General features: G+C 35.2%; 2 protein-coding genes across 2 annotated transcripts; one reads left to right on the top strand and one right to left on the bottom strand.

Moving 5' to 3' along the window:
• The first annotated feature begins 6,111 nt into the window (after positions 1-6,111).
• Positions 6,112-8,586, top strand: LOC131028875 (UDP-glycosyltransferase 73C3). Its single transcript, XM_057959248.2, has 2 exons — positions 6,112-7,361; positions 7,840-8,586. Exons 1-2 carry the CDS (start codon positions 6,339-6,341, stop codon positions 8,221-8,223), a joined length of 1,407 nt encoding a protein of 468 aa, XP_057815231.1. The 5' UTR covers positions 6,112-6,338; the 3' UTR covers positions 8,224-8,586.
• Positions 8,587-28,715: 20,129 nt separating this feature from the next.
• Positions 28,716-31,719, bottom strand: LOC131028874 (UDP-glycosyltransferase 73C3). Its single transcript, XM_057959247.2, has 2 exons — positions 30,361-31,719; positions 28,716-29,742 (listed from the first exon to the last, which is right to left on the bottom strand). Exons 1-2 carry the CDS (start codon positions 31,384-31,386, stop codon positions 29,368-29,370), a joined length of 1,401 nt encoding a protein of 466 aa, XP_057815230.2. The 5' UTR covers positions 31,387-31,719; the 3' UTR covers positions 28,716-29,367.
• Between the last annotated feature and the right edge of the window lie 40,370 nt (positions 31,720-72,089).

Genomic DNA, 72,089 nt, shown 5'->3' with positions numbered 1-72,089 from the left:
CTCATTTATTCATCCATTACCTTATCTTTATAGACTGAATTAATAGAATACCTTCCAATGGTCAATGAGAATTTGAAAGTGATTTTTAAGACTACATATGTTTCTAACTTGACTTTGAAATGAAGCTCTAACACGGTTTGTAATGGATGAATTATACTATTGACATCCAAAATTTGAAGGAAAATATAACACTTCTATGTTAGGAGGAAAACCATAGAGGTTTAAAGGCACAATATTAGATCAATGCTCAATATTTTATTTTCAATATGTCTTTTAATATGCTTTGAAATTAATGGGATGTCGAAAAAATCAATAGAGCTAAGGAACTCTCTCATCAAATGTCATGGTTGGAGTCTTCAAAGGTTGGTTTCTTAGTTGTAAAGTTGAATTTTGAGACCGACTTGTAATATTTCATAACTTTAGAAATACAAAATGACTAAATGTGATGAATGCGACTACAAAGGTTTTAATGTTTAACTTGAAAAAGAATCTCAAGCACAATTTGTGAATGATAATTCATTGCAGTGGATCTTACGTAAAAAGAAATAACATGATATTGCTAGCAAGAAAACTTTCAAGAGCATAAAGTTGAGTGAGGTCCAATATTTAAGGATCAGACAAGAGAGCATAAAAAGTTGGAAGTTCAAAATGATCTTTAATAATAATGAATAATTAATATTATTCAAACTTGTCCCCAAAACAACTATTTCATAGTTTCTCCTACCCATCATTTTAAAGGAACATAACTAGCATTGTTTATGGAAACTTGGTAGGCATCATTTACAAGCAAAAAAGATACCATTATAAAAGATACCTAAAGAAGTATAATATAGACTAAGCTTTATACTAAATTGATTATAACAAAACTATAAAATATCATGAAAAGTAATAACAAAATCAATGATATTAAAATATTTGTAATATAAGAAATATGAACTCAAAGAAAATAACACTAATAGAAAAAGAAAATACATAATAACCCTACAAAATATGTCACTACATTATACTACTTTCTACAATGTTCATAGCTTTCTAGTTTGTAGGATGAAACTAATAATCAAGTTGAAGTCATTTTATTAAATTCTATATTAAATTAAAAAAATTAAATTTTTTGGGGGAATATAGTTGATAACTATCAAATCACATTTACCAAAATATTCACAAGATCAACCACTTTTGTTACATTGCATTAATATTTATAACATTTTATAATGCTTGATATATATTTATTGGTGTTTCCATCAAGGACACCAACTTTACTTGCAATGACATAGCTTTGTGCATTCTGGATTTGAGTTTGAAACAAAAATCAAGGAGATGTTTTTTATTTGAATTTAAATCATACATCTATAGTTTAACAAAGATAATTGTTTTTTGATTAGGAAAAACTTCTAATCCCTAATATGTTAAAAAAATAATAATAACTAATCAAAAACAATCCCTTGCCTATAGTTCTCTTGCTCATGAATTTAGAAAAATATTTAATTTTAATAACATGATATTTTAGGGCATAATTTATATACAACTAGATTTTAACCACTCCCAATTTTGTACAATGACTTGCTTGGCAAGACCCCTACTTATTAACTAAGATTTTAGGTCCACATCATCAAATATGGTGTCATATCAACGTGTTTATTGTTCATGTGTCCAAAAAAATTCTTCAAATTTGGATTGATATTCGTGCACTAAATCATGTTTTATTCGTGCACTTATGTGGCATCACACAATTTGTTGCTTTTTCAGATCTAATGCATACACGTTATTCAATTATAAGTAACTTCATGATCAACAGGTTAATGACTTTGAAATCACAACTACTAATTTTATATTATTAAAATCATTCCATATTAAGATTAATATATGCTAGACATGCTCAATTGTTGGTCATCTCCCCTACTCAAAACATATAAATATTTAGGACTTAGATATCATAACTATTGAAAAATGCTCAACTAAAAGTCCTCTTCCTTGTTCCAACCAAATAAATACTCAAAACTCATATGTCATAACTATTGGAACATACTCAATTGCTTCTCCTCTCCCTTACTCCAGCCATATAAATGTTTAAGACTGACATCATAACTATTGAAACATGTTCAACAAATAGTCTTCTCTCGTATTCCAACCAAAGAAATACTCAACTATATAATCATAGCTATGTTTGGCACAAATCAATCTATAATATTCAACACTAATGTTCAACTATAATTTTCGTTGACCCCATATGACTTGTATATCATAATTCATCTAGCGACCCAACAAATACTATTATTACAATACGAAACACAAGTATGCCCTCTATGTAGCATTTTAAAAAATCATTCCACATTAAATCAACAAATGTTAGACATGCTCAATGTTAGTCCTCTCCTTCAACCATTTGAATATTTAGACTCAAATATCATAAATCACAACTATTGAAACATCCTCATGTGATAGTCCTCTTCACTATTCCAGCTAAATAAATACTCAAAACTGGACCACTTATTGAAACATACTCAACTGTTGGTCCTCTCCTTTACTCAAACCATTTAAATAATCTAGATAATTTCAAATATCAACCAAAGAAATACTCCAGACTCTATTACAATTATTAGTTCCTACCAAGGCAAAAGTATTGCAATCATTCAATTCTATTTTTCAATTAGTTCAACCAATCATATGGTAATTATATTATATCCGTTTTATTAATTATTTGAATGACATTGTTATTATTACATTGGATAGGTGCATTCGATTTATTATTATTAAATTTTGGTACAAATCTAAAGGGTGAAAAGACATGAACTAGTGACATAGTCATAGTTGCATTGCCACAAAAAACATTTTTTACATTCAATTCATTAAAAAAATGAACATTCAAAATGATGTGATCCATAATTAAGTGGAGATACTTGCTTTGTCAAATGTATGTTATGACGAGGCTTATATGTATATATATGCATATTTATTCTTTTATTTTTTAGTCTCAATGATGATAGCTTCCACACATTTATGGCGACTATTATTTTTTTACCTTTCTAAAGTTAATTTTTAAAACAATTTATCTTTCTAAAGTTAATGTTTAGAAAAATTTAAAACTAATTTAATTAAAAATCATAATTTTTTAATAATTTAATTTAATATTATAAAAAAAAATTAATAATTTATTTTTCACTTAATTATTTTGTATAATTATGATCTCATAATATATTTTGTACCTTTCTAATGCTAAATTTTCACATTTTTTAAAACTAATTTCATTATAAATTTTAAAGATTTAAAAATAATTTAATATTTAGAAACACAATTTAATAATTTAGTTTTCATAACTATCATTATTATGATATCATAATATCTTTTTTTCTACCATTCTAAAGTTCAATTTTCACAAATTTTAAACTAATTTAATTGAAAATTTTAAAAATAATTTAAATAATTTATTTTTCATTCAATTATTTTTAATAATTTAATGGATAATATCATTATAATGCTAATATTATGATTAGTTTTTATACATATTTTTTCAAAAAATAACTTTTTGCAAGATAAGTATAGATATTTAAATATATCTTTCTAAAAGATATGAAGAGATTTTGCTTTAGTTTTAGATGTTTATATTGTATTTGACAAATTATTTACACATCACACTATAAATATTTAACCATAAATATAAAATTAAAAATCAATAATAAATTATCTATTAAAGAACTATTTTAAAGTAAGCTTGTTTAACTCATTTAAAAAAGTAAGTACATTTATTTAAGCTGGTGTAACATATATATTTGATCAACTCTTGTTTTTTTATTAAATTACATAAATTTAATAATAATATTTTTGTGTTATTATATATTAAAATAAAAATTAGCTACTACATACCTCCCCTTTAACACAAAGGAACAATATGCCTTTCTCCATAGGCCATTACATGCATTCAAACATTATACAAACAAAAAATATCTAACTAGATGAATCACCTTTACTAAAACCTTTACTAATCCAATAGTCCTTCTTTCTAAAGTATGGCTTCACCTTGTTCTTCTTCTTCCCATCCTCTTCTTCTCAATCTTGTAGAGCCACCTCCCTATCTTTTAGGTACTCTTTAATATGTCTCCAACCATCTTGGGCCTCAGCTCTCCTTGCTTCACAATCATCATCTACTCTCCAAATAAGAAATGACCTCAACGGTGACTCAAAATCAGCCACATGCATCCACTGTCCACCCGTAGTGACAAAACATTCACCTGGTCTTGCCATTGCCAGGAAAGCATTGAGACCATCTTTCCATTCTTCTTTGATTCTTTCTCTCATAACTCATTTAACATCATCTTTTGTGCCAAACTCCAAGCACTAGGCCTAAAAAATTGAGGCCACATCCACATTGGTTTGAATGGGGATTTAGATCACGCAAATCATATCCCCTTACCTTGGATGTTGTGATACTTAAGATGATGCGTTTGAAATCGATGGTGTTGTTGGAAAACTATTAAACTGCAGATATTATTTCCTTCGCCATTTCACTTAAGTTAGAGTCCCTGAATCTTGTACCTTCTCCCATTGCTTCAGTCTCATTGCCAATGTCCTCCTTACTTGAAAAAGGGAGATTTTCCATCTCATCCCATCATTGAACTTTGTCCACCCTGTCCAACCTGCATCCCCATTGCTTTATTGATCTTCCAATTTTGAGCTTCACCCAAAGCCATAGCATTAACAATTACTTGCACGAATCACCCTCAAGATGTAATTAAGAAACAACTAGTCATCTTGCTAGTCTGATTGCAAGCAAGGACATATGGGCTTCAACCTCATAATTGGTTCCATCTTTAATTCTTTGAGCTCCAATCACTAGAGTCATTCCATATTCATCTTGAGCCACACAACCAACCTTAGAAACTCTAGGATTTCCCTTAGATGCTCCATCAAAATTTATCTTTATCCATCCATGATTTGGTTTTTCCCATCTCACCTTCACTGACTGCTCACTAAAAGGATCAACTCTCAAGATTGCCCCTGAACGATACTCAACACCTAAGTGCAATGGACAACATTATTTTTTCATATTGTACTCATATCTGAGAAGCAAAGTGAAAAGGTTCAGATAGTTTGATAGTTTGATGTATTAGTACAACTATCCCCTAACCATAGCATGCAATTCTTAAGTTTGAGAATGAGTTAGTGCTCCAAAATGGATCATAAAAATTAGGTATGTTTGACTAAACCCCTAATCTCAATTCACCAATCATATTGCCTAAGCATGTAATTTGAAGACAAACTCGAGTTCCCTTTTAAGACAATTCAATAAAGAAATAGAGTTGGGAAAAGATAGAGGTAGGAAACAAATATAGATAGATTCAGAGGTGATGTAGAGTAGTCTAAAAACCTGGTAACTGAAGGAGCAATTCTTACAAGTTGAACATCATCGTATTAAACAAATAAATTTCTTTGCAAATAGTAGCCAATAATTAATAATTAGGGCATGCCCCCATGTGGTTGCTTAGCTTATATTGGCTAGTAGCCATTGCTCAAAATCTTAAGGAGCAATTTGTGGAGCTAGTGGCCCCATGAACACTATTTTTTTTCCTTATAGTTAAGCAGTCAATTTAAATTCTTTGCCCACATAAATAGTAAATTATTTGAATAGTGTTAATAGTAATCTTTGTAATAAATCTTGGAGGGGAAAATTGGTAAAAATGGAGGCAAATAAATTTGTGCACCCATGTGACATTTCTTTTAATATCTATAGACTTGTTGTTTATTTTCAGCCCCCATCTTTTTTACACAACTTACCCCATGTCCCCATACAACTGCTTAACTCCATTTTCTGCTTAAAAATAAGCAGTGAAAGTGTCCCCATGTAATCTTTTAATTATGAGAAAAGAAAAATTTGGAATCTTTTCCTACTTTTGTAGAGAGCAACTTCTTAATAATTGAAAATAGGCCATAGGAAAAAGGGAGGGGCTTAAAATAAGCAGCCACTCTTACTAGAAAAAAGGACACATGACTTCACCATTTTAAAAAAAAAATCATATAAAAATATTATTTAAGAAGACTGCTAAAAAAAAGTAGCAAATTTCATTAATACATCTCTCTACTTCTTCTCTTTGTCACCTCCTTCTCTCATACTCTTACCCTTCCATCTCTAAACTCACCAAATTCTTTTTTTTATTCTACTCTAAACTAACTACAATATTGACAGGAACTTGACCATTTCATCCCTCCTTGTGAAACGTTCTCAACCGCTAGTCTTCCTCTACAATACAATACGATAATTACTCTGTCAACATGGTCAAGTGCTTGTGCTCTTAACAGTAAACCCATTAGCGGCACAACGACCACGCAGTTGTAGATAGATAGCAATGGCAAATGAGGCGGGAATAGCTGTGGACGCAGTTGCCGTTCCTTTTGTAGCGCAGGGGCACATAATTCCTTTCATGCGCCTCTGCCAACTTCTTGCATCCAAACATCATCTCACCATTGCCCTTCTCACAAACCCCACAAACGCAAAGCGCCTCAGAGCAATACAAAACGATGCTTGTTCTTCATCATCATCCCTGCAGATCATTGACATCCCGCTGCCTCCCTCGGCGGTTCTGGAAAGCACCGATCAACTGCTGCCCTCTCAAAGAGCCACACTCTACGCTACGATTGAACAAATGAAGCCCTCTTTCACTCACCTCCTCACCCAACTAAGACCAAAGTGCTTAATTGCTGATTTCTCCCCAATTTATCTCCCTGAGCTTGCCGATGAATTGGAAATACCAGTCTTCTTCTACATAACCACGGGCGCCTACGCTTTCAGTATGTTACATGCCCTTGCAAATAGCTTTCCTTTTCCTCTTCCGGCGGACCACACGGCCGGTGTTCGTCTCCTCACGAGTTTTCCCAAACCGGTTTCTTTCACCAATTCCGATATTCTTCCTCCTTTCCGTGGGGCTGGCCGGACAGGTATCCCGTACGATTTGTTCTCCAGGCATTTTGGGCAAATTAGGCGTAGCCAGGGTGTGGTGATGAACACGTTTGAGGAGATGGAGATGGGATTTGTAGATCATGTGCAGAGCTCCTTTGGGGTGCCTGCGTGGAGCGTCGGCCCGGTTCTGAACACCCATTCAGCTGATTTTGAAGAGGGAGGTGTGAAGGATTGGTTGGATCATCGGGATCCTGGATCGGTGGTATATGTTAACTTTGGCAGCGAGATTGTGCTTTCCGGGGAGCAGAGGGAGGAGGTTGCTGCAGGTCTAGAGGCAAGTGGGCAGTGTTTTTTGTGGGCGGTGAAGAATCCTCCCGGGGATGAAGGGTTACAGAGTGCTGTTCTTCAGCAAGGGTTTCGAGAGCGCACGGCGGACCGTGGTATGGTGGTCACTGGTTGGGCTCCTCAACAGGTAGGCGTAGAAAATAAGTTTTCATGTAAACTCACCTGGTGAGTTTATGGAGGTGGTTCATTTCCAATTTAGTACATGAAATTTCTACAGTATATAATAATATGTTGATCGTGTAGTAGATTTTGATGCTGTCAATATTTCCGATCAAATATCATGATCTTGCTCTCTCGCTTTCTTGTCTTGTCTTGATGATGGATTATAGTGCATGACAAAATTGAATCAAAGAATAACAAATATGATATAATAATAGTTGTTTTGATATAAAAAATATATAATTGGAATCGTGACTCTTTGTATATAATTATTCTGTATTGCTTAGGCATGACAGTAACTTGATATTTAGTATAAGATCATATGAGCTTTGTGCGGGACTTTTTATTTGGATATCAAGTCTCAGAGGATTCTTGTTTTGTATTTGTTCATTTCTTTCTGTGTTTCAAGTGCAAAATGCTGAACTGAATGTGGGCTGATGCAACAGGCTATTTTGAGTCATTCTTCAGTTGGAGGCTTCCTGAGCCACTGTGGGTGGAACTCGACGTTGGAGAGTATAAGTAATGGAATCCCTATGTTGGCCTGGCCATTTCAGTACGACCAGTCCTTTGTGAAAAAGCTGCTGGTTGAAGAGCTACGAGTGGCCGAGGAGATTAAGAGGGAGCCCGTTGGAAATGACGTTTTTATTGTAACAAGTGCAGAAATAGAGAGGGCTGTGAGATTACTGATTGAAGGGAAGGAAGGCAGAGACATGAGAAGAAGGGCATGTGAGTTGAAAGAAGCAGCAATACGGGCAGTAGGAGAGGGTGGAAGTTCGTTTAATAATGTAGAGAAATTTGTATCCTTGATCCACAACATTCAGACCAAGTAGACGTGCTTCCCAAGTTTAAGCTAAAGACTAATAAACATGAAGGGATGCACCATTTTGTTAAGAGAACAATCTTGAAGTTTTCTGTAACACACGGTATTTATTATTTATTGCCTAGTGAAGTCAGTAACAAGCTCTTCCATATTTTCATACCAAATTAACCAATTAAAAAAAAAACTCTCTTCCGTCACTCCGCTTGCTGTTAATGCTTATACAACTTATTTTATCTCATTCGTTCACAGATTATTCCAATTCATGCGAACGCTAACATGAATTCTTAACACCCCTTCTTGGTGTGAATATGGGAGAAAGCAAATAACATAAATTGGAAACAAATTGAGTATCGTTTTAACACTTTCTTCTTCAGATTGTTTTTAATGACTCTCAAATCTGTTTTGCAGGCTTTGTGAAATCCATATGATGCAAGTATGCTTTTGAAAAGCCCAGGCCAACAATACCAACATTTTTTTATTTGAATTGATATTCCACTTTGACAATTTCATTAGTTGTGAGATGGAATTAAGTTAAAATCAGTATTTGCATTTGTCATGTATGAAAATCAATTTCTCCATAAAACTTAAATTATCCATATGTAACACACCGGATATTTCTACTCTAAAAATGGTACAGGATCCTAACCCTAATGTAAAGCTAACTTCTATAACCAAAATCCATGCACCTCCAGATATTATTGGACCCACAATAAATGGGGAGACTTCAGTTGCACTGGATATGACATATGACATGATAATCAAGCCGATTCATTGAATAATAATAAAAACTTACACCCATTACCTATCTTCCAACAATACAAGTATGCACCGAATTGAGTGTGGGCTTATCAGATCATTTTGACATGCCACCTCCTGCATCTCTACATGCCATCCATAGTCAAATAGAAAAGAGCAAATGGGCTGTAATGCTAAGCATACTACACAACAAGAATTTTTCAATGGAGGAGACAAAGTCTTGATTATCACATTGTCTGATAATTCGCCACAAGAATGGATGCCCTTCCAAAAAAACTTAAACTTAGCTCATATTGTAAACATGCAAACGATGGAATGGAGCTAATATGAGTGGCTAATATCATCCCCATCTAGAGCAACAAAGTGGCCACTAGGAAATTTTGGAGAACCCACTACCATAAACCTCACAGGCTAAACAGCGGTCGATCGACAAACCTATAAAGGGATGGCTTAACAAAATGGCCAGGAAAATCACTCCGTTGTAGAAAATATTTGTCGCCACAACAATAGCTAATAGGAGATCAACATTGCCTTGGCTCTTCTTTTGATTGGCTCTGCTTACTGTAACTGGTTTGACATGGTTTGAAGCACTAAGTAGTTTCTTTCTATAGCAGAGTCTTTTTACCACCAAGCTCAATTTCAATTATTTTATTACGTCGAGAGGCGTAAATCTACAATCGCAGCCATATACACCTCAGGCATCCGTGTACATAAATTGATATGCCGAATTTTCAGATGGAAAAAAAATTGAATGAGACAGATCACATTCAACTTTTCACTATTTCCCTTTCTTCTTATGTCCATTTTCTGCCTTTAAGCAAACGTTTCCATCAAACAGTCGACAACAGCAAGTACATTTATTTGTTTGAATATAGTTTCTGAACTTGAAAATGTTTTGTAAATTTTACAAACATTCTGTTAAAAGTTTTTAATTTGTTCTGCTCTGCTATTATATGTTTGTTTTTGCAGATTTCAAGTATTTTGCTTTCTGCAATATTCTATTTCAGCTAACATTGTATTATTCATTTTTCTTTGCAAGTTTGTAGTGACTATATCACCAGTCTATTAATTAAGTAGATACGGCTCCAGTTGAAATGAAAATCTTAAAGACTATCACCTAGCATTATTTTTTTTTCCATTTGTATGTCAGATGAGTTATTGCTTTTTCCATTTGCATGTTATATGGGTTACCATTGAAAATTTCATAGCTATATAGTTTCCACTTCACCAAAACTTTAGTGAAATTCTTTGCTCTTTCTTTGTTATTGCATGACAAATATGATCATGAGACATCGGGCACAAACTTCAACTGCAGTTTTTGGCAAAAGAGGTTTTCATGAAATTCCAATCACTGTAATGGAGCTTCGTGATCACATGGAAAGTATGCCATGGTCACACCTAGTAGATAGATTAATGTGATTTGGAACTTCTGTACGAGGTACAAGATCATATTGGACCAAATGTCGTGCAGAAATAACATACAAGAAATTTGAACTTAGAAGAAATGAATAACACTCTATGGCCAATAAATAGAGAAGGCTCAAAATTGTAAGAAGATTTACAAATGAGAGACAAAAAATTTGAACCTAGAAGAAATGACGACAGATTTAACACACACAACCGATATATATTACAACTTTGGAGAGCGAACATAGATTGGCAACTTGTTCTTTCAAAACATGCCGTCATTAAATATATTGCATTTAGTATGCAGCAAAAGTAAAAAGGAGCTCCGAAAGCTACCAACAAATGCTTCTATGACTCGCAAATGTTGAAAATCCAAATGATTCGACTTTGAAAGCTTACAAAAAGTTGTTAACTGAAACAATCATAGAGAGAGATATTGGTGCACAAGAGACAATTGACATGCTCTTAGAACTACCATTGGTAGAAAGTAGTAGAAGATTTATTAATCTAAATGTATCAACTGAATTTTTCAAACGCGTAATACATAATGAAGAAAATACCAATGAAGATCGTACACAAATTCTTTCATTGATGCATACAGATGTAGGTCACTTGCTATGGAAGCAATCTCCTTAATTGATGTCGCAAAATATTGGATATATAATCCTCAAAGAAAAGGACCAAATAAGTGGAACCCGAGAAAAAAAGCAAGTATTGCAAGTCTTTTCAAGATTTCCAAATGTTCCTAAATGTGGTTCAGATAAATAGGTAAATTTGTTTCTCAGAATTACTGCTTTACAAAACTTTTCATGAGATTGAAAGGGACATAAGTCATGATAATGATATAATAGTATTGACTTGGGAAAACTTCAGTTATAATCCATGGCATGTGTAACAAAGAATACAAAATGAAAATGTCGAAAACAATGAAGACTCTGAAAATGAGATAGTAGAAGAAGCTACAATAGAAAATGAATGGGAAATTATATCAAGACTTCATCATGGTCAGGTAATGCAAATTTCAGAAATAGATATGCTTGTAAGAAGAGATATAAATAAAGAAGTAAATTGGTCTATTGAATTCCAAGGTGAACAATATACAAATGAAGCTATGAATTTTATTACCATGAGAACTACTGGTTGTCTTATACACGATGACATTCCACAATTCGTAAGCTATGGAAATCTTAGCAAAAAACAAGAATAGGGAGTTATTATAATTTCACACTATCAAAGCATTGGAAATGAATGTCAATTATTTATGATAATACAAGGCACAACATGAACAAGTAAATCTCATGTGATAGGTGCTATACACCAAGCGCCAACTAGAGTTGCAACATTCAACATCGAAGCATGAACAATACATGCCAAATCATGAATCCCAATAAGAGATTTTAAAGAACTTGATGGAACAAGATTGACAAGCTTCCAAGAAGGAATGGCACATGTTAGATACATATTGATTGATGAAATGAGCTTTATCATATGGTTAATTAAAAATATAGATTCCAGATTACATCAAACTTTTCCAAAAAATGCAAATTAAACTTTTGCAGGTATGTCATCCAATCAAGCTATTAATATTTAATTCTTCTTGAGTTTTGTTTTTTTTTTTCCCATAAATGTGTCAATTAACATGTATGATATATACAAACTCACATACTTACTCATCCAAAACTATTCTCATATATAATATAAATTTATTTAAAGTCTTACGTGTTGTGTCACAACTGCTACTAGCATATATATATATATATATATATATATATATATATATTTAATATTTAATATTTTATTATTTCAGGTCTTTGGCCTGACTTGAACCAGGTGGGACTATAGATAAGAAGCCACCTCCCCACACAAACAACTCTATAGAGAAAGGATCCATTAACAAGTTGAAGCTTAGCAAGACTATCTAGCCACATCTTTAGAATGAGGCCAAAGACGCATATGACATGATCTGTCTTGCTTCCGTCTTTTGTCATGCTTCTCTTTCACCATATTCCAACCCTCTTCCACCTCTTCTCTATCATGTTGAACCTGCCCTTCAGAATACTAACCTTCCTTCCCCCTTTCCCACGAAGACACATTTCCTTTAGTCTCCAAATACTCTAAAGCTAATGGCACTTCCACGTGCTTCAACTCCATATCATGACCAGGATTAACATTGTTCAATTCTAGATTCACATTTCCATTAGAGATCCTAGTTGAATGGGATCATTAACCAAAATATTGGAACTTAAAACCTTACCACTTGAGACCTATGAGAACTTCTCAATATTCTCAACTTCTTTCTCCACCAAATAATGGAGATTAGAAACATCTTTCCAACAAGCAATTGTTTTTTTCACTCTCCATTTGACGCACTAAGAAGCTATGTGTCCTGTTTAGAAACATCTTCTACATTTGAATGGGACACCCTCATATTCCAATGACTACACCTAACAACCCTTTGTAGTTTTAATAGAAATCTCTTTAAGGAGCACCTCAACGACATCCATCTCCACTAGAATCTGAGCATAAGTTTAATGCAAAAGATTAGACGAACCCTCATCGACCGTCAAGAAGTTGCCTAAAGAGTTCCCCAAAATTTGGAAACAAGAATCAAACCAATATTGAAGAGGGAGATTTAGAAGACTAACCCAAAGAGGAACCCGACCAAAGGATTCGATGGTGGTATTGAAAGTTGGGTGCCATAATTTTAATATAAGAATTTGTTTGTCCTCCCAACACCATTGATTGACACAAAGAACCTTATTCATATGCTTCACATTTTCAAAAACTACAACAAAGAACCCATGGGAGTTTGGGTATATTTTTACACACCCATCCAAAATTGGTTCCCATTTCTTAGTAATCCATTTGTAAAGTTCTCTTAAACTCGAGCGGCCAGATACCTTTGAATCATCCAATCAGACCCAACCCTAAAAAAACTCTCTCATTATGCTCCACCTCCTTTTCAATACCTCCAACACTCTCTATTGTAATTGATTTTGCAATAAAATGCACATCATTTTTAAAATCTACAACATCATCCCTCACTGCATCCTGCCAAACTATCCCTTGAGAAACACCAGAAGATAAAGGTAAACTAGAATAAAGCTCAATTGGACAATAAATTTTGTGGTTAGAAGGACATGCCTTACCCACTCTAACCACCTTAGTCTCCTGTTTAATATGTCTTGTTTTAGCTTAAAAACCTTGTCACATCATGCCCTTGGCCTTTAGACTGCTCACCTTAATCCAATCCTTCCGAGCTCACTCCTCCCATTTGAGCAACCCTCTCTATGAGTAGATGAGAGGAAACAATATTTCTCTCAACTATGTCAAAGGAAGAGTAGCCTCACCACACTTAGATTCAATAAAACAAGAGAAAAAAAAATTAACAAGGTTTTGCATGGAATCTAGGTGGATCCCATGGAGGACCAAAGCCTTTGTGACCCAAGCCACAAAACACCATATTGAAGTAAAATTTTTGAATTAACGACATGTATTGTCAAATTTAGGAATTGAAAGAACATTATTTGAGTTTATTTTAGGGGACATACCTTGTGAAACACTTTGGAAACAAATTTTCAAAGACTTTGCTTGAGTGAGACTTCCATTGTTTATTGTTGACAAACTGTTAGTTGTAGCTGAAGCAATTGTGGAGGAATGTGTCACATCTCGATACTATGTTTACATTTATTATTAGTATACTTGATGAGACTATTAGACATCATTCATGTTGTTTGGTTATTTTCATTATAACATGAGCATGATTGGTAAAATTTAATTGCTAAATTATTTGAATGCATAGAAATGAAATTGTAATTAGAACAAAGTTCTGATTTATAAAAAAGCGAGATAGGCTCATACCAAAGTATTACAAAATATTATATATTTGTGAAAGAGCTACACCTAGGATGCATAAGGAGGGTGCACCTAGCAAAACAGACCTAGCAAACAGAGACTAGAAAAAACCACTAACACAGATAGACCAAAGACATTTAGCCAGTAGCTAAAACTACTAAACCCAGATAAAACCAAAAAAATAACCTACCGACAAAGGCACAAAGGGATGACCTACTGAGCAGAGGCATTGCTTTCCTACCAGTCCTTACACAAACTAAGAACTTTTTTTAGAGAAGGAAATTTTCTTGTTAGAATCTTTAACAGAATTAGGGGTGCTAGAAACCAGGGTGTCCTTGACCATGGAAGCAGGGGGCTTCACCGACACAGAAGGAGAGAGGACATGTCGCTTGTGCTTGGCTCTTATCCTATCAATTTCATCATGTATATCTTTGAGAGAGGTAGATTTTTTCATCACCATGTCCTGTTTGCGTTTATCCATTTCTTCAATCTTACCCAATAGGAGCTTCTGGTTCTCTTTCAGTTCCAGCACAGTTTTGTTCTCATTATTTTGTATCACCTTCTCAAAGAGCTCATTCGGTCTTCCCTCCACCTTCTCCTAATTCTTTCATTTCCCAACCATATCACTTGTTGCTTCCCAAACATGATCATATCTTAAATCCATCACCTATTTATCCGCTCTCGTACCTGCCTTGTCAACTGCCTCCAACCTGTTGATTTTTTTGATTGCTACATCAAATTACGAGAGAAACCATTTGATCACCATCTCCTGTCTTTCCACATTCACCTCTAGTTTTTAGGATTATAACTTCTGAATTAGAGGGGTCCTTTTTAGGGTCAACAGGTTCTTGATAAGGGCGAAGAGGGGCTACCTCTTTAGAAGCAATGGGGGACAACTCTAATTTAGAATTTGAAGAAGTATCATTATCCTCTACCTCCTCCTCTTCAAAAAACTCTAGAACCTCCACTTTATTGGATGGTGGGGTAGAGGAGGGATTTTGGTTATCCTCTCTAGTAGGGTTGAACTGAGTGGGGACGATTTTGGTATTAGAAGTAGAGCCAATAGGCAAAGTGGGTTTAATCATATTAGGGGACCCATATAGCTCTACAACCAGATTAGTGTCCGAGATGGGATTAGAAGGCTTAATTGAGGACCCACTCGAAAGGGGTTAGGACGAGATATAAATTATAACGTCTGAGTATTAAACCCTGATGAAGGGACAAGCAATCTTTTGATCTATCTTTAGCTATAGATTGGGACAAAGATGAATGAACCTAGAAAGAAAAATTCATGCGAATACCATACCTAAGGTGGTTACTTGCATTAGAAAAATCTGAGTATGGAATCTTTTGTAAAAGTTATCGAGGGTGAAATATTTCATGAGAAGGGTCACATCCTTCCATTTCCTAGGGAGCTCTTCTCTATTGTAAATACTTTTCAACTTTGATACTCCCTCACTCTTCTTAAAAAATCGCTTCAACTCTTCCTTATAAGACCCATTCATTTTTTAGGGAAGGTAATGTCATCTTGTAGAAGGCCAGTAATGACCACAATCAGCTCTGGAGTAATTTTGAAGGTGACTTGCCAATTTGCACCTCGCTCTTGTGCCAAGCTTCCATAAAAAAATTTGAGAGTTCAAGGTTGAACCCCTGCATGCCCTCCACATATTTGTCTAAATTCCCCTTAACGATTTTTCGCCAAAACTTATAATTAGACCTAAAATCTTGACAATTATTGGGTTCAACTTGGATAAGTCCCCCCCCATTTCCAACACCATATGCTTCTTAGTAGAAATGAGATGGTTCAAATAGTATGGTTGTCACAACACTTACGAGGAGAGAAGGTATTGTCTCTTGAGCAAGATGTCCCCCAATCTAGTAGAAAGTGACTTGCCAAAGAACCAAATCCAAAAGGTAACAAGATTTCATACATATTTTTAAATTCTCATAAAAGGGACCTAAGGATGCCAACTTATCCACCACTTTGTTGCCCTCCTTCTTTGTGTGAGTGATGTCGATGTGGCTTAAGCTTCAAATAAGATCTTTACTCTTGTCCACCAACCCTTCGCATTTCCAATCCAGGGAGGCTTCAGTTTTTAGGAAGATGATTGTGTTTCTCAAGTCAACTTCTATAATGATGTAGTAGTAGTTTCTTTCTTTAATGATGGTCAAACCATAATAAACAATGGTCACCCTATAAGAAAAGCTCGAGGTTTACACTCCCAAGTTTACCACCTAGGCCAGCACAACATTGCTATTGTAATATCAGACGAACCCACCTCACCCACCTGACCTGGGGTTCCCTTGGAAGAGGCATCAAAATTTAACTTCAGCCAACCACGTAATTAAAACAAAGTTAAGTTGTAATTATGAGTTTAATTTCTCACACATGCTTTGAGTATGGTTTATGGTACTGACCTACTAATGTGAATCTGAGTGCAAGTTAATGCATGTACATGTCTATTATCCCCAATTTCAACTTTGGCAAAAATATGGGATAACCCCTACAAATTTTGTCCAATTTGTAGTCCATGTGCTATAAGCATGTTGATCGAGGTAAATTTTCATTTTCCTCGTTCACAATTTGGTCCTCAAGAAATCATCTCGATTTGAGTCTTGAGTTGTCAATCTAAAATATTAATAGAGAGTTCTCTGTAGGAGTTAGTTTTTATTTTTATGTGTATTTTCAGAGTTGAACTCTAATTTTGCACATGTCTTATGAATAAGTACATTTGGGTTACAAACCCGAAATACACATGTTCATGAATTTAATTCGCTCGTCAATTTATTTTTCTTTTTATTTACTTCTTTTGTATTTCATTTTTATCATTGTGTCCTCTTCTCTTTGTTCTTTTACTAGCTAAGGGTTCCCTGGCCTCATTTGTGTTGTTTTGGAAATCGATTATACACAACTCAAAGCCAAATTTTTGGTACTTTTATTTGCGAGTAAGTCGTTTTCTTCTTTCTTTTGTTTTCATTCACATTTTTAGAGATGTAACCCTGTGCTCTTTCTATATTGTTTTGGTTTGTTGTATTGATATTGTGAGGGTTTTTTATTTTATGTATATAATCATGTTTTTTATCTCTGTATATTCTTTGTTTTCATTTGGATGTTTAGATCAATGGCTTTTTATGCCATTTGGAGTTATAACTCTGAACAACATCAATAAACTTTGTTTTATCATTAATTGTAGCTCAGTGTTGTTCGAAGATGATTCCAAACAACACTCGTTATTCATTATGTACACTTCTCATTGTAATCAAAGATGTAGTTCGGGCTTACCACTCTGAACCACACACAATTATTTCTTCTTAATTTAGTTCAAACTTGTAAGTCTGAGCTACATGATCGTTTCTTACTACACATTTTACCAGTCCTATCACAAGGTGTAGTTCGGAGTTACAACTCCAAATTACACCAAGGTCTTTCTCCTTTATGGTATGGTTCGAACTTGTAACTCCAAACTACACCAAACTTCCATTGAACTACATGCAAATTATTCCATCCAAGTGTAGTTAAAATTTATAACTTCGAACTACACCTATCCTATCATTCTTGTAATTAAAGGTGTAGCTCAAGGTCACAACTCTAAACTACACCATCTTGAATATGAACCCGATTTGCATTATGTAAATCAATATTATAAATACAATTTGCACCATTGTATCTTCAAAGTGAAATTTGGATTTTTTATTCTAATTTTTGCAAATGATCTTCATCAAGCAAAATTTTCAAATTGAAGGAATATTTCTCATGAAGCTCCTTTTCATTACATGGTGATGAATTTTCATCTTCTGGAAGACTACTCAATTAATGTTGTAGTTTTAGCTTCCTAACAGATGATGGAGCCATCTCCTAGTAAGAGAACCTTAAAGTTCAAAAATCAAGATTCTCATCTAGTCTTTCCGCCTTCTTTAGTATCATCAAATATACAATATCAAAGATAACAAGGTAGGTCATGTGGATCTTAAGGAGTTTTTGAAACAAGTCAAATAACCTCCATAGTAATATGGAATGGAGTCAACCATTAACAGTAGTATCCATTTGGTTTCAACCTTTCGCATGTCTGCACAAAATCCAAAATTTTTACTTGTAGTGGTTAATCATTTTGATCTTGAAAGTAGAAGTGTAAAGTATGCCAATGGTAACAAGGTCATCAGATTGGATGAAGATTTCTTTGACACTATCTTCAAATGTCTGAGTATAGACAAGTATGCTAACATAGATATGTAGTCAGCTTAAGATTATTATGATAAGAACATGGACAGGTGTCGAAGGAACATAAATGATAATTGATTGAAAACTCCAAGGCCTACTATTGCCAGATGACCCAAAACCATCCACCAAAGTGATTTCATAGAAGAAGCGAATGAATTGATTACTCTTTTTAGTATAGTAAAAGGTCTCCCCGTCTCTGATACATATGAAGAGTGGATGTATAAATATATCCACATAATCAAGAAAAATAAAGAAAATATATTCTGGGGAAAACAAATAAGTGATGCATTGTGTGATCAACTCTAAAAGGTACCTACTACTTTGAAGTTCTATATGACTTCATACTTGGTGTATGCCACAAGCTCCATGAGGAATTTCCTACGATTGTCTACAAAAGGGGACAAAAGGCATGTTCTAGTTCATAAATATTATTCCCAATTGGTTTTGAAGAATAGCTTACATCATTTCAGGAGAGTTGATGATGTTTTCTTCTACTACTATATATGCATCCAAATAAAAAACTACAAAAGAAGAGTGTTTGATGAGGCTTGGAATGTTGTCAACATGTTCCTGCAGTTTCCAACCTTCACAGTTTACCTAAGGGTAGGATGTTTTAATGATCGACCTTTCATGCTTCCAAGGTATCGATCCAATAATATTATCTTGATGGAGTTGGCTCGACAAATGGTTGGAGTTCATGAAAGCCAATCATGTTCTCACAAACCTGGCTTCAAATTCTCATTGACCATTGGAAGGTATTCTATTACTTCAATCTATAAATCTAAGGCAATGGATGAAGAAATTAGAAGAGTTACAATGAAGTTTTTCAAGTCTAAAAAAGAATTCAATTATAGAGGAATGAAAAATAGATTATTCAGAAGAGCTATACTCATGTGTGTTGCATAGAGGACATATGGATTGATTGCATGACAGAGGAGAAGATTAGAAGACTTGATTACTCTCGCCTGACCTTGGAGCATATTGAGAACCTCAATCTAACAGATATTCCTAAAGGCCTAAAAGATGATGGGAATATTTTGGATCTTGTAAATGAGAGTAATAAAATTGATGACACACTACTTCCGCTCATTCAATGGTCCCAAAAGAAAGTGATTTCAATAAGAGCTAGATTCCAAAATATCCTTGCAAATATAAACATATGGCTGACACAAAAAGGGATCCAGTTAAAACCTTTCACCATTGAATCAGAGGATGATATTGTTGGACCTATTGGAAAGACATCGAAACTCAGAACAAAGAATAGACAAGATCTTGCTGCTTTACAAAAGACTACCAAATATAAGTTTACTATGGGGAAAAGTAAAGGTAAGTCTCAAGGTGAATCCTCGACTCAAGGTACTCAACAGGAAAAAAAGAAAGAGGAAGGATAATATGAAGATGAACTTGTTGATGAAGAGAAACTAGAAGAAGAAGAATTACATGATGAGGAACTAGAAGAGGAGAATGACGAGGAAAGATTGCTAGAAACTCCTAGATCTTTTCAACCTAAAAATACATAAGGAACGGTTCCTTAGGTATCAAATCTTGTTTTAACTACTACACCTCCACAAGTTTCTACCTCTAAGTTTGTGCCTTTTGGATCCACCATTTCATACATTTCAATTTCTCCTAATGTGGTTGCTCATAATATTCCTTCCTCTATCACTAGTGAGTCTACTTTAGACACTCCACAATACAACATTGAAAAAGTGTTTTCTTCTTTCCCAAATTTGTCTGAAGTCTCTACTACAATGCTTGATGATTTTGATAAATTCATGTCTGAAACTAGACCCATGCCAAATGTGTCAACCACTGAGATTATATCTACTGTTGTGGCTTCCACTCCACCCATTCTAATTATTATTGTTCAGGGACAAGGAACTTATCCTCAAACATTGGTTACAGGCATTGAAGATGATTCAACTTTACTGCCTTGGTTACTTTCAAATACTCTTAAGAGAAAGAAACAAGTTGTCTCCCTAGATGACTTTGACTTCAACCAACTTGTTCCCATTAAACTAAAGACTACAAAGAAGGCTAAGACCATTTTAAGGGTTAAGGTGGATAAGTCCAAGAATAAATATGTGGAGATCATTGTGCCTCCTCTTTATAAAAGCATTGGTCAGATTTAGCCCACAAATTATACTATAAGTAGAATCAAATTGGGTAAACAGGCTCATCACAATACCAAAGAAGATGGCTAGGTCGCCTCTAATGCCCTTCTAGCAAGGTATGATGAAGATAAAATAAAAAAAGGATAAGCTTAAGGCACAAGTGGAATAAATTACCTCCATGTTAATTAAGATAACTAAATATTCTAACATATTGAGCCATTGACTTCATCAGTGGATGAGGAAGCCATAAAGCAAGCTGAGAAGGTCACCTCTTGGGTCAAAGCAGTTGGTTCAAATGGATGGACAATATGCTTAGTCAAGGGAAACATCTTTTGAGCTCCACTGTCACTTTAATCAATGATCTAGAAAGTGTGAAGTCCGAAGTGGACAAAACACTTGATCTTCTCTCCCAAGAATTGGAAACACAAGAAAGAGACTTTGATGTCGGGTTGAAGTTAGAATACTTTCAATTGGATGTTCTAGTTGACAATGGAGTACTTCCCACTTAAAATATTTACATTGAACAATGGGAGGCACTGGAACATCAAATTAATACTCTAGAGCGGCTCATCAAAGATATACCAAAAACACAAAAGGAATGTATTGATAAGGGAAAAGAGATTGTTGAAAAGATATCAGAATTCCCATGCAAATTCCTAGATGAAAATAAAAAGACTCTTCATGTGGATGCAATCATTAAAGAATTTAGTCTACTAGTAAGTGTAGAGATTGAGAAAGAGGATTTTTTCATATCCTCAATTGACAAACTTGTAGAACTTCAAGTAATTCTGAATAATTTGGGATCTCCTCTGAAGAAACATAAAAACTGTTATATTGGTTTGGGGAATTATATCACTCGCGTTAAGGTCATTACCAGTCACACCCAAGGTCCCGGTGAATCCCAAATGAAGATTTATTTGCAGAAGTTTGAAGAATTTCTAAAACAAGATTAAAATGAACAAGAAGCTAAGTGTCTGATGACACTTAGTTAATTTTATGCCTATTAGTTACAAATGCATTTTTGTAGTTTGCAATCAACACTTTAGGTGTCTTTTTGTATATACATTTTTACATATAGAATTGCACAAGTCCTAAGTCAAATATAATTCTACTTTTGACTTAGTCATAGTTACTTGAACTTTTCCCTAATTTTTCTCATAGCCCCTCTCCTATATATAAGAGGGTGCTCATTGTAAATATTAATCTTTATGGATTGCAACAAAACTCTACCAGTTTGAGTAGCAACTTGAGACTTTGTGCTTATTTTGCAAATCAATTTCAAGTTAATAAAAGCAACAATTATGCATTCAATCTTTGAGTTGGAGAATTTTCTTATGTAATTGTACAATGCTCTTATGTCATTGTGGTTACATAACTTGAGTTTAACTTGAGGTATTGTGTTGTGGTTATCGAATTTAAAGTGAGTTAAAATCTGATTTTGATAGTTTTTGAGATGCAATATTGGGTTTAGATATAGTAATCATCAATTTAGTTGGATAAATTTTGAAGTCTTTGAGTTACAAATTATCTTTTCTTTATAAATTTAAAGCTACAATATACATGTGAGTCTTTGTACAACTATTTATTGTAACTTTTTCATTTAGCGAGTAAAAAGGATTGTAGAAGTCTTTGAGCTTGTGCGAACTCCTTAATCATAGTTTGCACTGGCACTACACGAGGCTAATCTTTCATTTAGTCTCGTGGTATCGATTATTGTTGTTCTTTACCTTCCTTAGTTGTAAGTCTTATAAGAAAATACCTATTCTGAAATAAAAGAATAGGGAAAGCATTAATCCTGAAATAAGAGAAATTAATGATTGTAACGCCCAAGTTGTGAATTTGTTTTAGTTCTTAGTCAAGAGTAAATAGGTAATAGACAATAAGAAGGAAGCCTCCCCTTTGTGAGGAGAGACTAAATCTCACACACTATGGTTGAAACTACAATTTTGTAAACGTTTCCAGTTTACAAAATTTTCACCCAACAACATCAAAGATGAGAACTTGGTTGAGTTAGAAGTGTCCTAGCCACTTGGCAAGAATATGCATGATGGAACACAATGTACTTGCACACACTCACATAGTACATTCATAATACATTTGTGATATGTAAGTTTTGCTTTCATGGCATTTTGCATTCTTGGTAATCTTGTTGTGTAGTTTGAACGTAGAGTGTAAATGATATTTATGAAGATGCATTGTTTATGTTGGGTTTTGTTTTGAAATGATATGTTAGAAAACTTAAATTGCCACCTTTAGTATACGTCATTATTTCACATGATTACATAATTGCTTTCATTGAAAAGAATGAAGGTCATTACTTTTGTGCATTAATGTTATTGTTATGTATGAAATCAAATACTTATAAATTTAATTATTCTCCATAAAGTTAGAAAATTGGAATAGAGAATATGTATATACTATAATTTTATTATTTGAATTCACATATACTTAGTTGAAATATATTGAATATTAAACAAAACGAATTTTATTATTTTATAATAAAAAATTCTTTGTTTAAAAATACATTTTTTTCATTTAAGAATATATTATTATAAAAATGATTTTTACCTGTTATTCAAAAAACACATTTTCGCTAAATACATGTTTTATTATAAAATATAATATATTTATTTTTAATAAACTAAACTTTATATATATATATATATATATATATATATATATATATATATATATATATATATATATATATATATATATATATATATATATATATATATATATATATATATATATATATATATATATATATATATATATATATATATATATATATATATATATATATATATATAATTTAATACATTAAATCAAAACAAATTTGCATGCTTGTATTTCTTATAAAAACAAAAAAAAAAAAATTTAAAAAATCATTAAAAAAAAAATCAAAAAGGTAAAAGGAAGGCTTTTATTTTGAGTAGAATATCCTTTATCAACTAAAGGATAGTCTTATTTTAGAATAGGATTTGATGTCTTTATTACGCCAATGGCGTACCCTATATGAACAAATTTGATTAACTATAAAGATCAACGACTCAAACTCTTTTAGAGGGGATTCAAGATGATGGGAATCATCCCCATCGTTGAATATTCCATATTTTTCATTCGTTGGTTTTTGCCTTTATGAACTCCATTGCTAACTTTCAAGATCAACGGTTTACACTCACGTAAAAGTGTGCAAGACAATTGGGAGATAGACAATCGTCAAATCATTTTCCACTGATTTTTTCAACCATTTTCCTGTCACATGTTTTCCGAAATGAACTAACTCCACGATTTATGTTTACAGTTTTCCTCATCGATCTTCATCCAAGGCTAGGGTTTTGGTGATCGTGAAGGCTCAAATATTGTTTTGCTTGTATTTCTCATTTTTTGATCTTAGATTTATTATTATTATTATTATTATTATTATTGCATATCTATTTTAAATGCAAACTTTCTTTGTATTATAAGCCTCAAGAAAATATATTCTGGCCTAGTTATGTAAAAGCCCTTCCAGAAGAAAAAAATGTTAAAATAAAGGATTTTTTTTAGCTTTATTTTCCATTCCATGTGATCTAATGTTAATGCCAATTGAAAAAGGGTTAGCTATGACTATTTCTAATACTAGAAATTGTGCCTTGGTGTGCAATGGGTATGTTGAAGAGGTTTGGAAGGTCAATTAGGACATTTTTTGGTTTATTAGTTGCATACATTGTAAAGTACATGAGATCAAAGGGTTGGTCATTTAGAAAATGATGTTGTTTGTGCAAGCGGGCTCAATTGAGAAGTGATAGATTCAATAGACTGTGTATCCACTTATAAGTATCTAAACATGCTTGAAACAAAACCTTTGAAGGAGGTAGACAAAAGGAGAGATATAAGGGTAGATAGAGATGGATTATAATGATATAAAAATAGAGGGATAGATAGAAGAATAATTATGGAGAAATAGATATAGAGGGGCAAAGATATATATATATATATATATATATAGAGAGAGAGAGAGAGGGGGGGGGGAGATAGGAAGTGGGAGAGAAATAGAGAGAGATAAAGAGAGGTAGCATAGTGAGATAGCAACATAGAGATAAAGAGGAAGAGATAGGGAGAAATGTACGAGATAAGGAGATCTAATAAGATATTAAGAGAGGTAGTGGGGGTAGAGAGAGACAAAGAGATGGATAAAGAGACAAAAGTTTAGAGGTAGATCAACGGCTCAGACATTTTTAGAGTGGATGCAAGACGATGGGAATCATCCCCATCGTTGAATATTCCATATTTTTCATTCGTTGATTTTTTCCTTTATGAACTCCATTGCTAACTTTCAAGATCAACAATTTACACTCACGTAAAAGTGTGCAAGACAATTGGGAGATAGATAATCGTCAGATCATTTTCCATTGATTTTTTCAACCATTTTCCTGTCACTTGTTTTCCGAAACGAACTAACTCCACGATTTATATTTACAGTTTTCCTCATCGATCTTCATCCAAGGCTAGGATTTTGGTGATCGTGAAGGCACAAATATTGTTTTTCTTGTATTTCTCATTGTTTTGATCATAAATTTTTTATTTTATTATTATTATTATTTTTATAGGTAATGGGCCGAAGCCGATAAGGAGTACATACCCTACCCCCTTTCTGGGATTTGAACTCATGACCTCTATTTCAAGAGCACAAGTTCTCCACCACTAGGCCAACTCAGGTTGTACTTTATTTTATTATTATTATGATTGCATATCTATTTTAAATGCAAACTTTCTTTGTATTATAAGCCTCAAGAAAATATATTCTAGCCTAGTTATGTAAAAGCCCTTCCAGAAAAAAAACATTAAAATAAAGGATTTTTTTCAGCTTTATTCTCCATTCCACCTGGTCTAATGATAATGCCAATTGAAAAAGAGTTAGCTACGACTATTTCTAATATTAGAAAATAAAATATATAATATTTAGTTATATATATTTTATTTATGAAATATTTAACATAATTATATTTAAAAATAAGATATCATAAAATTAAATATTTTATAAATATTTATATATATAGTTATAAATTATATATTAAATATAGATTATATTTAAATTTATTATTTTACATAATATAAATATAGTATAATATTCAATTAATTTCTATAATATATTTATATTCTTCATATTATTATATAATTAATTATTTCAATTTAATATAGTTTGAAATCTATAGTAAACCGATAAATGGAAAATCTAAAGATCCACTTCAACTTTTTTGGTTAAAATTACATCATTATTAAAATTTCCTATCAAGAAAAAAAGATACTTTATTAATAAAATCCTTAGTCATTGAAAATTTTGGAAAAAGTTAAAAAAACACGAGAATTTTTTTTATTTCTCTCTCTCTATCTCTCTCTAATCTCTCTTCTCCCTCTATATATTTATCTCTGTCACACCCTCTATCTTTCCCAAGCTATATATATCCTTTCCATCCCTATCTCTCCCTCTTTCTATCCCTATTTGTCCCTCTCTCTCTCTCCATCTCTCCCTATCACTCCCTTTTTCTATATCTCTCTACTTTTCTCTCCTCTATCTATTTCTCTCCCTCCCTCTCTCTCTCCTTCCCTATCTATTTATATACCTATCTCCCTCTCTATCTATCTCTCACTCATATACACACTTCCTATTTCTCCCTCCATGTATATATTTCCCCTCTCTATCTCTCTCCCTCTCTCTATTACTTGGCTATGTCACCTTCTTTATATCTCACTACTTTCCCCTCTATCTATATATTCATATCTCCCCCACATTCCCTAACTATATCTCATTATCTCTAACTCTCCCTTATTCAATATATCTCTATGTTTTTGTTTCTCTCCTTCTCGCTCCTCTCTCTCTCGCTCTCTCTCTCTCTCTCTCTCTCTCTCTCTCTCTCTCTCTCTCTCTCTCTCTCTCTCTCTCTCTCTCTCTCTCTCTCCATAGACTTCTATATTTGTCTCTTCTCCTCTCTATCTCTATCTTTGCATAATTATTCTTCCATCTCTTCCTCTATCTCTATCTTACTATCTCTCCATCTCTCTCTACCCCTATATCTCTCCCTCTCTATATATCACTTCTCATACCTATCTCTCTATTTTTATCTCTCTATCATGTCTATCTATCCCCATCTCATCTCTCACTTTATATTCTCTCTCTCTCTCTCTCTCTCTCTCTAGCAAACACAATGTGATCATGTTGGTAATGGAACCCGATTATCTTCTTGATTTAGAGATTTAGTTTTAATCATATTTGGATACCTATAAGTGGATGTATAGTTGATTTGAAGCTATCACTTCTCCATTGAGACCCTTTTTGCACAAGCAACATCATTTTATAAGTGCCCTACTAATTGATCTCATGTACTACACAAGTGAATACAAAAAATATACCAAAAAATTCTCTAATTGACTTTCCACACCTCTTTCGGTGTACCCATTGCACACCAAGGTGTGATTGCTAGTTTTTAAGTTTAGTTAAAGTAAGTCAATGTGAATTTACTTAGAAAAGTTTAAGTTTATTATTTAAGGAAAAAAAAAAATTAAGCCTATCTTGAGAATCGATTTATTTAAAGCAAGGAATTGGTTTGTTTTTAAGCATGAGTTAGTTGTTAAAATATAAGTTTAGAGATTGTTTTATTGTTCAATGTGGCTTTAAGAGACATTGCTTTTATATTAAGGAAAGAAGAAGAAGAGCAAACCGCCGTTAGCTATTAATAGGCTATTGTATAAAGTCAAAAATGAAGTCATATAGCTCTTCTCAATATTAATAGGTTGTTGTATAAAGTCAAAAATGAAGTCATACAGCTCTTCTCAAGGCCAAAAAATAGGAACAAAAGTAGCAATCCTCACTTTATGCATGAGCTCACAAAGGCATTTAAGGATTGCATGAACAACACCTTTAGTGTGAGAAAACAATATTTTATAAGTGTGAGAAGCATCTTAAGTACGAGGAAATAACATTTTAAGTGTGAGAAGTATTCTTAAGTGTGAGAGAACAACACTTTTAAGTGTGAGAAGCACATGTAAGAAGCACTTTAAGTGTGAAAATAAAATAAAACAAGCACTTACTTCATGAGAAATCAACTCCCATGCATGCATCCAACGGGTTTTTTGTGGAGGGACTCTATTATTAGTGTCTCATATAAAAAAACCCTACTAGACCTCTAGTAGACAATCAAAATTAATAAAATATAAAAAAAAAATTAATTGATTTGAAAAGACAGATAATAATAATCAATTAAACAATTCTCATTACAATAATAATTGCCTAAATAAAAAATGTCAGAAAAAATGATAGTTCTGTTTTGCTTTTTTAGATTGAATTAATTTATTTTGAAAGTGTAATTAAAAATAACTAGCAATTGCACTTTGATGTGCAATGAGGGAAATTTTATATTTGAAAGTGACTAAAGCATAATGACGAATCCTTCGACATGGCCAGAAGCAGTGCCTCGATCATCAACCTTCACTATGTATTGCTGGTGGAAGCTTATTTTTGGAAAGGCAAGGGATGGGAAGTCTATGATTTTGCAGTGGGTGATCATTCGCTATTTGTGAGAAGAGCTTTAAAGAGTATTTTGGTTAGTTGCGTAGTTGTTAGATGGATGTAGTATATGGGGAAGAAGCAGAGGCAATGCAAATGTTAGCCGTTGTTATGAAGTGTCGGAGGACGATCGAAAGATGAATGCGGAGACGAATATATATTTTTCTTACAAATACTAGTCGTTGGTAGTGGAACATCTGCAGCTGTGGTACAGGAGCAAGGTGGATTGGTGATCCGCACCAACCAATTGTTTTCTTAGTTGTATTTTGATATGGCAATCTCTCTGACATCTCTAAGCTTTGCAGAGGCTTCAAGGTAGCTCTTTTAACGTCAATGCCTAAAGCTCTCAAATCTCTACCTAAGCTATTGATTTTGGGGTTGAGTTATAAATCTCTACCTAAGCTATTGATTTTGGGGTCGAGTTATCCAATTGATAACTTAGATAAACAAATCATAAGGTCATCTCTAGTATGACAAAGAAGCCTGCAAGATGTGGTTTCATGGATCTCCATCAATGCGGAATATGCACAAAATAAATATATGAAAAATACCTTGAAAGGTTCATTGGCAGGTGCAAAACCAAACTCCACAACCTTTACGAACTCTTGGAAGCGGATTTTTATCAGGTGTTATAATTCCAACGGCCCGAGAAGACATGTATACGAAAGGTGGAAGCACAATAAAGACACTCAAACTGTTTGACAGAATGCCTCAAAGAGATGACGTGTTGCATTGATTGCCGGAAGTGTATAAAATGGAAGCGGATTTTTATCAGATGTTCAAAACAAGATTAGTTCTCTAAGAGAAGTCCGGCATTGATTATTATAAAAAAAATTCACCAGTGGCAAGATTGGACACAGTCGAGCAATTTTGGGAATAAGAAATTGTATAAGATGGATGTAAGATCGGCATTTTTAAAATAGAATCTTGGATTCATCAGCCTTGTATTTAATCTTCGACTCAACTAGATGTGTAGCAGTTACCCATGTAGAGGATTGCATTCATGGAGATGATATTCAACATTGTTGAACAAGAGCAAGCGATGACGACAATTGTAGTCAACTGCATCATGACAATGGATGAGAGCTTTTTTCTGGAATGCCCAATTTGGTGTGAAAATATGGAAGAGCTTCTCACTGAATACATTAGTCAATGAATAAATACCATACTTCAAGATTGTTCCCTTAGCAAAATGGTGCATCCCAACTTGTTAATTAGCCTTTAGCTTAAACTTGAGAACCAAGTTTACTTGCTCTAAATGTTGTGGATCAGGGATACAAATTTCTCTAGATTAGTGAACGAACTTCCACCCTCTCCTACTGCCTGTATTGCTGCTTCGTGCAACTCGCATGCCCTTTCTCTCATGTCTCTCCCTTCCTTTCCTTCAATCAGTAATCTCACAGCCCTCTCTACTTCTGCACTTTTTACAGTAAAAACTCCATTTTCAGCAGCCTCCCTCTTAACCTCCTCGGCCACTCGTAGCTCTTCAACCAGAAACTTCTTCACAAAGGGCTGGTCGTGCTGAAATGGCCAAGCCAAGATAGGGATTCCATTACTTATACTCTCCAGGGTGGAATTCCACCCACAGTGGCTCAGGAAGCCTCCAATTGAAGGATGACTCAAAATAGCCTGTTGCATAAGAAGCATAAACCATATTCAGTTCAACATTTTGCACTTGAAACACAGAAATGAACAAATAGAAAGCAAGAATCCTCTAAGACTTGATATGCAAATATAGTCTTACACTAAATATGGTCTTATTACTGCTGTGCCTAAGCAATACAGAATAATTATATTCAAAAAATCACCACTCCAATTATATACCAGGCCTATTTACTATTTAAACATTCCAGAACATTTTTTTTAAATGTTTTTTCTCGTAGTTTAAAAGTTGTGAAATACTTATTCTGGGAGGAGTTTTATTTCTCAAATGGCGAGCTGATGTAATTATCAGAACATGACAAAGTTTGGAATTTCATTTGAATAGTTGGTTCTTTGCAACAGATTATTAAGGGTTTTTTTGGTGGGTTCCCGTTCCCCATGCTATTCTCTTGATCCTTTTATCATCGGGCAATCTGGGGATCCGAAGAATCTCGCGTAATCGGTTTGTAATTGCTACAGTTGATAAAAGTCTATATACTTGATCACCCTAGCTTACCTCCCTGAGCCCTCCACAGGTATTCTTACCTACCATAATATCATTAAATTGGAAATGAACCACCTCAATAAATTTATTTTCATCTCTACCTGTTGAGGAGCCCATCCCATGACCACCATACCGCGGTCCGCCGTGCGCTCTCGAAACCCTTGCTGAAGAACAGCACTCTGTAACGCCTCACCCCCGGGAGGATTCTTTACCGCCCACAAAAAGCACTGTCCACTCGCCTCCAGACCTGCCGCAACCTCCTCCATCTGCTCCCCGGAAAGAGCAATCTCGCTGCCAAAGTTAATATATACCACCGATTTAGGGTTCCGATGATCCAACCAGTCCCTCACGCCTCCCTCTTTGAAATCGCCTGACGGGGGGTTCAGAACCGGGCCGATGCTCCACACAGGAACCCCAAAGGAGCTCTGCACATGATCTACAAATCCTAACTCCATCTCCTCAAACGTGTTCGTCACCACACCCTGGCTACGCCTAACATGCTCAAAATGCCTGGAGAACAAATCGTACGTAAACCCTGCCCGGCCCGCCCCTCTATAAGGGGGAAGAATATCCGAATTGTTGAAGGAAACCGGTTTGGGAAGACCCGTGAGGAGGCGAACAGCGGCCTTGTTGTCCGCCGGAAGAGGCAGAGGAAGGCTATTTACAACAGCATGTAACATACTCCAAGCGTAGGCGCCCGTGGTGATGTAGAAGAAGACTGGTATTTTCAATTCATCGGCAACTGCAGGAAGAAAAAGAGGGCAGAAGTCAGCAATTAAGCATTTTGGTCTTAGTCGGGCGATGAGCTGTGTGAAAGAGGGCTTCATTTGTTCAATCGCAGCAAAGAGAGCGCCCATTTGCGGGGGCGTCAGTTGATCTGTGTTTTCTGCACCAGCGGGCAGACCCGCGAAGGGAGGCAGCGGGATGTCCATGACCTGCACGGATGATGAACAAGCACCATTTTGTTTTGCTCTGAGGCGGATTGCGTTTGCAGGGCTTGTGAGAAGGGCAATGCTGAGATTTTTGGATGCAAGAAGCTCGCAGAAGCGCATAAAGGGAATTATGTGTCCTTGTGCTAGAAAAGGAAAGGCTATTACGTCAACTGTCACTTCTGCCTCAGTTGACATTGCTATCTATCTACAACTATGTGATCGTTCTGCTAATTTGGGTTTACTGTCAAGAGCTGAGTCTGTGAGTAGGGCAGAGGACAAGCACTCGACCATGTTTTAACAGTTCTCATAGCTTAGTCCCAACTCACCATTTTGTTGTACGAAGAAAAGTAGCGGTTGAGAATGTTCATGTTCCATAATAGTAATGGAGTATTTCTTTGGATATGATAGGGGGAAAGACTATTTGTTGAACATGTTTTTATGATGTCTTGGATATTTAGATGGTTGGAGTAGGGAAGAGAAAGGGGATTAGATGGTTGGAGTAGGGGAGAGGAGGGAACTAGCTGTTGAGTATGTTTTAATAGTTGTGATATTTGAGTTTTGAGTATCTATTTGGTTGGTGAAGGAAAGAAGACTTTCCGTTGAGCATGTTTCACTAGTTATAATATTGAGTCTTAAATATTTATATAGTTGGAGTAATGGAGAGGACTAGTAGTTGAGTATGTTCTAATAGTTGTGATATTGACTTTTGAGTATTTATTTGGTTGTTGGAGTAAGGGAGAGGACTACTAGTTGAGTATGTTCTAATAGTTGTGATACTAGCTTTTGAGTATTTATTTGGTTGTTGGAGTAAGGGAGAGGACTATTAGTTGAGTATGTTCCAATAGTTGTGATACGGACTTTTGAGTATTTATTTGGTTGTTGAGTATGTTTTACTAGTTATGATATCAGTCTTGAATATTTATATGGTAGGAGTAAGGGAGAGAACCAAAGCAACAAAACAAGGGTGTTGACCCTTTATACTAATAACCCTTCAACAACATTAACATTAATTGCACATAGACTAACAACAACTTAACCGTAAATATCAAAAACCAAAAAGAGTCTTAAACAATAAGCTAAATGAAGTAAAGTCTTAACAACAATGACCAAAAAGACCAGAGATATAAAACCAACCACCTAGTAGTTATTTGAGCACATGGCTCAATCATCAGTAAAACTTAAAGAGTTCCTTGTGATTCTCTTCTTTTTTAGCATCATTACCCAGGTCTTTCCTCCACATCAAGCACATGGAGGTAGTGGAGCTACACATCGCCTTCGTGTTGAATTTTAGTTCTGAGTATGTTCCAATAGTTGTGATAGCTGAGTTGTGATAGTTGTGATAGTTGAGTTTTGAGTATTTATTTGGTTGGAACTGGAAAGAGGATTTTTAGTTGAGCATGTTTCAATAGTTATGACATATTGTCTTCCATATTTATATGGTTGAAGTAGGGGAGAGGACCACTTGAGCATGTCTAGCATGTGTTGATTTAATGTGGAATGATTTTAATAATATAAAACTAGTAGTTGTGATTTCAAAGTTATTAGTGTTGATCACGAGTATTTATAATAAAATGAAATGTATAAGTTAGATATGAAAAGCAACAAATTGTGTGGTGCCACATCAGTGCACCAATAAACATGATTTAGTGCATAACTATCAATCAAAATTTTAAGAATATTTTTGGACACCTCAACAATAAACATGTTAATGTGACCATATTTGATGATGCAGACTTCAAATTTGAGTTAACAAGTAGGGGCCTTGCCAAGTAAGTCGTTGTAAAAAATTGGGAGTGGTTAAAATCTACCTCGACGTTTGCTTCTTTAAAATTATGCCCTAAATGTGATTAAAATAAAATATATTTTTAGTTCCTATAAGAGAACTATAGGCAATTATTAGTTATTAATAAAAAAAATTAACATATGAGAGATTATAATTTTTTCCTATTAAAAAAAATAGTTATTTTTGTTAAAGTATAGATGCGAGATTGTTAACTTAAAAAACAAAAACAAAAAAAGTCAAGAGGCCTCTTGTACTTGCATTGTGGAGGTCAACCACCAGTATTAACAAAAACATCTCCTTGATTTTCATTTCAAATTCAAATCCTAGGTGCACAAAGCTATGCCATCGCAAGTAAAGTCGATTTCCTTGGTGGAAACACCAATAAACATCATAAAACATTATAAATAATAATACAATATAACAAAATTGGTTGATTGAGAATATTTTGGTAAATGTGATTTAATGATTACTGACTATATTCCCCCAAGTGGTTTTGAAACCATTTGTTTAATATGATATAAAAAAATGAGTTCAACTTGGATTATTAGTTTCATTATACAAACTAGAAAACTATGAACATTGTAAAAGGTAGCATAACGCAATTACATATTTTGTAGGAGTATTATGAATTTTCATCTTCTATTAAGGTTATTTTCTTTGAGTTCATGTTTCTTATATTACGAACATTTTGATTTCATTGAATTTATTCTTCACTTTTTATGATATTTCGTAGTTTATGTTTTAATCAATTTGGTGTAAAGCTTGGTCTGAATTCTGCTTCTTTAAGCATCTTTTATAATGGTGGCTTTGTTGCTTTTAAATGCTACCAAGTTTCTATAAACAATGGTAGCTATGTTCCTTTAAAATTATGGGTAGGAGAAACCATGAAAGAGTTTTATTGAAGACAAATTTGAATATTATTAGGGTAAGTGTACCAAGATGGTGTGCAAAAGGGGGGTATAAGTGGACACTTTTTTTCTTTTCTGAAATCAGCGAAACCTAAACTTGGAGGAGCAATTTGAGACTCGTCCACTCAAAATATGAAGATACTCAAAGAACAAATATTGTAGTACTCTGAATATTGTTTCCAAACTACTAATTTTTTTCCAAATTGGATAAGATTAAGGGGGTTAAATCATTCACGCACGAAAAAAAATCTTGATTTTTTCTGAAAAAACATAACATGGTGTTTGGTGTGTGCATCAAAAAAGTCATAGTTAGATTTAGTATTTTGACAAAGCCTTTGGTAGAAAGATAGTTAAGAGTGAGAACTATAAGTTGTGTATTTTTTTGTAATTTTTTGTTGAGTTTTTTTTTATGATTTTTTGAAATGGTCTCATCCTGAAAATCAGGGACCTGTTCGTGCACGAAGCATAACTTGCACCAAAATAATCGAAAATGTAATTTTATTTTTTTAAAGTGTAAAGAATCAAGTGCACTGCAATAATATATATTTTTTAAATATTTGGATGAGTAGATCAAAAGTTATTATATAAATGGTACACATATGTCTCTGAGAACTATGGAGACACTGGCAAAAGAAATTCAAGATTAATATGTTAACGTTGTTTTAAAAAAATTATATGGTTAGAAAGTTCAGAAGATGGGTGAAATTATGGTGGAAATTTTAGAAATACCCACTTGATAACGTTTAAACCTGATGACGATGAAGTTGAGAAACCAGACTGGAAGAAGAAAACACATAAAAAGGAGGGAAAAAAGGCTCCCAAGCCTCACTCTTGTTATCCAAGCCTAAGTACAAGGAAAAACACGTACGGGCTATTTAGATTAAAAACGTGCGCGGGTTTTTTACAACAAAAACGTGTTCACATTTTTAAAAATTAAAAACACATATGGGTTTTTGAAAAGACAAAATGTGTGCGCGTTATGTTTAGTAAGAAAAAAATGTGTGCGGGTTTTTCTTACACAAAGCTAGATTAGTAATATGGACTTGTATGCAATTCATTTAGCATTCCATTAGGTTTTTCAACAGGATATATACATAAAATATAATATTTCAGTATGTTGCATTTTCTCTTTATCTTTTATCTTTCTTATACTTTAAGTTATATTTTATGTATATATTGTTAGGATGTTTGAGAGTGGTTTCAAATCTCTAGGAGTCATAATGCAAACTCTATATTTTAGGATATCTTATAATTTTTCAGGCTTAACCGAATTTCAGTAATCAGTGGGCTTGTATCATCATTCACTTGCTATCTCTCTATCTCATGCTCTTTGTCTCCCCTAAGCTCTAGACCTATTTATTTTCTCTCTCTCATCCTCCCTTCACCTCTCTCTATCTCACTCTCTCCCCAAGCTTTAGATCTTATAATTTTTCAAACATAACCAAATCTCTCTCTCTCTCTCTCTCTCTCTCTCTCTCTCTCTCTCTCTCTCTCTCTCTCTCTCTCTCTCTCTCTCTCTCTCTCTCTCCATCTCCCCTTCTCTCCCCCATCTCTCTATCTCACTCTCTCCTCTCCTCCAAGATTTAAACCTATCTCTCTCACCCTTCTTTATATCTCCCTTCTATTCTCTAAATATGTGACACACATTCTCTCCTTTGTCTCTCACCTCTCTATCACACTCCCCAAAAATCTCTCTCTCTCTCTCTCTCTAAATATCACCTCCACTTCAATCTATCCAACCTATCTATATCTCTATCCTTCTCTTTACACCTCTCTCTCTATCTATCTAGGTATTTAGATAAATATTTTATGGGAGGAGTGCAAAAAGGTAGGTAGATATAGATAAGTAGAGAGAAATGAAAAGAGAGAGGGGAAGATGTATAGAGAGAGAGAGAGAGAGAGGTAATGGAGAGAGAGAGTGGGGAGAGAGGGGGATTGATAGAAGTGGTGAGGGAAGGTTTGGGAGATAGAGGAAAAGATAGAAATAAAGGTATTTTAGGGAGAGAGATATATATAGAGAAAGAGGGAGAGGAAGATGGGAGATAATGATAAGTTGAGAGGGGGAAAATAGATAGAGAGGTGGAGAGGGAAGGAGAGATATAGATATAGGTGATATATACAAAAGTGGAGGGGAGACATGGAGTGAGAAAGGAGAGGTATTTAAAGAGAGGTCTTGGGTAGATAGAGATAAGTAGATAGAGAGAGAGTATGGAGATGAAAGGAGGGAGGGAGAGCGATAAAGGGAGAGCTTGAGAGAGAGAGGTGAGATAAATAGTAGAATGGAGGGAAGGAGGCAGATAATTATGGGAGATAAAAGTAGATAGGGATGGAAAGAGAGGTAGGTAGAGAGAGAGGGAGAGGGGAGATAAAGAGAACAGGAGGGAATATAGATACTCATAGATAGAGAGGAGATAAATATGTAAAGGGAGAGGGGAGATAGAGAGTATAGATAGATGGGTACTTGATAGAGAGGTGGAGTAAATAGTACCTCCCCTTACCTCCCTCTCTTTGAATACCTCTCCTTAGGACCCTGTATGACACCTAATGACACCATATGACCCCTTAATATGATGTCTTAATGGGTCATATGGTGTCCCAAGGGTTCATATGGTGTTCTAACACATGTGTTGTCCCTTATCACCCCTAATGACACCATATGACCCTTTTCGACACCATACGACCCCATAGGACACCATATGACCCCTTAGGACAATATGATGTCCTAAGGGATCATATGGTGTCCTAACGGCTCATATGGTATTCTAACACATGTGTGGTCCCTTCGAGCCTTATATGATCATATGACCCTTTAGGACACTACATGACCCCTTAGGACACCATATGACCCCTTAGGACAATATAATGTCCTAAGGGGTCATATGGTGTTCTAACACATGTGTGGCTCTTTAAGACCCCATATAACCCTTAATGACACCATATGACCCCTCAAGACACCATATGGCTCATAACGACACCATATTACCCCTTAAGACACTATATGACCCCTCAAGACACCATATCACTCATTAGGACATCATATGGTACCCTAAGCGATCATACAATGTCCTAGGGGGTCACATGGTGTCCTTAGGGGTCATATGGAGTCCTAAGGGGCCACATATGTGTTAGAACATCATATGACCCCTTCGGACACCATATGACCCCTCAGGACATCATATGGTGTCCTTAGGGCTCATATGGTGTCCTAAGGGGTCATTTCATGTACTAGGATCAAAAGGGGTCATATGTTATCATGAGGGGTCATATGGTATTTTTAGGTATCATGGGGTGTCCTAAGGGGTCATATGGTGTCATTAGGGGTCATATGGGGTCTTAAAGGGTCATATGGGGTCGTTAGGGGTCATATGTGGTCCTAAGGGGTCATATGGTGTCATTAGGGGTCATATGGGGTTCTAAGGGGCCACATGTGTATTAGAACATCATATGACCCCTTAGGACATCATATGGTTTCCTAAGGGGTCATGTCATGTACAAGGATTAAAAGGGGTCATATGCTATCCTGAGGGGTCATATGGTGTTGTTAGGTGTCATAGGGAGCCCTAAGGGGTCATATGGTGTCATTAGGGGTCATATGGGGTCTTAAAGGGTCATATGGTGTCGTTAGGGGTCATATGTGGTCCTAAGGGGTCGTATGGTATCATTAGGGGTCATATGGGGTTCTAAGGGACCACACGTGTGTTAGAACATCATATGACCCCTTAGGACATCATATGGTGTCCTAAGGGGTCATACGCTATCCTAAGAGGTCATGTTGTGTACTAGAACTTAAAAGGGGTGATATGGTGTCGTTAGACTTCATATGGTGTCATTAGGGGTCATATGGTGTCTTAATGGGTGATATGGTGTTCTGAGGGGTCATATAGTGCCCTAAGGGGTCATATGGTGTCGTGATGAATCATATGGTATCTCGAGGGGTCATATGGTATCGTTAGGGGTCATATGGGGTCCTAAGGAGCTACACATGTGTTAGAACACCATATGACCCCTTAGGATATCATATTGTCGTAAGGGGTCATATGGTGTCCTAAGGGGTCATAAGGTGTTCTAAGGGGTCATGTTGTGTACTCAAATGTTAAAAGGGGTCATATGGTGTCCTAAGGAATCATATAGTATCCTGACGGGTCATATATTGTCCTAAGGTGTAATATGGTGTCTTAAGCAACCACACATATGTTAGAACACTATATGACTCCTTAGGACATCATATTGTCCTAGGGGTTGATATGGTGTTGTAAGGTGTCAAATGGTGTCCTAAGGGGTCATGTCATGTTATAGGATGTTAAAAGGGGTCATATGGTGTCCTAAGGGGTCATATGGTATCGCTAGGAGTTGTATGTGGTCCTAAGGGGCCACACATGTGTTAGAACACCATATGACCCCTTTAAACACCACATGACCCCTTAGGACATCATATTTATCCTAAAGGGTCATATGGTGTCTTAAGGGTTCATATGGTGTCTTAAGGGGTCATATCATGTACTAGGATGTTAAAATGGATCATATGGTGTCCTAAGGGGTCATATAGTTACCTAAGAGGTCATATGGTATTTTGAGGGGTCATATAGTGTCCTAAGGGTTCATATGGTGTCATTAGGGATCATATAGGGTCCTAAAGGGGGAAACATGTGTTAGAACACTATATGACCCCTTAGGACACCATATGACCCATTAGGACATCATATGGTCATAAGGGATTATATGGTGTCCTAAGGGGTCATGTCATACATACCAGGATGTTAAAAAGGGTCATATGGTGTCCTAAGGGGTCATATAGTGTTCTAACACATGTTTCCCCCTTTAGGACCGTATATGACCCCTAATGACACCATATGACCCCTTAGGAGACCATATGATCCCTTGGGACACTATATGACCCCTCAGAATACCATATGACCCCTTAGGTAGCTATATGACCCCTTAGGACACCATATGACCCTTTAGGACATCATATTATATTAAGGGGTCATATGGTGTCCTAAGGGGTCATGTCATGTACTAGTATTTTAAAAGGGGTCATATGGTGTCCTGAGGGGTAAGTAGATAGGTGGACGAAAAGAGGCAAGGGTGTATGAATAGAGATGAAGAAAGAGAGAGAGGAAGTGGGGATATAGTGATAAGTTTAAAGGGGGGAAATAGATAAAAGAGGTGGAGGAAATGAGATAGAGGTAGGTGAGATATACAAAAGTGGAGGGGAGAGTTGGAGTGAGCAAGAGAAGGAGAGGTATTCAAAGAGAGGGAGGGAAGGAGAGGTACTCTTTACTCCACCTCTCTATCAAGTACCCATCTATCTATACTCTTTATCTCCCCTCTCCCTTTATGTATTTATCGCTTCTCTCTCTATGGGTATCTATCTTTCCTCTTGTTCTCTTTATCTCCCCTCTCCCTCTCTCTACCTACCTCTCTTTCCATCCCTATCTACTTTTATCTCCCCTAATTATTTTCTTCCTTCCCTCCATTCTACTATTTATCTCACCTCTCTCTCTATCTCTTGAGCTCTCCCTTTATCTGTCTCCCTCCCTCCCATCTCCATACTCTCTCTCTATCTAGCTACTTATCTCTATCTACCCACGACCTCTCTTTAAATACCTCTCCTTCTCTCACTCCAAGTCTCCCCTACACTTTTGTATATATCACCTATCTCTATATCTCTCCTTCCCTCTCCATATCTCTCTATCTATTTTCCCCCTCTCAACTTATCACTATCTCCCATGTTCCTCTCTCTCTTTCTTTATATATATCTCCCTCCCTAAAATAACTCTATTTCTATCTTTTCCTCTATCTCCCAAACCTACCCTTACCACTTGTATCAATCTCACTCCCTCCACACTCTCTCATTCTCTATTACCTTTTTCTCAACCTACACCTCTCTCTCTCTCTCCCTACCTATATATATACCTCTCTCTCTTTTCATTTCTCTCTTCTTATCTATATCTACCTACCTTTTTGCACTCCCCCCATAAATATTTATCTAAATACCTAGATATATATAGAGAGAGAGGTGCAAAGAGAAGGAGAAAGATATAGATAGGGTAGATAGATAGAAGTGGAGATGATAATTAGAGAGAGAGAGTAGTATGAAGGGAAGGAGGTAGAGAGTTAAGGGAGTTAAAAGTAGTGAGGGATGAAAAGAGTGGTAGGTAGAGAGAAGGAGAGGGAAGATAAAGAGAGTGAGATAAAGAAAAATAGATAGTGAAGGAAGGAGGGAGGAAGCGAGAAAGACAAAAGTAGAGAGCAAGATTTATGAAGATGAATAGAGATAGGGAGGAAGAGAAGAAGAGGTATGTAGAGAGAGAGAGAGAGAGAGAGAGAGAGAGAGAGAGAGAGAGAGAATGTGTGTCACATGTTTAGGGAATAGAAGGGAGATATAAAGAAGGGTTAGAGAGATATGTTTAAATCTTGGAGGGGAGGAGAGAATGAGATAGATAGATTGGGGAGAGGAGGGGAGAGGGGGAGTGATAGGTCTAGAGAGAGAGAGAGAGCTTTGTGATTACTGAAATTTGATTATGTTTGAGAAATTATAAGATCTAAAGCTTGGGGAGAGAGAAGAGAGTGAGATAGAGAGAGGTGAAGGGAGGATGAGAGATATAGGAAAATATATAGGTCTAGAGATTAGAGGAGACAAAGAGTGTGAGATAGGGGTATGTGCAGGATCATGGTGTACCAAAACAGACCCTTAAGTGGCAATGAAATTTTAGAAAATCAGAGTTATGGAACTTGACATGAAATTTTGAATAAGGTGTGAACATTATTTTTAAAATATGTAAGAAGATAATCTATAGAAAATTGAATTTTGTTTCTAAGCTACTAGTTGTTTTTTGAAAAAAAAAATTCTATTTGATGAAAATTTCAAATTTCAATGCAGTGGTACTAAAATTTCAGGAAAAAAGATAAGAAGTAGATGTATGTCGGACCACCCTAATCACAATCAAATCATAATATTTTTTTATAATATTTATAATATAAGTATTAGACTCATGTCCGCATGTGATACATTTTTTTTTTAATAATTTTTTATAAAGTAAAAAAAAATTTATGAATTTTTTACTACAGCTTTTCAGAAATTCAGAAATTCAAAAACTCCTATGTCTGACCACCTTAACTTGGTCAAAACCTTATGAATTTTTTATTAATTTTCCTATAGTATACGAATCATAAGATGTGATGCATGTTTTGGATTCAAAAAATGTTATATCGTTTGAAAGTTATGAGTGTTTTTCAATCAGTCTATCAATCAGGACTATTATCAGAATTCAATTAGAAAATAAATAATAATTATTTATTAAAGTCAAAATAAGACAAGCCTTATATTGTTGGAAAGTAGAGAATGTCCTTAAAAAACCCTTTTCGATTTATCAATTTTGGCTACAAAAAAAGTCGTCAGCCACCAGTGTAAAGTCTAGAAAATCAAAGAATACTGAAAAACACATTTTTTCAGTTGACTTTCCAGGCTTGTCACTTCCAAGCCAAATCCCAAAGCATTCCCAAGCCAAAATTTGAAATTTGAAAATTGTACAACAAAAATTGGATATCTGATTATATCGGATATTTGGTACAATCAGATATCCGATTTTAATAAGTAATTTCACTAACTAAATTTGCACATAATTAATCTATTGTTTATTAATATATTAATATATTAATTTATAAATAAATTAGTATATGATATTAGAGAGAGAGAGAGAGATTAGGGAAGAGAGACAGGGGGATATAGAGAGATAGAGATAGATATATATAGAGAGATGGGGAGGGTGAAGGGAGAGAGAGATGGGGAGAGGGAAGGGAGAGAGAGATAGAGATATTAGGGGAGAGGGAGAGAGAGAGATTATGGGTCCTATGGTGTCCTAAGGGGTCATATTGTGTCCTACAACCCCTTAGGAAACCATATAACCCCTTAAGACACCAAATTGTGTTGTTATGGGTCATATTGTGTCATATGACCCCTTTAAGACACCATATGGCCCCTTAGGACAAAATATGACCCTTTACAACTCTATACGGTGTTGTTATGGGTCATATGACCCCTTATGACACCATATAGTGTCATTAGGGGTCATATGGTGTCCTAAGGGGTCATATTGTGTCCTATGACCCCTTAGGACATCATATGACCCCTTAAGACACCATATTGGGTCGTTATGGGTCCTATGGTGTCCTAAGGGGTCATATTGTGTCCTACGATCCCTTAGGAAACCATGACCCCTTAAGACACCAAATTGTGTCATTATGGGTCATATTGTGTCCTAAGGGGCCATGGGACACCATATGACCCCTAAGGAAAACATACAACCTCTTATGACACCATATTGGGTCGTTATGGGTCCTATGGTGTTCTAAGGGGTCATATTGTGTCCTACGACCCCTTAGGACACCATATGACCCCTTAAGACACCAAATTGTGTTGTTAGGGGTCATATGGCATCCTAATGGGTCATGGGACACCATATGACCCCTAAGGACAACATACAACCCCTTATGAAACCATATTGGGTCGTTATGGATCCTATGGTGTCCTAAGGGGTCATATTGTGTCCTACAACCCCTTAGGACACCATATGACCCCTTAAGACACCAAATTGGGTCGTTATGGGTCCTACGGTGTCCTAAGGGGTCATATTGTGTCCTACAACCCTTTAGGACACCATATAACCCCTTAAGATGCCAAATTGTGCCATTATGGGTCATATTGTATTCTAAGGGGTCATATTGTGTCATATGACCCCTTTAAGACACCATATGACCCCTTAGGACACAATATGACCCTTTACAACTCTATACAGTGTCGTTATGGGTCATATGACCCCTTATGAAACCATATGGTGTCATTAGGGGTCATATGGTGTCTTATAGGGTCATATTGTGTCCTGCGACCCCTTAGGACACCATATGGCCCCTTAAGACACCATATTGGGTCGTTATGGGTCTTATGGTGTCCTAAGGGGTCATATAGTGTCCTACGACCGCTTAGGACACCATATGACCCATTAAGACACTAAATTGTGTCGTTATGGGTCATCTTGTGTCTGAAGGGGTCATGGGACACCATATGACCCCTAACGACAACATACGACCCCTTATGACACCATATTGGGTTGTTATGGGTCATATGGTGTCCTAAGGGGTCATATTGTGTCCTATGACCCCTTAGGACACCATATGACCCCTTAAGACACCAAATTGTATCATTATGGATCATATTGTGTTCTAAGGGGTCATGGGACACCATATGACCCCTAAGGACAACATACGACCCCTTATGACACCATATTGGGTCGTTATGGGTCCTATGGTGTCCTAAGGGGTCATATTGTGTTCTACTAGCCCTTAGGACACCATATGACCCCTTAAGACACCAAATTGGGTCGTTATGGGTCCTATGGTGTCCTAAGGGGTCATATTGTGCCCTATGACCCCTTAGAACACCATATGACCCCTTAAGACACCAAATTGTGTCGTTATGGGTCATATGGTGTCCTAAGGGGTCATGGGACACCATATGACCCCTAAGGACAACATACGACCCCTTATGACATCATATTGGGTCGTTATGAGTCATATGGTGTCCATAGGGGTCATATTCTCTCTCTCTCTCTCTCTCTCTCTCTCTCTCTCTCTCTCTCTCTCTCTCTCTCTCTCTCTCTCTCTCTCTCTCTCTAAAATATGAGTAATAAAATCAGATATCGGATTTTATCGAATATCTGATTTCTGCCATTGTCATTAATGTGGCAACAGTTAAAAAAAAGGTGGCAATGGGAAAAAAATTTGAGACCACAAATTTATACGTTAAAATTCGATATCCGATTTTATCGGATATCTGATTGTTGTAAATCAAAAAGAGCCTTGTGGGCCATTTTGTGGATTCCAACGGCCCACAGTCTTCACATTATGTTTTTTGTTGATGATCACAAGTTTTTAGACAAGTTGAGACAAATTTGTGCTTTTGAGAGATTCTTAAAGTCAAATCTTACATTGTCAATCATTTAGGAGCATCTTTGTGGAGGTAAATGGGGAGTAGTAGTTGTCGGAAGTCTAAACGCAAAAGAAAAAATTTCAAATGACCAAATTTAAGTGTATAGAGAAAGAGATAGAGAAGGACATAGGAGGAGAAGACAAGGTATGTTAAATATTGCTAATGTTACTTCAAGTGAAGAGGAAATTGAATTTGAAAATTTTGAACAAGTTATTGAAAATGAAAATGTAGATTTTGAAACTGAAAATTTTGAATATGTTGAAAATGTTGAAAGTGATAATGAAAATGTTCAACATGACGTGAGAATGGAAAGTGAAAATTTGGGAGTTGACAATGAAGGTGTCCATAATTTTGGTGTAAATATGAAATTTTTTGACACTGGAGGTGAAACATAAAAAAAATTGACATAGGAGGTGAACATGTGGAAAATTTTGACATTGGAGGTGAAAATATGGAAAACTTTGACATTGAAGGTGGAATTTCTCAACCAAGTGAACAATATGTAACACCTAATTACTTTAGAAATGAAGACCCTCTCATGGATGAAAGACAAATTCCAAATCCAAGACCTTCAAGAACCCCAAAATGGTTACTTGAAATTGATGAGAACATTATTGCGAATCTTGAAGGCAAGAGGTCAACAAGAACCGTTCGGTTGGGGGCTACACACCTTTTCGACCAAAATTTTAGCCATAAGACATTGACTGAGCAATGTTGACTCTTTGTTTAATTGCTAAAGATTATAAAGATGAGACCATTGCTAAACAAATTGAAGATTCGTATGAACAAGAAGATGGAGAGAAATTCTATTATTTCCAAAAATCTATTTGACACTCTGAATTCTATTGGAAAGAATACCAAAGAAAGAGATAAGAGAGTCGCTCAAAGAGTGATTACAACCTCCTTAGTAATCCATCAATTGAGGAAGGCTCGTCAAATGAGACAAACTTGTGTTGATTTAAACATAAACCGTAAAATTTTGGATAGAGCACTTGCACGAAGACAAAGACTTGACAATCCACTTCAACAAGATACATGGGATTTTGGTGGGAGGCTTCCACATGTTGATAGAAAGTTGACTGACAATGTGAAGGAGGAGATTCAACAATTTTGGCACTCTAATTATAGAGTGTCACACAATGTAAAGGACATTTTGAAATTAAGAATCGACAACTGAGACCGCACACCGCATCCCAAACATTTATTGGAATCAAGCCAAACAATGTTGTACAATTTTTTTTGTGAAGTACATCTAACTTTGCAAAGATCACAAAGGGCCTTTGAATCTTTGAAGCCATTTTATTGTGTTCCTCTTAAGATTCGTAATACTTGTTGTTGCAAGTACCATGTGGAGTTTTCAATGTACCATAAACTTTTATGTCATATTCATTCTACGATGCACACTAATGAGAGGTTGCAGGAGTGTGGTGCAATCTTATTTCCGAGATCATCAAGAGACTTGAAAGATCTATTTTTATGCCCTAGAGATGATGGTTATTATTTCTATAGAACTGATTGTTTGAATGAGAAGTGCTCAGAATGTGGTGAGTTGTCAAAGTTTGTTTCATGTTTTCATGAGGGCAGCAAACACGAGTTTGGAAAGAATTATGTTGAGAAAAAAATATATGAGACAATGAAATATACTTTGAAGAGTGGAGGTGAAGGTTCTAGATGCGAATTAGTTTCAAGAGAAGTGAGTATTGCTGATTTTATTTTGGATTTTAAGGAAAATCTTTTCTACAAGTATGCAAGGCACACCCATAGGTCTCAATGGTTGGATCAACAGTTCAGGATGTGTAAGAACTCTTTACCGATTGGCACTATTGTATCAGTGGTTGATTTTGCAAAGAACTATACATTGCAACCACATAATTAGGTACAATCTTAGTACTACAATTCAATCCAAATTTCTATTTTTGTTCACATTACAAATAGACATGCTCCTGATAGTATAGAAGAGGACAGGAAGATAATCAAAGAGTATCATTTTTATATGAGTGATGATAGATCACACTCCTCCGAGTATGTGAAACATACTTTCGTGAATTTTTTTGAGTTCTTGCATGAGAAAGATATTGCAATTGATTGACATATCATGTGGTCCGATAACTGTACGGGTCAATTCAAGAATGTCTGTATGTTTTATTGGTTGAGTAGAATGCATGTAGAGAGGCGTATACCTCATATTTGGTGTTTTTTTAAGGTAGGGCATGGGAAGGGGGAGCATGATGGAGCAAGTGCATGTTTGAAGAGAGCTCTAGTTAAGGAGAAATTGAGGATTTCAGGTGCAAATTTCTATGATGCATGTTCTATTGTTGATTGGTGTAGTTCAACATTGTCACATGGAGGTACTCTTGATTCAGCAGTGACCAAATTCTTGTGGTTGGTTGAGGAGGGCACAATGGGAGATAGATTGGATTGTCAAACAATTAAAGATTCTTCAAAGATGCATTCATTTCTCATCTCAGATGCAAGTACATGGACCATTTGGACACGAGTGTTGGCTTGTTTTTGTCAGAGTTGTGTTCGGGGTGATTGGGATCAGTGCAAGTCAAGTGAGTGGGTTGATACATGGGTTCCCTAATATCTAACTCCTTTATCTCAAACAATATCCTTGTCAAATGATGACATGGAAAGTTCACTTGAGTATGACCATCTATCAGATCTTGTACAACCAAGACATGTTTTTGCAGTTGTTGCACTGCAAGGCAATGAAGAGAGATCAAAATATTGGTTGGCACAATGTGTACAGGGAAAAATAAGCTAACACAACCAGTGATAGATGATGATGGGTTCACATATCCTACAGGTTCAGTTGTTGTTGTGGGAACTTGGTTGTGAACATACATGATTAGAAAGAATGGCATACCTGCATTTGAATACTATGAGAGACACAAAACCATTATAATGTATCCACACCTTATTATAGCTACAAATATCAAGTTGTTGAAGTATCAAGCAAAACCGAAGACCAAAGAGCTATGGACAGTGACTACTGTTGATCATGAAGCAATACTAGATACTCTTAAGCAAAGAGATGACCCTCCAGGCATACTTGAGTAGTAGGTCTTTAATAGTGCCTTATTTTTTTTATCATGCATTTCATTTCAAACAATGATCATTAAACCTTAATGTTCAAGTTTGTTACGTGTATATTAAGGATGTGTTCAAAATGCATGTCTATTGATGAACATTTTTTTTTTGGCAACACGGTTTTTGCATGCACATAGCGGGTACACTTGATAATTGGAAGGGACATATTTTTGCAACACGACTTATTATCATGAATTTGATGAGCTTTAGAATTTTTGTTATTAGACAACACTATTTGACAATTTTTGATGATATAATTATCACAAAACCTTTATGCTCATGCAAGTCTTATTTGATGATATACAACAGTATCGCATTATGATTTTTGCGTTGAAACATAGTGGGTTCTCTTGATATAATTCAAAGGGACATATTTTTATGGTATATAATCCCACCTTTTCATTTATTATCATACATTTCAGTTGAAGTGATTATCATAAAGCCTTTATGTTCATCCATGCATTTCATGTGTAGACTAACAATTATTAAAAATGACAGGTTCATGCTAGATCATTCGCCGTTGACTAGTTTACTCTTGGTGATGGTACATATTCGTTTGTGCATTAATGAGATTAAATTTTGTGCATAAACACTAAGTCAAGTGAATGTATTGCTATTTAGAAATGACAATATCTACCATCGTCTTCAACTATGCAGAGAAATACAATGAGAAGGGCTTTAATCAACATGTGTCATTCTTCAAAGTTATGCTTGTATACTTTGCAGAGAAACTAGTAAGTTTCATAATTATACAATCTTGTACGTCTTAAAAATGTTTCAAATGATCTATTTATAATTTGACAAAATAATTTGTATTAAGTGTTATAATTTGTTTCTTGTAGCACATTAATTCTACATAAAAAGGTTCCTTATTTTGGTCTTCATTTATATGCAAACATTGTTGTACGTAAGCTTTTCTCTTAGGACATGAGGATGTCCGATGCAGATGAAGTGGGATGTTGTATTTGTATATGGATGTGAATTGATGTAACTTTTTTATGATGATATACAATGTCCATGAGCAAATTGGTTTAGTTATATTGATGATATACAATGTATATGTACATGAGTACATTGGTGTAGTTGTATTGATAATGAAAAAAAATCATGTTTTGATATCCTGGTGCAGGAGCACCTAGGTCCTAGTTTTCTTGTTTTTACAAATTTTGGCTTGTACTGACCCTAGCCAAGTCAGTAGTGAATGAGGACTCCAAGAGGATCCAAGAGTGTGTAATTTGTCAATGTAGGCCTAGGTGGAGTTCATTTTACCTAGGTTTGCATTTTTGTGTAAATAGTGTGTTTGAGTAGTTTTTTGGCCTTTTTGGTTGGTCAAAAGTGTCAAATGTTGGCAAAATCCTTAGAGAGGGTTAAATAGGTCTTAGGAATGTTTTAAATGTCATATGTGATAACTGGGAATGGGTCTCTTAGGTTGGAGAGATAAAAAATGTAAAAAACACAAAGTTGCAAAAAGTTGTCATGACAACTTTTGTCCTGAAATTGGTTCAACGTTGAAGCTAGGGATTTCTCAATGCCATGGAAGGAATCCACACATGGGAAGGCTATATAAACTCTCTCTTACACATTTACCAAGATTGGTGTACTTGGATTTTGGAAGCAATAATCAAAATACAAGATTTTGGACTACACTTTTCATTGTTTTTGTCAATTTTTACATTCTTTGAAGGTTTAATGGATTGAATCCATGAATCAAATGATGGATTGAGGTTTAGTAGTGTGTTTCAGGGTATACTTTTCATTTTCAAGCTTTTTATTTAGCATTTACTACTGTTTAGGTGATTTGATTCACAAGTAGCCAGTTTTGGCTTGTAAATAACAACTTCCTTGTAAATATGGTTTCCCCATGAGTCCCACACGTGCTGCCATCACGGCTAGTTGGGGAATGGTTGGAAACCTCCTGTACATTATAAATATGCAGGTTCAAGTGCTGGAGAAGTGTTTGGATATGACTGTCACCTCATTCTAGGCGAGTCCAGGAGCAACCCGGCTAGAGATAAAGAGGTGAAAAAGTGGTGGAGAGTGCAGGGGTGAATGCAAGATCACCATTTCTAAGTTTGGAGGGGTTCATGGAGTTGGGGTAGACTTGTATGTACAAGGAGGAGCCTTGAAAAATCCATTTGATAGAAAAACACCAACTGGCCTACTCACTGCTGGTTAAAGGCCTTTAAAACCCTACAAACCCTCATTTTGGTGTTCATACCTTGTACGGTCAGACCAGGGCCTAAAACTACAAAAATATTTTAGGAATGGGTGAATCATTGAAGAAAAGCTAAACTTGTTTGGGGGTTCTTTGAGACGTTTTCCTCCAAACCCTAGAGAACCGGTCTTGGAGGCCTAATTAGGCCTAATTCCTTGTAGCCCTTTCCCGGGCAAGATTGTGAAACCGGTAAGAAATCTAAAGGTTGAAACCCACTAATGGACTCCATATGCACTAAAAACATGTTAGAAGACCTCACTATACCTCTGCAACATCTCACAACAATTGGAGGTCATTATGACAAGTTGTGGCCAAGAGGCCAGAATTGAGCACCTGAGAAGCACAGTGAATTGATAGGGTTCCTAACCAAAACACCTGAAGCAAACAACCTAGTAAGGACAAGAATCAAGCTCTAGAAAATATTGAGAGGGACTTGGAGGTCTAGAAAGCAACTAGGTCTGGTGAGTTGGTGGAATTAAGCAACATCAACTTAGTGAAGTGTTGAGCAGGCTAGGTGAATTGTATCATATCCCTTCATGGATGTCACATGCAAGTGTAATGGTAATTATGTGTATACAATACATGGAAATATTGATGATCATTATGCGTCTACAGTGTAATTCTTGTTTATCTATATTTTTCATTGAATGAGACTGACAATTTTTTCGCCAACCGAAAAAATGTTGCTCTAATAAAACTGTAGGGAAACTTGAAAAACCAAGATAGGATTTTGTAGGGTCCCCCTCATGGATCCGTAGGTTCAAACAGATCATTCGCAGGTACCATAGATTCTGATTTAGGGCCTGTCAAAGGTTGACAATTTTTAGCACTTAGGGTCCTCAAGGGACGATGTTGGTAGGGTATGAACCCGAGCGTTTGACCGAGTGTGGGGGAAAAATAGGAGCATGCATAGGGTAATAATGCCTAAATGGACATTCTAGAGCCGATGATTCGTTATCACGATGAGCAAAATGATAAATTGGCCACGCGACAACATTCGATTGAATGAGACTGATGATTTTTTTGCCAACCGAAAAAATGCTTCCCTTATAAAACATAGGGAAACTTGAAAAATCGAGATAGGATTTTGTAGGGGCCCCTCTCAGGGACCCGTAGGTTCAAATGGATCGTTCGCAGGTGCCATGGATTTTGAGTTATGGCCCGTCAAAGTTTGACAATTTTTAGTACTTAGGGTGCTCAAGGGACGACGCCGGTAGGGTATGACCCCGAGCGTTCGACCAAGTGGGGGGGCAAAATAGGAGCATGCATAGGGTAATAATGAATTGTATTGTATTGTTCATTATACAAACAACACTTACGATGAAATGAAATGAATTGTATTGTTCATTAAATAACCATTATTAACCATTGTTAATTATTGGAATGAAGATTAATTTTTTCCATGATAACACCATGCACAGATGAGCAACAATTTATATGATCAAATATCAACTTGTGTATATATGAAAATGTCAAATGATTACAAGTGTATGTCCATACACAAATATGACATAAACGCCAACTCAAACAAAATGTATGTCTATATACGTGAATGTATGTCCATATAAAAATTATACATGCCAACTAGACATGTAAGCATCCAAAAACTATCTATAACATCCTAAGTTGTTGATGGATCATCAAAATCAATCCTCTTCGCCGCACTGCTCGGCTCTGAAAGATCCTGCACAAGAAAAAACAAACCAGGATTAAGATTAGTTATATTATATAACTCACATTCAAAAAGTTAACATAAAAATGAACTATAATTGAACTATTCTTGTTTGCCTCATCTCCACGTTTTCTCTTCGGCTTTGCAAGACTCTTAATGTATGTCTTTGGTAGAGGAGGTATGTTTTCAATATTTTCATACACAACCTACATATGTTCACAAACATGACATTGATACAAGTTAGCATATAATTGTCACTAATAATAACAAATTATATCTACTAAACAAAAAATAAAATAAACACACATGTACTCGAGGTATCTCTTCTTCTTCTTCATCTTCAGGTATACTAGGTGTAGTTCACAAGGATGTGAAGCCAAGAATTCTCTATATATATACACAACAAGTATATGAAACTATTGATCTATGTTTATATGTGTATAATCGCTATAAGTTATTTAAACTATTCATTCAATCATATTTACATTCAATTACCTTTCCCTTGTCTCCAACTGCACTACCAGATCCTAAATCACACAGCCCTGCACTCGTGTTGCTTGTGCCCTACAAGAGTAAAATAAGATATACATTCAAGTTACTACATAATGTAATTAATACCAATATAAATGATGAGCACATATGTACAATAAAATACAAACGACTAGGTGCAATAATATATGTATCGTCGATCTATCAAGGCCAAATGAAATGGCCGTCAAGGTGCCCTCTTGGATCCGTGTCAACTCCTCCTCGGTCATCAATTGTTAAATAGACCATGTAAATAAAAATTAGTACTTAATATTATCTAGATTATAAATATTCATTTAAAATATAGAAAGAACTGTGAAAATACAAATCTTACCACTACATCATCAATGTATGATGAAGGTGCCTCCTCGCCTCTAGCATCCGAAGACTCCCCAGGGTATCCTCCAGTCTGTGTCATAACATTTGGTGCATCATGCATCTCATGCACCTCATAATCTGCACTATCCGCAAGAGGATCAACAGGCTCTCCAACTAGACCCAAGTATACGTGCCCACACATGACACAACTATGGGTCACACAAATGTGTGGAGCCGAGGAAGACATGTCAGCGCCACCGAATGTACCGTTACCATCAAAAGTAGGCTAAGCTACTGACCCAGCCTGAGAAACCAAAAGGCTACTCAAAGAGTGAATAGCCGATATGGTCCGTGATGCCGCCTCACAAATGATATCTGGATGTTGCACTGGAGGTGGGGGATCAACAGGAGGAGGGGGGACATATGGGCCCTGAACTACTCTGATTGCCTGAGGTCTATTTTGAGGCATACCTAAACCCACACCCTGGAAAGGTTGGATGTCAAAGTAGTTCACATGTTTTCCTAAAACAAACTCAGCATACAATTTTTTTATGAAGTAGAAGGGGACATCAACATTTTTGTTGGGTGGTTTGTCAAAAACCATCCACCAATGATCCCAAAATTTTTTCACAATACCATCATTTGTGCACCATTTAATTGAAATTTTTGTTTTTTGGGGTTCTATGGGTTGACCAGTGTGGGGATTCACAAACAATGCAATGAGAGCGGCTTTGGATATCTCAAGATCCTTGATCTCCTTATAGGATAAGCCATCTGCATATTGTTCCCTCATAGAATATCGCCACAAAAGAGCGGCATTGTGCTCCTCAGTCATGGTTTCCATACTCTTTATGATCGACGTGAGGGGATCAAACATTGGGTTTAGGCGAGGGATCCTACGATATACATCTGCAATCCCCCTCAATTGATTCAAATTTTGTGCAATTAAATCTTGAATTGAGGGGGGGTTTGGCAAATGAGGATTTGGTTGTTGCGGTTGTGGTTGATCAATGTTTTCATTGTTATCCCCCATTTTTAACTTAATTGAATGTAAACAATTAAATTTAGTTAACAAAATTAAACAATTTTGTATTTGATTTAAAAAAACCTAGTTTTCATGAAAAAAACCATATTTTCAATGAAAAAACAAATAAACATTAAAAAAATACAAAAATTGAATGAAAATGATTGAAAACAATAAAAATCTTACCTTTTAATGTATTTTTTTAGCAAATTTTGGGTGAAAAACCGGATATCGGATTTCCAAAAATCGTGCAACTATATTATTATATTACATTATATATTATATAATTTATTTTTTAATTTCAAATTACAAATAAAAATTGGATATCCAATATTATCGAATATCCGATTTCTGATTTGCTTAGGTGTTTACCATGCCAAGGTGTACTGACACCCAAGACAAGCAAAAATTCAACATGGATTTTTGCATGTTTAGGCAAGTGGAGAAGGCTATTTTTTTCACATCGCCACTTTTTGGCCCCCCATGATCCTGCACTAACCCATAGAGAGATAACAAGTGAATGATGATACAAGCCCACTGATTACTGAAATTTGACTGTCTAAAAATTATAAGATCTCCTAAAATCTAGAATCTGCATTATGACTCCTAGATATTTTAAACCACTCTCAAACATCCTGACAATATATACATAAAATATAACTTAAAGTATAAGAAAGATAAAAGAGAAAGAGAAAATGTAAATATTTTATGTATATATCATGCTGAAAAACCAAATGGAATGCTAAATGAATTGCATACAAGTCCATATTACTAATTTTGACTTTATTTAAGCGAAACCCATACGCATTTTTTCTTACTAAACATTGCGCGTACGTGTTTTGTCTTTTCAAAAACCCGTATGGGTTTTTAATTTTTTTAAAATGCGAATGTGTTTTAGCTTGGATTGGCTTGGATTTTGGCTCGATTATACGAGCCTTAACACGAACGGGTTATTAAAATTTAAAAAGAGCCTGTACGTGTTAGTAGTTTTTAGACGTTTTTTTAGAGGGTGTCCACGTTTTTGTACATCATCTTGGTGCACTTACCCATTAATTATTCATTATATTTTTAAAAATCGTTTTGAACTTCCAACTTACTATGCTCTCTTATCTAGTGATTCTAAAATATCGGACCTCACTCAACTCTATACGCTTGAAATTTTTCTTGCTAGCAATGACATGTTCTTCCTTTTAACTTCATATGAATTACAATGAATGATCATTCAAAAACTCTGCCAAAGATTCTTTTTCAAGTTAAACATGAAAACCTTTACAGTCTCATTGATAACATTTAGTCATTTTGTATTTTTGGAGATGTGAAATATTTAAAACCAGACTTAGAACTAATCCTTACAACTAAGTAGCTAGCCATTCAAGACACTTGCCATGAAATTTGATGATAGAGTTCATCCTGTTAATTTCAAAGCGCATTACAAAACATATTCAAAAAAAATTGTCTTGAGCATTGATCTAATATTGTGCCTTTGAACCTCTATGGATTTTCTCCTTATTGAGATACATGTGTCTCAACCTTGCAATTTCCAACAAATAGTTCCAAAAGTAGTTAGGAGGTTTCCTATGTGTCGATGCCTTGGAAAAAGGTATATGAGTTGTCAAAAGATGCCTTATCCATAGTATAATATAGGAGTGCCATTTTTAGAGATTATATGACACATTTCATGTTAATTATGAGGGTCAAAAATAGGGGATAAGAGTTTGAACGTGATTAACTATTGTTAACCTGGTTTTCTTATCTTGGAAAAACAAATGTCAAGGGTGGACAACACGTGTCATGGAGGTTTTGCCCATGGTATTGTAAAACCACAAATGGTTTCTAGGTTGTAAAATTCCTATATAATGAGGGCTTGGGGAAGAGTTTGTATGATAGAGTTTGGTTTGCAAGGCTGGGTGCTAGAAGGATGCTGGTGAAGTCTCTCCGAGCTTGAGTTGAGGTGATGCTCTTGTAAGAACTTGCATTGCAAGTGTATTGTAATCTCTTGTTGATTTGTTAATATATTATGCAGGTTTTAGAGTGTGGGGTTTTTCACCCGTATGGGTTTTCCCCATGATAATCATTGTGTTATGTGTTTATTGTTTTATTTCTACTCTGTGTGCTTCTTGTGATCTCTGTAATAGTTAAGTTGAAATTTGCATAATCGTCCTCTCAAGATTAGCGTAGGAAGTGTTTCTGCACACCTTTGCTTCCTTACACTCCTAACATAGAAGACTTATTTCTTCTAATTTCCTATGAATTTTAGATGTCAATTGTGAGTCCTAACAATCACTTCCAAACTCAGTTTTGTTGAAAAACAAGATAAAACATAGTGAAAATATGCTTATTAATTTTATGCAGCCAAATAAACAAATAACAATAAATTTTAGATGGTAATGGATAACAGAATAATTCAAACCAAAACACAATAATTTACGTGGAGAAACCCTTTCGGGAAAAAACTCCACCACAAAGAAGTCCCAGACTTTTATTAATCCTTCACTAGAATTACATCAATACAACTTCTCTCTTTGAAATTCTGCAACACTTCTTTGCTTCTGGGAATAACATCTATTTCTTTCAACTCAAGCATTAAATAAATAGACATGAGAGAAACCATAAATCATAAATGGTTTCGAAAACCACGTATGCACAAATCACAAAGAAAACATAAACCTTCCTCTTTCAACTTGCATTTTTATCCACCTTTTGAAAGATTTTCTTTATTTTAACAAGCTTTCTTTTATTCTCAACAAATTTTGTCTTTCTAAATTTGTTATACCTAAAAGCCATTATTAGAATTCAGGTATATAAGTAAAATATCAACCTTTCAAAGCTTCAATCATGATATTGGTAATGCGCGCACTTCTTGGAATCCATTCATTTCTATGTCATCTCATAAATCATTCACAGCATATCACAAAACATAATGAAAACCAAATTGTAAGCAAGAAATGTGAATTGTTGATTAGACTAATGAAATGTTTGAGAATTTAACTTGACTAATGAAATTCTTGAGAATGTAACTTGATGTTGTGAAGATATAAGATTGTCTAGAATTTTTCTGAAAGACAAAAAAAAAATTTCAAAAACTAGAAATAACTAGCTGTCTAGAAAAAAAAACCAGTTTGAAAAATTTCTAGAATATTAGAAGTTTCGAATCTCAATTTGAAAAAAATAAGCTTGTATCTTTAGACCAGACCTTTGTTCCTTCTAGGTTGGATGATGGTGCACCACCTTTGATGGGATTGTTGTTAGTTCACCTTGCTTCATCTTTTCAAACGACTCGTTCCTTATTGTTAGTGAATGCGACATGGATGTTGTTTGTTCGCTTGGTCTTGAAGTGGTCTACAGTATTGGGTTACCTTCCCAAGTGGAAGCCCTCATTTCTTTGTTTGTTTCTCAGGGAGTGCCTTCTCCTCCCAATAGCGTGATTCTTGAGTGTAGTGTTGCGGTGGTCTCCACTTTGGTGGATCCTCAAGCTCCTTTCTGTCAGCAATCTATTCTTTCTCTTACTAATATGTGGGTTAATAGAACTCCTGCTGGATTGCTTCTCTTCTTATTGTTTTGTTTTTTCATTGGGAGATTTCTTGGTCATAGACCAAACATATAGATTTTATTTGCATATAGATGTCCAATAACTAGCTTGGTTCATATCTATTAAGTGTGAAGGTTTTGATGAACATATTCCTTTTATTCTCCTTCAAAACTTTCAAGGTCTTCTCGTGTTCTTCTGGGAGGTCCTTGGTTTGTTGGTAAGGCCTTTCTTCATTGGTAAAGGTGGTCTTCTCTTGTTGGTTCTGCTATTTTATGGCTGCTTGTAGTCATATTCTCTTGTTGGTTCTGCTAGTATTCATTGATCTCTATTTCAATCTTTGTGAGACATGTTTTGTTCTCCTCTTTGAAGGTTTTTCATCAAGCCTCTTTGTTGTTCTTCTTTGATTGTACAAAGACCTGGCCCTTCTAATAGCCTATTTACCTTAATCAAAACTATAATTGTGGTCACTACATCAAGACAATGGAATAGAGCTGTTTTTGAAATGGCCAATTTGGTGTGAAAATATGGAAGAGCTTGTCATTAAATACGCCAGTCCATGCATAAATACCAAGTGTCAAAAAACTTCAAGAAACTTCAAGACCGTTCTCTTGGCAAAGTGGCGCGTCCCAACTTGTTCATTAGCCTTTAGCTTAAACTTACTTGGGAAGCAAGTTTACCTGATCTGAATCTTGTGGATCAAAGACACAAGTTTCTCCAAATTAGTAAATGAACTTTAACACTCTCCTACTGTCCATATTGTTGTTTCTTTCAACTCATATGCCCTCCTTGTCATGTCTCTACCTTCCTTTCAACTCATATGCCCTCCTTGTCATGTCTCTACCTTCCTTCCCCTCAATTATTATTTCTCAACCCTCTCTACTTGTACACTTGTTACAATAAAAATGATATTTCCAACGAGCTCCCTCTAAGCCTCCTTAGCCACTTATAGCTCTTAAACCAGCAACTTCTTCACATAGGATTAATCATATTGAAATGGTGAGGCCAAGTTAGGGATTCCATTACATATGCTCTCTCGCATGGAGTTCCACTCACAATGGCCCGGGAAGTTTCCAAATGAAAAGAATGACTCAAAATGGCCAGTTGCATAGGAATCATGAACCACATTTATAATACTTTGCACTTCAAACATTGACAACAAACATAAAGTAAGAAAACGTCTGAGACTTTATACATGCATATAAAAAGTCCCGCTCAAAGCACATTTGATCTTATACTAACTATCAGTTACTATTGTGTATTAGCAATAAAAAATAATGATATACAAATAGCCAACACGATTATTTACAATTCAAACATTCCACACTATTTGTTTTTTTTATGGTTTTTATCGAGTTTGGAAGGTGCGGAATACATATTCTAAGAGAAGTTTCATTTCTCAGATGACGAGTTGATGTAATCATCAAAGCGTGACAAAATATTGAAACTCATTTGAATATACAATCATCTGCAATAGATTTAATAGATGGTCTTTTCGCCCATTATTGGTGGGGTGTCTTGCAGTTCTATATACCATTCTCCTTTTTCGCAATCCCTCCTTTTATCCTTTCATCATCGTGCAATTCTATATACCATTATCCTTTCTCGCAATCCCTCCCTTGATCCTTTCATCATCTTGCAATTCAAGGATAAGAAAACTACCGAGAAATCAGTTTGTAATTGCTACCGTTGATAAAGTTCTATATAATTGATCACCCAGCTTACCCCACTGGTATTCTTACATGTTCTTTCTATAGGGACTACTTCATAATAGAACCACTCAAATTCATAAAATTGAGAATTCTCCTTAACTAGGGAGTGAGAAACAGTTGCATTGGTTAATAGTTATACAAAACCTTCAACAACAAGCATATCGAGAACTAGAAAAAGAGGGAAGTCTTGATAGATAGAACACAAGAGACAAAAAGATTGAGATCACTTATCATTAATAATGCAATTTCAGGCATTAATGAACAACATCTACATAAATTAGATGAATAGGGCCCAAATCTAAGAGTCTAGATCATCACAAGGATAAAAAATGGCAAGCCACTAAGAATCTCATACTTATTCCATCTTTTTAAGTTTTCACATAATATTGATATTATCTGGGATGAATTTGGATTTAATGATTCGGTTTTTTCAAGAGGAATACGTTAAAGAAGCATAGGCCCAAGTTCAAGAGATACAGTCTTGGTAATAATTGGACAAAGAAAAAGTAGAGCCTTTGTGTTTTGTTAGAGATATCGATGCTATTTAATGGTTCTTCTTTGCTCATTGATGAAGGGTACTTCCCCTTACACACCCAAACATATATTCTAAGGCCACAAATGAAGGCGATCACGCCCAACATTCACACATTGCATATCAAAGAGAATAACATGTATATATGTATATACACATTTATATATACATATATATACACACATATACATATATATACATATACATGTATATGTATGTGTATGTGTATGTGTTTGTGTGTGTATATATATGTATGTGTACACACACACACATATTGTATTTCTCTCTCCATTTCTCCATCTCTATTTGCCTATTTCTACTTCTATCTATTTGTTTCTCTCTCTCTCCCCCCCTTATATCTCCTTATATCTCTCTCTCTATCACTCCCTCTCACCATTTGCATGTCTCTTTATCTATCTATCTCCCTCTTCCTTTATATCTCTCTCCCTCCCCTTCTCCCTATCCGTGTATATCTTTATCTCTTTGCTTACCTCTTTCTATCTCTATCTATTTGTTGTTGGAGTAATTACGATAATTACCTAATTAATTATTTAATTAGGTCCTTTTTTCTTTATCCACTTCAGCTAAACTTAGGAGTGTTTTACCTTTTGTTACATTGATATTTATTTATCACGTGTTGTCTCATCCAATTTATGATGCAGACACTTGTAAAGCTCTCTTTCAATTTTCTCCCAAGCTTTGCATCTAGGGTTTTCTCTTTATCTTTTTATAAGCATTCATTGTAATTCAACCAATTTATTTACAGGTTAATCCAAATATAAAATTCATATTTTGGATCAATTCTCTCTCAAGGTTGCATCGATCATAACTTTTTATGTTCAGATATGATAGAAGTTTAGGTTGTAAGTGATTTCTAGGAGCTATGGAGTTAGCTATCAACTCCAATATGGTATTAGAGCATCCTATATGTGACCTCCTATATATTTTCTGATAGATCTAGTCTTAAGGAGGAAAATTGACTCATCTTGGAGAAAAAAAATTACATTTTCTTCACAACGACAAAAAACCATTTGGGTCACTCTCAATTTGTCAAAATTCATCAAATTCTGCAAGAAAACAAAAAAAAAAACACAAAAAGCAAAACGAAAACAAGATATAGCCATAACTTTTTATCTACAATTTTTGAGAAAAAATATTTTTGGGTTTTGTTTATAGGCCCTAAAAACCTTCTGGGTATATCGTATATTTCATGCAATGAGAATTGTTTTTAGAAATTAGATGATAAGGGCCATGTTTGTTGGTTATCAACTAGCTAAATTTATCATATTTTTATTTTTGCAATAAATAAATTGTCTATAATTAAAAGTAGAGTTAATGAACAACGTTGGAATGACAGAGCTAGGGCTTCGCAGAGAAGGACGGAAGAAAAGGGTTTGGAATTACAGAGGTCAGAGGATTAAGGGAAACTAGAACAAAGATTGGTGTCCTCCATTTTGAGCATGGCAGGGCCAAGAAAACAAGTTCTCCAACCTGTGAATAATCAGAATTCATTGATCCACAGATGGGAGTGGGAACGCAACAAATGAGGTTATGCTGCTATTCACTCATGGCCTCAGATTGATTTCAAATTGATTGAAAAAAAGTTCTAGAGACCAGTACAACATATTGTAGAGCCGCAGTCTAAAATGATATGTACGGGGCCTGAACATGCACTTGTGGTCTCTTTTCTTATTGAGAATCATGAGTGGAAAATATCGAAGAACCTTCTAAAAAGTAGGGCTTTTTTAATGAAATAGAATGGGGAGTGGCCGACTTTTTCAAGAGTTCGGTCCTAGTTTGATGCAAACTGGAGGGAGGCTTGTGTATTGAAAACTCTTCCTAATGGATTTTATCTAGTCATATGTGCTAGTGAAAATGATAAGCAATGGGTAATGAATAGTGGCCCCTTTATAATGGTAGGGAAGGGGTTTTTTATCAAAGACTAGAAATCGAATTTTGACCCTAAAAAGGAGGAAATAGACGTTATACCTTTGTGGATACGACTTTACAATCTTCCCCATGAATACTGGGATACCGAGATGCTCAAAATGATCGATGACAAACTGGGTGGATTTTTGAAAGTGGATGAGGCTTTAGAGGTCAAGGAATTTAGTATGTATACCAGGATATGTATTCAATGGCAAGCAGTTCACCCTTTACCACAATATGTTGAGTTGAAGTTTAGAGAAGGTGTCTGGAGACAGACTATTAAAGTCGAGGACTTGACGGATATTTGTGTGCTTTATAAGAAAAAGGGACATGCAGAGGATGAGTGTCAAAGTTTTAGTAAGGGGAAGAATAGTTGTCAAAATAGACTACATGACTTGTTGATTCATTTGATAGAACCTGATGGTGTGGTAGGATTAGAAATAAGCGATATGGCTTTTGAAGAGTTGAACTCCCAAAGAGAGGGGGTAGGTCCTAAAGAAGGAGAGAACAACCTCAGGAACTGTCTTAATATGGAGGTCTCGAGTAATGTAGAGGTAGAAACTCAAAAGGGTGAGAATAATCAACTGGATATGGCAAATGACCCTTTAGAGGCAGAGGATAATGATCAGACCTTTGGAGGCAGTCAGGCCGAGCTAGAATATATGGCTTCGATTGGGAATCTAAAGAGTATGGGAGGGGATAACAATCTTCAAAGTAAGGCAAAGGTGGAATGCAAAACTAACCCAATTAACCCTGGCAATGTTAATGATGAGAAGATATTAGAGCATGAAGGAAAAGGGATGAGGGGCGAGGATAGCGCTCATAGTCTTGACAAAGAGTCCAGTAGTATGTTTCTAAATAGAGGATTAAACCTATGTCTTCTCTTTCATGGTGATCAAAATCCATGACTGAAAAAGGAAAATGACACAAGAAAAAGGGTCAGGGGGTTCATGATGAGGAGGATTCTAATGATGGGATATATAGATTTCTCCTATTAGATATTTAGATTTTATTGAAGATGGCAGTTGAGATATGGACTCACCAGAGAAGGAGTTAGATTCTATAGAGTCCGAGAATGAGCATAATAATTTGGATGATCTTGGTCTTAAGGTGGATGTGGGGAATCTAGGAGTGAGATCTCTGAATCAGACAAATTCCAAACAACCAAAATCAAAGATTGGGGAGAAAAGAACTAGGGGCGCTAAGTCCAATAAGGAATGACTTGTGATAGCAGGCAGTGCTAAGCAACAAACTGAACTAAGATCAGGAAGATCTTATGACTCTTCCCGGGGGTAATGAGGTGCCTTTCGTGGAATGTTAGGGGCAGCAATGCCCTTGACAATGCCTAATCAAGTGATGCCTTGATCAGGTGTGCCCAGACATTTTACTACTTCAAGAAATTAAGTTAAAAGGTGATGATGTTTAGAGGTTTAAGCTTCAGTTTCAAAGGTGGGGAGGTGTTTTCTCTTAAGCTCATGGATCTTCAAGGGGCTTGGGGATCTTCTACTGTGGATATTACTTCAGTGAGAATGGAGATGCATTGGCACTAGGTGAGGGCTTTATCCAAAGCTCTAGAGTGCAAATTTGAGTTGTTTAATATCTACGGGCCTACTAGTACCCTTGTAAAGAGATTGGTATGGGAACAATTATCGGGAATTTTTCTCAATCTTGGTGAGAATATCTATGTTCTGGGGGGGATTTTAATGCTACCCTTTCTCCAATGGATAAAAGAGGGGGTTATCTAGATTTTAGTCAGGTGCAACGAGACTTCAGTGATTTTGTGATGGATAATGGTTTAGATGAGGTAAAGTTTAAGGCTGGTGACTTTACTTGGACAAATAGGAGGGTTGACTTCTCAAACATTACTGAAAAATTAAATCGCTTCTTCTTGGTTGGTGATTGGGTGTTGCATTCATGGTTGACTGAAGCTGCAATTTTGCCAATATATGGATTGGATCATTATACGATTAGCCTGCTCATTCAAGATTATTTTGCTCCAGCAAGATTCCCCTTCAAATTTGGGATGATGTGGTTTCAAGTTGAAGTATTTAGAGATCTGGTGGAGGAATGTTGGAGGAGTGCTCCAGATTGGACAGGGTATCAAGCTTTTATTTTCTTCAAGAAACTTCAATACCTTAAAGAATGTCTCAAAAAGTGGAACAAGGAAAAGTTCAAAAATGTGTTCTCAAAGAAATGGTCTATTGAAAAGGAGTTGGAAGCTCTCCATAATCATATAATTCAAGATGGTATGGCAGAAGAGGACTTTGAGGAGGAAAAATGACTTAATCTGGATTATTTGGAGATCTTGGCTAGAGAGGCAAAAATCACGCAAAACATGGTTAAAGAATGGTGATAGGAACACCAAATTCTTTCATATCTCTATTAAAGTGAGGCAATCTCATAATAAAATATTTTCAATTAAAAAAAAATACGGGGTTGAAGTGTCTTATCAGAAGGACATTCAGGAGGCAGCAATAAGTTTTTTTTAGAATATCCTAATGGAAGATGTTTTACAACCTACACTGGATGAGAACTCTCTGGGAATCATACCAAAATATATTTCAAGTGCACAAAACAACATTTTGATGGATACGGTCACCATGGAAGAAGTGAAAAAGGCTCTTTTTGGGTTAAGTGGTAACAAAGCTCTGGGCCCAGATGGCTTCCCAACTACCTTTTTTCAAAAATTCTGGGATCTTTTTGCTATGGATTTGTGGAAAGTGGTTGAAGAATTGAGAGAGGGAGGATTTATTTTGAGATATTTCGATAATACCTTCATTTCCCTAGTCCCCAAAAAGCAATCATCTTCCTCTTTTGAGGACATTTGTGCTATTTCTTTATGTAACATTGTCTATAAGATTATTTCAAAAGTCATTGCAAATAGGCCGAAGACAATTCTGAATGGAATAATTTCGGAAGAGCAGAGTGGTTTTGCCCCGAATAGATCAATTTTGAATGGCATTATTATTGCTTGTGAGGCCATACATTCAATCAGATCTACGAAAACTGACAAAATGATTGTCAAGCTTGATATACAAAAGGCCTGTGACAAGGTGAATTAGTGATTTTCGTTTTCTATGTTGTGGAAGTTTGGGTTTTGTCCTAATTGGATTAATTGGGTCAAAATTTGTGTATGTACCCCTTGTTTCTCTATTTTGGTCAATGGTAGTCTGCAGGGTTTTTTTGAGTCATCTAGGGGTTTAAGACAAGGTGACCCCATATCCCCTTTCCTCTTTATTATTATGGTTGAAGCTTTGGGTCATTTAATTTCCAAGAAAAGGGATGAAGGTATGTGGAGAGGCATGAAAGTGGATCAAAGTGTAAAGGCTATCACTCATTTACAATTTGTTGATGACACATTGCTTCTTGGGGAAGCAACCTTAAGAGAAGCAATAATTATGCGAAGCACACTAGACAAATACTCGCAATAATCAAGACAAAAGATTAACTAGAGAAAGTTAGATATATGTTAGAGTATTCGGGTATTTACTTGATTAATTAAACAATATTTGTTTAATTATTTAAGTTCCCTTTATCTCTTTTACACTTAAGCTAACTTTCACTAGTACATTTGGTTCAAGATTTCAACGGCCAATCGTTGGATTTCCGACCACATTTCGTCGCACTACCGACAAAAATGGTCGTCGAAAACTTTGTGTCGGAAGTTCCGACTATCCTTGTGGTCGTCGCAATTTCGACATTACCACAACCTTTCTGACGGCCACCATGCATGCTCATTCTGCAAACGAATACTGTTGCCATCTCAGGCTGTCGTCGAAATTCCGACACCAAAGTATAAAATTCTAACAGAGGAGTGTCGTCGGATGCACAGCATCCTTGTCAGGCATTTCAATAGTGGTCGTCGGAATTCCGACGATGAGAGATGATGTGGGTCGAACGGCTTTGCCATCGGTGCATGAAAGCATTGAACGAGTTCTACTTTTAAAAATTACATGAAACATTTTTAATTTATTTGATTCAGTGTTATTTGCAAAAAATGATTATCAATGATGTTTCCTTTCTCCAAGAATTGTCTAGGACCTTTCCGTCAGATAATATGTAACATCGAATGACTAAATTTTTTCTTTACAATTGCTTATTTAATTTAAGTATTATCTCAGCGTGAATTAAAATTTATATCTTTACGGAAGCAGAACATACAAGTTGAAGAGTCTCTTGCATGCAAATTTCCTAAAAGAAAGCAAGCAGACATTATCTTGAATGACATGGAAACAAGCTCATCAGTTGCCTAGAAGAGAGCAATTGGAGAATGGTAGAGGAAAGTGTTTAAGGGTGATAAATAGATAGATAGTATGCAATACAAACAAACAATGTTTGGAGTGACTGATGTGACGTCTCTAATTTATGTCCGGAGGGTCTAACTGGTTTTGGAGTTCCTGCGAAATCTATTGGGCCACGCTTGGAGGAAATCAATGTGTTCATGCAAGGAGCACCTTTTTTCTATTATGAGAATGATACTTTTGCACCTAGGGATATTTGGAAGTCAATATCCAAAAAATTCTATAGTGTGGAACAAGAGTTGGCGGACTCGAAGTATAATTGTCAGCTTTCAGAAGACCAAGAGGTTATGTACACAATCTCCCAATAGAAGAGCGACCACAAGAATTACCTCTCCCCCCAATGACTATTTAGGAAGCACTTCCTCAAATAGAGGACTATTGGCCTCCATGGGATCAAAGAAAAAAATTGAAGCATAGACTCTAGACGATGTGGTGGTGTCCTCCGTGAAGAACTCTACACTATAATTGAAAATTCACAAGGGAAACTGCAAGATAGTGAAGAGAAATACAATCTTGAAAAGTGGGAAGAATGGATCTTGGTTTGGGTGGGGCCAACTAAGGTGGCTCCTCTAGAGGTTGACGAGATAGAAATCATATTAGGATTTGAAAAAGATCACACTCGTGGAACTTCATGTGCGAGTGATCGATTGCGGTGTTTGGGTAATGCATTCCAAATAGATACAGTTGCATTCCAAATAGATACAGTCTTGATGGCATGCAACTGTATCTATTTGGAATGCATTACCCAAACACCGCAATTGATCACTCGCACACAAAGTTCCATGAGTGTGATCGTTTTCAAATCCTAATATGATTTCTATCTCGTCAAACTCTAGAGGAGCCACCTTACTTGGCCCCACCCAAACCAAGATCCATTCTTCCCACTTTTCAAGATTGTATTTCTCTTCACTATCTTGCAGTTTCCCTCGTGAATTTTCAATTATAGTGTAGAGTTCTTCATGGAGGACACCACCACATTGTCTAGAGTCTATGCTTTAATTTTTTTCTTTGATCCCATGGAGGCCAATAGTCCTCTATTTGAGGAAGTGCTTCCTGAATAGTCATGGGGGGGAGAGGTAATTCTTGAAATCGCTCTTCTATTGGGAGATTGTGTACATAACCTATTGGTCTTCTGAAAGCTGACAATTATACTCTGAGTCCGCCAACTCTTGTTCCACACTATAGAATTTTTTGGATATTGACTTCCAAATATCCCTAGGTGCAAAAGTATCATTCTCATAATAGAAAAAAGGTGCTCCTTGCATGAACACATTGATTTCCTCCAAGCATGGCCCAATAGATTTCGCAAGAACTCCAAAACCAATTAGACCCTCTGGACATAAATTAGAGACGTCACATCAGACACTCCAAACATTGTTTGTTTGTATTGCATACTATCTATCTATTTATCACCCTTAAACACTTTCCTCTGCCATTCTCCAATTGCTCTCTTCTAGGCAACTGATGAGCTTGTTTCCATGTCATTCAAGATAATGCCTGCTTGCTTTCTTTTAGGAAATTTGCTTGCACATGACTCTTGAACTTGTATGTTCTGCTTCCGTATAGATATAAATTTTAATTCACGTTGAGATAATAATTAAATAAAATAAGCATTTGTAATGAAAAGATTTAGTCATTCGATGTTACATATTATCTGACAGAAAGGTCCTAGACAATTCTTGGAGAAAGGAAACATCATTGATAATCATTTTTTTGCAAATAACACTGAATCAAATAAATTAAAAATGTTTCATGTAATTTTTAAAAGTAGAACTCGTTCAATGCTTTCATGCACCGACGGCAAAGCTGTCTGACCCACACCATTATGCATAATAGAACAAATCAATATAATAGGCTATTATAAAGAATATATACAAAAATATGAAAGAACATTAAATTACCATTACAAACCCATAAACCATTAAATAGTGAAAATAGATATAAATTTGTAAATGTCTCCCTATAAACACCACAACCATAACCAAAACAAAAAAAATTCTTACCTGCAAAAACTTAGCTGGTGAGCTGCAAGTCTACAACATCTCTCAGATGATCAAACCGTTTCTTAATTTTGTTCTTCTGGTTAGTCAATGGATTTAGTTGCATGTTCAAGTTTACTATTTCAAGCCTTCTGTTTCCCTATATTTGAGACATAATAAAATTTTTGTGAGTAGGAAATTGATTCAGGAGTTACGTGTGAAGAATTTGGCAAAGTAAATGATGACAATCAAACTCAAATTTTATCTGTCTTGATTAAAGACTTTTATCCTGATGGCATTAAATTAAAGTTCTTTCTCTATTTTTTGGTGATCTCTAGAGCAGAGGTTTCTTTTCATCGACCTGGGATACATTTAACTTGTGTTGTATCTACGGAAATATGTATCCTAGGACGATGCAATGCAACCTCTGCTCCACCAATACCAGATAGAAGAGAAAGTCCTTTAATTTAAAGCCATCACAATAAAATGCTTTCAAGACATATATTAGGTATAAAAGGAAGCCTACCATGTCATTTGAAGGGGTTTACCTACAATTCAAGTGATCTCTTAATTATAAAATCAATTCAATTCCAAGTGAACGTGCAATCAAGCATTCATCAAGAATTGAAGGAGAAATCAAGTTAATAAAGATATTTAATAAAGATATCATCTTTTAAATTAAGAAATGGCAGGAGATTAAGAATACAAACCTTCCATATTGCACACTTCAAGGTATATTAAAATTAGTTTAAAGTGTATTCATTTAGGGACCTTTCATAAAATATTCTCAACTTACATATCATAAAAGGATCTGCTCCACCAATACCAGATAGAAGAGAAAGTACTTTAATTTAAAGCCATCGGGATAAAATGCTTTCAAGACATATAAAATCAAGTGATCTCTTAGTTATAAAATCAATTCAATTCCAAGTGAACAGGCAATCAAGCATTGAAGGAGAATTCAAGTTGGTGCAGGTGAATTTGGAAGACAAAAGGACTCAATGAAGCCATTAAAGACTTTTGAAGGTCTTAGGAGTGAAGAGCCAATCAATTATGCACACAATGAAGCCATTAAAGACAATCACCGTTAGCATAGATTGCAGGATATGCACAAGATGTGTTTGAAATGGATTTAGAAACTTCCAACCAAATGTGATTAGTGAGTATAGATGTTGTAGTGCAACTGCCCAGGTACACATGCATGCAAAATATGTAAGCTTAGATAAGGCACATGAACTATTTGACATAATGCCTCAAAGATCACCCAATATCCAATGACGGTTGGGAGAAAGAAAACATCAATTTTTTCATAATCTTAAATATTTCTTTATTCATCACTATAAATCTATTATGAATATAGTCTCAATATTGCAGAAATTTATTCTATTATGAATGCAATATTTAGGGATGTAATCTTTATATTTTTTTTTTAATTAGGAAAAGGTCCTAATACAATCCCGAACTAATTAATCTACAGAAAAGAAATTCAATCCTCACCACTATGGTCTTGAAGGCTTTTAAGACACTTGGATTCCTATTTTGGCCCGCTTTTCCTTGACCCTATGTTAAGATAGTAAACTAGTTTGAGAGAATCCATTGGGTGGGAAATTGTGTAAGGTTGCAATTATTTTCATGCATGGAAAGTGATTTAAAGTTTGGACCAATAGAGGCTAAGTATTTCTTGAACCTTCAAGGACATGTGTAGAGCACCACATGGATGTTTCTCCATTATTGAACTCTTTGAATATGTAAGTAAATTATTTTTGGTTGATGACACAGTAAGTGTGGTATTTGTCTTTTCGATATGTTGTGGATAATATTAATCAAATATGGAATTTTTTTGATGCTATATACACTATGTTTTGGATTGAATTTAGGTAAGCGAAGAGGTAATGGAAGAATAAAAGAGGTACACAAAGGAAGAAGAGTTAAATAGGTGGTTTGGGATGGAGGTTACAAGTATATATGATAATTCGTATGGATAATTTGTTGTCTATAAAGAGGCAAATAAGCTATCACAACTTCAACATGAATGAATGCATCATCTACAGAAGTAAAAGGTACCTCTAATGGTTTCAAAACTTGTCAAAATAGTTATGATATACCAAATAATCAAGTGGAATATCCTTTAGGTAACTAATATTATCTTCAAACTATTTATTTTGATTTTCATCATATCCTTTCCATGTGAATTTCCCTTGGTTTTAGTCCCATTTTTTCTTTATTTTATATATATTCAAAACAAAATTTATAGATGCCTCTACTTGTCTCACCACTCATTAATTGTTTGGGATTTTCATTCCATTCACCAAGGTTGGCATCTATTCTACGACTTTGTGTCATGGCCAAGCTAAATTATTTGCCTCTAGTTTCTCTCCAATCTAGTCACCTAGTAGCATGTGAAATCTATCTCTTCCTAATTATTATTCTCTCCATCTTGTTAATGACAATTTCATTAATGAATCCTTCCTCATAATTTTGGATAAGTGAGACAATGTTAGCTCATGGAATCTTTTCAATCCTCTTTCAAGATTCTTTCCCAAGAAATAATCTTGCATATTGGAAAATAAATTACGCTTCTATTTTTCCAAGCTACTCTTCCTTATAATGTTTAGATTTACTCTAAAGTGCTCATTGTGACTCATGTTTACTACTCTTCCTATTAGTCTCATTCCAATATCTCCTACAAAAATATGGAATGATTACATTTATATTTTATTTGTGTCTCCTAAATATCCACAAAATTTGGAACAATAATACAATTTTTCAATAATAATATGAGCATCACTTTGATGAAATGAGTACTAAGTGATCCATTCTTATGAGGGGTTCATGTAAACTACTCATGAGAATGGGTCAGCTTGACTCTAAAACTATGCAAGTGAATCTTGATATAAATATCTTAGTATGAAAGTCTTGTGAAAACACTCATTCTTCTAGCATTGAAAGTTGTGAGAGAGTTATTAAGGGGATTCTCGTGTGTATACATTCAATGTATAAGTTCAAGACAGATTTTGAGGTGATATTTCTTTCCTTTTGGTACATCTATCTTTAAATTGGATGTTCTTTTGCCTTCATGGTAGGCAGTAAGTAATTTTTATGTGGGTTCCTTTTTTCATTTTTGGATTATTAAGGAAAACATAGTTTGTGAAGAGGAGGTTTTGCTTGTTATCTTATAAAAAAATTGGGTATTAGCTATTATAATAAATGATAGACAAAACAATGTCCTCCAAGGCTGTTGAAAAGAAATATCTATATGATGGATTCTCTTCCCAATTTATCTTCAAAGTTATTTAGTAAATATTTGGGAAACCAAAATAGGGTATGTTGATTTGCAAAGGAAGAACTAAATCTCCCAAGCTTGTTCCAACAACCATAAAATTTTATGATTGGGATGCAAGGGAGATTAGTGGATTTGATGGGTTGGCTTTGGCTAGATTCACCTAAGACAATTGATGATTTATCAGGCATTGTTGCGTCGATGCATTGTTAAGGTTATTATGGTTGATTATCAAAGCTAGTGGGATTCAAATATAGAGGCATGTTTAAGATAATTCCTATCATTGGTTGGTTAATAAAAATATGGTTTCAAGATTGATGCACAAACATATTAGAAGGGCACTTTTATGATGTATGTGAAATAATCACATTATTAAGCAAAATAATAGGTAATCTATAGGCAAGAATACTCCATATATAGATATTCTATATGAGGGACATGACTAATTCCACAAACTATAAGATTGACTAGGCTTTTCTCATTAGTGGAATCATATAATAGCTAGTGTGTATTGTTGGCTAGATGCATGAATTCATAGTTTTCATACAACTAAGAAATGATAATGTTTCTAAGTACAAACCAAGTGGGAACTATGGACCCACTAATCTTATTTGTAACCACTCGCCACGACTATATTATGATAACTCTCTTATTGATAATAGAGAGTATCTAATACATTTATTAAGACCCTGATTATGGTCATGGTAGACCACACAAAGAATGACTTCCATAGGAGGCTAAGAAGGTGATCCATGAACAAGAGTTTGTTTCATTCAATCCTTAACAAGCATGACAAATAACCGAAGAGTACTCATACTCAAACTTCTGCACCCATTTTCCAAATTTAGAGATAGGTTAATCTAGGTAGGGAGAGCTTGATCACCATTGAGTGAGGATGCCAAGAATATCTTTGATATAGATAAAAAAAAAATGGGATTAAACCAGGGCTCAAGGACCCATCTACACAATAGCAATCATATGACAAGAGTAACCACTGCCATGAGATATGAAACTTATAACAATGTGACAAAGATATTACTATGTATAACTTGAGAGCATTCAGAATTATACCCTTATTTGATCCAAGGGGTTATATGGAGGGGAAGATAGTGAGAAAGTATGTTTATGTGACTAATTTAGAGATTTTTTTGGAAAATTTTGCCAAAAAATCTCAATTTAGAGAAAGTGATTATTGTACTACCTTACTTTGTTTTGTCTTAGCTTGAAAAAAAAAGTCTAGTTTAGATTATTTTCCTATAAAGCAAAATGCTCTAACAATATTGTTATCAAATGCAAATATTTAGAAGCTATTCCATATGATATTCTTGATAAAACCATTTCTTTTATAGAATCTAGAAAGGTAAATATTTTAAGATTTGACTATGGAGATAGCCACCCAAGATCTAGAGGTCTAATGGAAAGCACAACAAAATGAGAAGATCAATATGACACAAATAAACTATATTCCTATCAATGAATGCAAGTTTACAATATGAATGAATGAGATTATAAATAGAACCCCTTGATTATATAGGTCAAGATGAGACATGTAGGATATCATAAGATTATGAAAGTATCTTAATCTTATGATATGAGACATAAAGTGATAAGTATCCTATGTATACCTTAAGTAAACTTAAATGATAAGACATAAAAATGACCTAATAGTGGAAGTAGCTAGGTAATATCCCTATTACACCAACAATTATTGCTACTTGTTCTTTGATTCATCTCATTGATATGGCTCAAATTGAAATAATTCATTTCATCAATCAGAACAAATATATTCAAAATTTTACTAAGCAATAAAACAAGTCTCGTGATCCTTACTTTCCTTAAACTGGCCCCTTTGGTTGCTAGCCCTTTACTCACAAGCATTACTCTCACAAAAAATACAAACTCATTTTTTGTAAGTGATCCTTTAATCATCATCATTTTCATGCTCCGAACACACTTACCTTTGCAAGTGCAAGTATCCCAAGCCTCGATCCAAAACTATAATCTACTATATTTGCAACAAGCTTTGCCACATCACTTCAAATTGCTCTTGTAAGAACACAATTGCTAAATTAGTCTACATGATTAATGCAATATCATGGAGGGGTGTAGT

The sequence above is a fragment of the Cryptomeria japonica genome, chromosome 8 (assembly GCF_030272615.1).
Source record: "Cryptomeria japonica chromosome 8, Sugi_1.0, whole genome shotgun sequence".
NCBI lineage: Eukaryota > Viridiplantae > Streptophyta > Pinopsida > Cupressales > Cupressaceae > Cryptomeria > Cryptomeria japonica.
Note: the sequence above shows the minus strand (reverse complement) of the source record. Positions and strands in the feature narration are given on the sequence as shown.

What these genes read in the sequence shown, in the direction of transcription:
- LOC131028875 (XM_057959248.2), top strand. Translation starts at nt 6,339, where the DNA reads ATGGCAAATGAGGCGGGAATAGCTGTGGACGCAGTTGCCGTTCCTTTT. An exon ending in CTGGTTGGGCTCCTCAACAG is followed by an intron (nt 7,362 to 7,839) that starts GTAGGCGTAGAA and finishes CTGATGCAACAG; the next exon opens with GCTATTTTGAGTCATTCTTC.
- LOC131028874 (XM_057959247.2), bottom strand. Translation starts at nt 31,386, where the DNA reads ATGTCAACTGAGGCAGAAGTGACAGTTGACGTAATAGCCTTTCCTTTT. An exon ending in TGGGATGGGCTCCTCAACAG is followed by an intron (nt 29,743 to 30,360) that starts GTAGAGATGAAA and finishes CTTATGCAACAG; the next exon opens with GCTATTTTGAGTCATCCTTC.